This window comes from Moschus berezovskii, chromosome 6 (assembly GCF_049115385.1).
Source record: "Moschus berezovskii isolate FMDL1 chromosome 6, NW_MosBer_1.0, whole genome shotgun sequence".
Classification (NCBI taxonomy): domain Eukaryota; kingdom Metazoa; phylum Chordata; class Mammalia; order Artiodactyla; family Moschidae; genus Moschus; species Moschus berezovskii.
Genome location: NC_142465.1, coordinates 106370141 through 106440121, shown reverse-complemented (window position 1 = coordinate 106440121; position 69981 = coordinate 106370141). Strand labels below are relative to the sequence as shown.

The window sequence follows — 69981 nt, the reverse complement described above, 5'->3', positions numbered from 1 at the left end:
AATGTCTATTTGCAGACGAATGGATATGAAAGCTGTGGTACATATACACAATGGAATATTACTCAGCCATTAAAAAGAATGAACTTGAATCAGTTCTAATGAGGTGGATGAAACTGGAGCCTATTATACAGAGTGAAGTAAGTCAGAAAGAAAAACACCAATACAGTATGCTGCTGCTGTCTCTTCAGTCATGTCCGACTCTGTGTGGACCCATAGACAGCAACCCACCAGGCTCCTCTGTCCCTGGGATTCTCCAGGCAAGAATACTGCAGTGGGTTGCCATTTCCTTCTCCAATGCATGCATGCATGCATGTTAAGTCACTTCAGTCGTGTCCAGCTCTGTGCGACCCCATGGACTATAGCCTACTAGGTTCCTCCATCCATGGGATTTTCCAGGCAAGAGTACTGGAGTGGGTTGCCGTTTCCTTCTCCACCAATACAGTATACTAATGCATATATATGGAATTTAGAAAGATAGTAATGATGACCCTATATGCGAGACAGCAAAAGAGATACAGATGTAAAGAACAGTCTTTTGGACTCTGTGGGAGAAGGCGAGGGTGGGATGATTTGAGAGAATAGCATTGAAACAATATTATCATATCTGAAACAGATCGCCAGCCCAGGTTTGATGAATGAGACAGGGTGCTCAGGGCTGGTGCTTGGGGATAACCCTGAGGGATGAGAAGGGGAGGGAAGTGAGAGGGGGGTTCAGGATGGGGAACATATGCACGCCCATGGCTGATTCATGTCAATGTATGGCAAAAACCACTACAATATTGTAAAGTAATTAGCCCCCAATTAAAATAAATAAATTATTATTTTTTAAATCTTCTCCAACACCACAGTTCAAAAGCGTCAATTCTTTGGCACTCAGTCTTCTTTATGGTCCAACTCTCACATCTATACATGACTACTGGAAAAACCATAGCTTTGACTATATGGACCTTTGTTGGCAAAGTAATGTCTCTGCTTTGGTGGCTGCACAGCACAGGAGCAGCCAAGAGGAGCTACCCCACGTTCAAGGTAAAAGAAACCTAAGTGAGATAGTAGGCCCTGAGAGAGAGCATCAGAGGACAGACAGACTGAAACCACAATCACAGACAACTAGCCAATCTGATCACACGGACCACAGCTTGTCTAACTCATAGAAACTAAGTTGTGCCATGTGGGGCCACCCAAGACAGCCAGGTCATGGTGGATAGGTCGGATAGAATGTGGTCTACTGGAAAAGGGAATGGTAAGCCACTTCAGTATTCTTGTTTTGAGAACTCCATGAACGGTATGAAAAGGCAAAAAGATAGGACACTGAAAAAGGAACTCCCCAGGTCGGTAGGTGCTCAATATGCTACTGGAGATCAGTGGAGAAATAACTCCAGAAAGAATGAAGGGATGGAGCCAAAGCAAAAAATACACCAGTTGTGGATGTGATAGAAACAAGGTCCAATGTTGTAAAGAGCAAAATTGCGTAGGAACTTGGAATGTTAGGTCCATGAATCAAGGCAAATTGGAAGTGGTCAAATAGGAGATGGCAAGAGTGAACACCAACATTCTAGGAATCAGCAAACTAAGATGGACTGGAATGGGTGAATTTAACTCAGATGACCATTATATCTACTACTGTGGGCAGGAATCCCTTGGAAGAAATGGAGTAGCCAGCATAGTCAACAAAAACTCCAAAATGCAGTACTTGGATGCAATCTCAAAAACAACAGAATGATCTCTGTTCATTTCTAAGGCAAACCATTCAATATCACGGTAATCCAAGTCTATGCCCAGACCAGTAATGCTGAAGAAGCCGAAGTTGAAGGGTTCTATGAAAACCTACAAGACCTTTTAGAACTAACAACCAAAAGAGATTTCCTTTTCATTATAGGGGACTGGAATGCAAAAGGAGGAAGTCAAGAAATAACTGGAGTAACAGGCAAATTTGGCGTTGGAGTACGGAATGAATCAGGGCAAAGGCTAATAGAGTTTTGCCAAGAGAACACACTGGTCATAGCAAACACCCTCTTCTAACAACACAAGAGAAGACCCTTCACATGGACATCGCCAGATGGTCAACACCAAAGTCAGATTGATTATATTCTTTTCAGCCAAAGATGGAGAAGCTCTATAGCGTCAGCAAAAACAAGACCAGGAGCTGACTGTGGCTCAGATCATGAACTCCTTATTGCCAAATTCAGACTTAAACTGAAAAATGTGGGGGAAACCACTAGACCATTCAGGTATGACCTAAATCAAATCCGTTATGATTATACAGTGGAAGTGAGAAATAGATTTAAGGGACTAGATCTATTAGACAGGTGCCTGATGAACTATGAACGGAGGTTTGTGACACTCTACAGGAGACAGGGAACGAGAGCATCCAAAAGAAAAAGAAATGCAAAAAAGTAAAATGGTTGTCTGAGGAGGCCTTACAAATAGCTGTGAAAAGAAGAAAAGAGAAAACCAAAGGAGAAAAGGAAAGATATACCCATTTGAATGCAGAGTTCCAAAAAACAGCAAGGAGAGATAAGAAAGCCTTCCTCAGCAATCAATGCAAAGAAATAGAGGAAATCAATACAAGGGGAAAGACTAGAGATCTCTTCAAGAAAATTAGAGATACCAATGGAACATTTCATGCAAAGATGGGCTCAATAAAGGACAGAAGTGGTATGGACCTAACAGAAGCAGAAGATATTAAGAAGAGGTGACAAGAATACACAGAAAAACTGTACAAAAAAGATCTTCACAACCCAGATAATCACAATGGTATGATCACTCACCTAGAGCCAGACATCCTGGAATGCAAAGTCAAGTGGGCCTTAGGAAGCATCACTACAAACAAAGCTAGTGGAGGTGATGGAATTCCAGTTGAGCTATTTCAAATCCTGAAAGATGATGCTGTGAAAGTGCTGCACTCAATATGCCAGCAGATTTGGAAAACTCAGCAGTGGCCACAGGACTGGAAAAGGTCAGTCTTCATACCAATCCCAAAGAAAGGCAATGACAAAGAATGCTCATACTACCACACAATTGCACTCATCTCACACGCTAGTAAAGTCATGCTCAAAATTCTCCAAGCCAGGCTTCAGCAATACATGGTTCAGTGAACCGTGAACTTCCAGATGTTCAAGCTGGTTTTAGAAAAGGCAGAGGAACCAGAGATCAAATTGCCAACATCCACTGGATCACTGAAAAAGCAAGAGAGCTCCAGAAAACATCTATTTCTGCTTTACTACTATGCCAAAGCCTTTGATTGTGTGGATCACAATAAACTGTGGAACATTCTGAAAGAGATGGGAATCCCAGACCACCTGACCTGCCTCTTGAGAAACCTGTATGCAGGTCAGAAAGCAACAGTTAAAACTGGACATAGAACAACAGACTGGTTCCAAATAGGAAAAGGAGTACGTCAAGGCTGCATATTGTCACCCTGCTTATTTAACTTATATGCAGAGTACATCATGAGAAACACTGGGCTGGATGAAGCGCAAGCTGGAGTCAAGATTGCCGGGAGAAATATCAATAACTTCAATTATGCAGGTGACACCACCGTTATGGCAGAAAGTAAAGAAGAACTAAACAGCCTCTTGATGAAAGTGAAAGAGGAGAGTGAAAATGTTGGCTTAAAGCTCAATGTTAAGAAAACTAAGATCATGGTATCTGGTCCCATCAGTTCAGTTCAGTTCAGTCGCTCAGTCATGTACGACTCTTTGAGATCCCATGAACCGCAGCATGCCAGGCCTTCCTGTCCATCACCAACTCCTGGAGTTTACCCAAACTGATGTCCGTTGAGTCAGTGATGCCATCTAACCATCTCATCCTCTGTCGTCCCCTTCTCCTCCTGCCTTCAATCTTTCCCAACATCAGGGTCTTTTCCAATGAGTCAGCTCTTCATATCATGTGGCTAAAATACTGGAGTTTCAGCTTTAACATCAGTCCTTCTAATGAACACCCAGGACAGAGTTCCCTTAGGATGGACTCGTTGGATCTCCTTGAAGTCCAAGGGAATCACTTCCTGGCAAATTGGGGAAACAGTGGAAACAGTGTCAGACTTCATTTTTGGGGGCTCCAAAATCACTGCAGATGGTGATTGCAGCCATGAAATTAAAAGACACTTGCTCCTTGGAAGGAAAGTTATGACCAACCTAGACAGCATATGAAAAAGCAGAGACATTACTTTGCCAACAGAGGTCCACCTAGTCAAGGCTATGGTTTTTCCAGTAGTCATGTATGGATATGAGAGTTGTATTATAAGGAAAGTTGAGTGCAGAAGAATTGATGCTTTGAACTGTGGTGTTGGAGAAGACTCTTGAGAGTCCCTTGAACTGCAAGGAGATCCAGCCAGTGCATCCTACACTCGATCAGTCCTGGGTGTTCATTGGAAGGACTGATGTTGAAGCTTAAACTCCAGTATTTTGGCCACCTGATGCGAAGAGCTGACTTATTTGAAAAGACCCTGATGTTGGGAAAGATTGAAGGCAGAAGGAGAAGGGGACAACATGGTTAGATGGCATCATCAACTCAATGGACATGAGTTTGGGTAAACTCCGGGAGTTGGTGATGGACAGGAAGGCCTGGCGTGCTGCAGTTCATGGGGTCACAAAGAGTCAGACACAACTGAGCAACTGAACTGAATTAGGTCAGTCATAGTTTTTCTTCCAAGGAGCAAGTGTCTTTTAATTTCATGGCTGCAATCACCATCTGCAGTGATTTTGGAGCCCAATAAAATAAAGTCTCTCACTGTTTCCATTGTTTCCCTATCTATTTGCCATGAAGTGATGGGACCGGATGCCATGATCTTAGTTTTCTGAATGTTGAGTTTTAAGCCAACTTTTTTACTCTCCTCTTTCACTTTCATCAAGAGGCTCCTTAGTTTTTCTTTACTTTCTGCCATAAGGGTGGTGTTATCTGCATATCTGAGGTTACTGAGATTTCTCCTGGCAATCTTGATTCCAGCTCATGCTTCATCCAGCCTGGCATTTCACATGATGTTCTCTGCATATAAGTTAAATAAGCAGGGTGACAATATACACCCTTGACGTGCTCCTTTCCCTATTTTGAACCAGTCTGTTTTTTCATGTCCGGTTCTAACTGTTGCTTCTTGACCTGCATACAGGTTTCTCAGGAGGCAGTTAAGGTGGTCTGATATTCCCATCTCTTGAAGAATTTTCCACAGTTTGTTGTGATACACACAATCAAAAGCTTTAGCATAGTCAAGAAGCAGAAGTAGATGTTTTTCTGGAATTCTGTTGCTTTTTCTATGATCCATTGAAGATTGGCAATTTGATCTCTGATTCTTCTGCCTTTTCTAAATCCAACTTGAACATTTGGAAGCTCTTATTCATGTGCTGTTGAAACCTCACTTGGAGAATTTTGAGCATTATTTTGCTAACATGTGAGATGAGTGCAATTGCACAGTAGTTTGAACATTTTTTGGTATTGGAAAGAAAATTGACCTTTTCCAATCTTGTGGCCACTGCTGAGTTTTCCAAATTTGTTGGCATATTGAGTGCAACACTTTAACAGCATTGTCTTTTAAGATTTGAAATAGCTCAGCTGGAATTTCATCAGCTCCACTAGCTTTGTTCATAGTGATGCTTACTAAAGCCCACTTGACTTTGCACTCCAAGATGTCTGATTCTAGGTGAGTGACCACACCATCGTGGTTATCTGGGTCATGAAGATCTTTTTTGTATAGTTCTTCTGTGTATTCTTGCCACCTCGTCTTAATATTTTCTGTTTCTGTTAGGTCCATACCATTTCTGTCCTTTATTGAGCCCATCTTTGCATGAAATGTTCCCTTGGTATCTCTAATTTTATTGAAGAGACCTCTAGTATTTCCCCTTCTGTTGTTTTCCTGTTTCTTTGTATTGTTCACTTAGGAAGGCTTTCTTATCTCTCCTTGCTATTCTTTGGAACTCTGCTTTCAGATGGTTTTATCTTTCCTTTTCTCCTTTGCCTTTCGCTTCTCTTCTTTTCTCAATTATTTGTAAGGTGTCCTGAAACAACCATTTGCCTTTTTGCATTTTTTTTCCTTGGGGATGGTCTTGATCACTGCCTCCTGTACAATGTTATGAACCTCCGTCCATAGTTCTTCAGGCACTCTAACAGATCTAATCCTTTGAATCTATTTCTCACTTCCACTGTATAATCATAAGGGGTTTGATTTAGGTCATACCTGAATGGCCTACTGGTTTTCCCTTCTTTCTTCATTTAAGTCTGAATTTGTTAATAAGGATTTATTATCCTTAAGTTAATAAATAAGAAGGATAGATAAATAGATATTAAAATAATTTTATATATATAATTTATTTATATTATGATGATAAATTAGAAATATTTGAATGTATTAAAATTTATGAATTTATAATGATACAACAGGAAGCAATTTATATTTCCAATATAAAATGTGAATATATATTATGCTGCTGCTAAGTCACTTCAGTCATGTCCGACTCTGTGCAACCCCATAGATGTCAGTTTATTTTTTTAAAGTCTTTTTATTTTGTATTGGGTTATAGTCAGTTAACAAACATGTTGTGATAGTTTCAAGTAAACAGCAAAGGGACTCAGCCAACACAGATACGTGTATCCACTCTGCCCCAAACTCCCCTCCCAACCAGGCTGCCATATAACCTTGAGCAGAGTTTCCTGTACTGTACAGTTGATCCTTGCTGGTTCTCCACTTTAAATATAGCAGTGTATACATGTCCATCCCAAACTCCCTAACTATCGCTTCCCCTCAAGGCTTATTTATTTTTAACTGACTTTGGAAACAAATGTATTATTATGATATGTACATTAATATTTGTCTTTTCTTCTTTCAGTAAGAGTATAAGCATTTCCAAGCATAGGTATTTCCTTGTTCTGTTTTGTAGAACTAAATAATAGATACAGAAATGGTAAGACAAGTAATTCTGGAGGAAAATTTCTGGAGGAAAAACAGGAATGACTAATGTGCAGTAGTTGCTATATCTAAAAAGCCAAGCATAAAGAGAAGCCAGAAGTTCATACAAAGTAACTGAATAGGGGATTTCCATGGAAGTAACTAAGCCTGGTTAGGACTCCAGGCTTCCATTTCAGGGGGCACAAGTTCAATCCTTGGTATGAGAACTAAGATCCCACATACCTGTGGGGTAGGTCCAAAAAATAAAAAAATAGAAAGAGAAATCCTAATGTGCTACAAAGTTACAAATTAATCAAATATGTTAAGCAAAAGAGATAACAAGAAAGACTCACTTATACTCTAGAAGATAAGACCCTAACATCAAATGACAGACTTTGAAAATATAAGAAATGCATGGCTTTGGAACAATGCTAACAGGTGAAGTCAATGAGTTATGTAGCATTTAGCCAGTAAGACAGTAGTATATGTACAATATTTCTGGAAGAAATGTCTGGTTGCAAAAAAAGAAAGGAAAAAAATGTGAAAAGTACAAGATCAAAATAGACTGATGTCACGAGTGAAATTTAAGAATAAAACAGCCATCAGATTCTGGTCCAAGACAGTGTTATAAGAGGCTCCTGAGCACACTTCCTTCCGTGGACACACCAATACAGCTACACATGCAATAACTCCCTCTGAAGGAAATCTAGAAACAAGCTGAGTGACTCCTGCATATCAAGCAAACGTGAAAAAACATCAAAATGTGTAAGACCACAGTTGACATATTGTCAATCTCTAAGGAAAACAAAATCCGGAGTCGTGATTCAGCAGGAGAATGTTTACACCTTGGTCAGACTTGAAATCAGACAAGTAATAGCACTGAGAGCCTTGATAACAAATGTGTGTAGGTACAGAGAACTGCCAAAGGAAACGCTTGAAGAAAGGATAGGTACAAGTACAGGTCACTTCAGTCATGTCTGACTCTGCAACCCTATGGACTGTAGCCTGCCAGGCTCCTCTGTTCGTGAGATTCTCCAGGCGTGAATACTGGAATGGGTTGCCCTGCGCTCCTCCAAGGGATCTTCCTGACCCAGAGATTAAACCCATGTCTCCTGCATCTCCTGCACTAGCAGATGGGTTCTTTATCATTCGCACTACCTGGGAAGCCATAGAAAGGATAGGATTGTGGGTCAAATGAATAGTTTTCAGCACAGGGTCCAAAATTCAGCAAGAAACCAGAGCCAGACTCTTGGGCACAAAGCCTGAGGCAGAAACCTAATCATATTAAATGGATGAAAAATGGGTGTATTGGAAAGGGTATTATGATCATAAGATAAAGATTTTAAAAAGTCATAGACATTGCAAATAACTTATACTGTAGATATCAGGCTTTTCTGCAGCAAAATTGATCTCAACCCTACAAATCAGAGAAGCTGGTGTCCTTTATGATTTCTTAAGTCATCTCAGAAGCTGAGAAATACTGAGTCTGTAGGACATTGACGTTGGCAAATAAAACTGGAAAAGGCTGAAGAGAGGAGTGGCTGACAAGTATGGGTGCTCTGTAGACCGATTCCTAAGATGGTCTTAAAGGTTTTCTCTGATTCATTATCCAAATCTTTTGTTTAATGTGTCTGACACACCAACACTGCTGACAGTGTATGTCAAAACTTGGACTTTATCCCTAAGGACAATTCTGGTCTTCTTTTCCCTTTCCTCAATGAGGGACCATGAAAATAAAATTAAGCAAGTTATTTCAAGGAACTTTGAAAACTATCATGGGCTATGCCAGTGTAAGTTGTGTTGTATGAGTGGTCACCATCTTTGTTGTTATTACTGTGCAGGAAAACAGTTTCTTCTGCACAAATATTCCTAAACTGAAATCATGCAGATGAGACCAAAATGCAGAATCACTCAAGCAATTTGGAAGTAAAAAGCCAACCAAGACTAATGTCTAAAATTCATGAATTGAATCGATGCTATAAAATTTCAAATTGTCAGGTTGATGGCATGCTCAAGTCACTGGGCAGCTCTGCACATCTTCAGCAAAGAAGAATTAGACTTCTCAAGGATTGAAAAAGAGGTATAAATGTATCATTTAAAGGAGGACAACAGGTATTCATTACAGACTAACAAACTCCATTTCAATGATGGTCAATTAAGCAAAGCAAGTATAAAGTAAAGTATTTTAAAATTAGCTTCCAAGAAGGATTCATATTGGTTTGGAAAATTTAAACAAAGGCATCTTACTCAAGACTCTGTTTTTAAGAAGATAGCCTTTATAAACAAGGAAATGAAGCAAATTTGGCTTGTCTTACAGACTAGTTTATAGCAGCTCAAAACCATGTGTCCCTGTTGGTGGGAATGTGAACTGATACAGCCACTATGGAAGACAGTATGGAGATTCCTTAAAAAACTAGGAATAAAACCACCATATGACCCAGCAATCCCAATCCTAGGCATATACCCTGAGAAAACCAAAATTGAAAAAGACATATGTATCCCATTGTTCATTGGAGCACTATTTACAATAGCTAGAACATGGAAGTAACCTAGATGTCCATCAACAGATGAGTAGACAAAGAAGTAGAGGTACACATACACAATGGAATATTACTCAGCCATAAAAGGGAGTGCATTTGAGTCAGTTCTAATGAGGTGGATGAACCTAGAGCCTAATATATAGAGTGAAGTAAGTCAGAAAGAGAAAGATAAATACTGTATACTAACACATATATACAGAATCTAGAAAAATGTTTCTGAAGAATTTATTTGCAGGGCAGCAGCGGAAAAACAGACATAGAGAACAGACTTATGGGCGTGGGGAGAGGGGAGGAGAGGGTGAGATGTATGGAGAGAGCAACATGGAAACTTGCATAACCATATGTGAAATAGATAGCCAATGGGAATTTGCTGTATGGCTCAGAAAGTTAAACAGGGGCTCCATATCAACCTAGAGGGGTGGGAGGGGGAGGGAGAGGGGAGAGAGGTTCAAAAGGGAGGGGATATATGTATACCTGTGGCTGATTCATGTTGAGATTTGACAGAAGACAACAAAATTCTGTAAAGCAATTATCCTTCAATTAAAAATAAATTTAAAAAATGTGCCCTCCATATTAATGAAGAAGTTAGACTATATCAACAGTTTCTAAAGTTGAAAATACCTCAGGGATTCATCAAACAACAAAATGCTTTATTTAAAAACACACACAAAGATTTAGACTGCTACAGAGAGTTTGTGGAGAAAGATTATTTAAAAGCCCTTTGATAGAAAAAAAAGTTAATATAAGTAACCCAAGCAATGCACTTGGGAGAATATGAGTACCAGCTTATGCCAGCTGTAATAACCTTGGAACATTATTTTAAAATGCCTCTAAAGCAGTGATAGTTCACATTAATTGATTAGACCAGGGATTATCCTAAGTACTGAACAGAAATTAACTTTCATAATCTTCACAAAACAAAGTATGTACTATTACCTTCCCACGATTACAAATAACATACCCATGTCTTTGAAAAGTTAAAAACTTGCCAAAGCTCCCACAGAGAGTATGCTAGCATTCAGATCTAGGTAATACGACATGAAACCCATACTCTTAACTACTGAATTATAGCCCTCTGAGAAAAGAAGGACATTTCATCATGTGAAAAGCCACTGATTAACAGCAACTGACAGAAAAATTTAAAACATAGCCTAACAGGAAGTAAGACTGTATCTAGTATGGAAATCATGACTGAACCACACTCAAAATAGATTCACAAGAGGAAGGAAAAGAAACAATGCAAACCCACTACAGTGGTGATGAAACCAGCATGGACCAACAGAATGAAAACCACAGCAGCAATCCAATGATTCGGTGAGGACCTACAGCTTCCTCTTTTGATGGAACAAGTAAAGAACACACTGATCTATGGCAATAGGTTTCTCAGAGTCAGATGGTCCAGAGTAAACTCGAGGTGATATTTTGTGGTTTTGTTGTAATCGTATCTTTCTAATTAAAGGAGAATTGCTTTACAGTATTGTCTTGGTTTCTCCCAAACATCAACATGAATCAGCCATAGGTTTACCATGTCCCCTCCCACTTAAACATCCCTCCCACCTACCTCCCCATCCCACCCCTCCAGGTTGTTTACATTTCCTGGGTGATTAGTGATGCTGAGTATCTTTTCATGTGTCTATTAGCCATCTGTGTGTCTTCTTTAAAAAATAGCTATTTAGGTCCTCTGCTTATTTTTTGAGTTGGTTTCTTCAATGTTGAGTTTCATGAGTCATGTGTATCAGTTCAGTTCAGTCACTCAGTCATGTCCGACTCTCCGCAACGCCAGGCCTCCCTGTCCATCACCAACTCCCGGAGTTCACTCAAACTCATGTCCACAGAGTTGGTGATGCCATCCAGCCATCTCATTCTCTGTCGTCCCCGTCTCCTCCCACCCCCAATCCCTCCTAGCATCAGACTCTTTTCCAGTGAGTCAACTTGTCGCATGAGGTGGCCAAAGTACTGGAGTTTCAGCTTTAGCATCAGTCCTTCCAATGAACACCCAGGATTGATCTCCTTTAGAATGGACTGGTTGGATCTCCTTGCAGTCCAAGGGACTCTCAAGAGTCTTCTCCAGCACCGCAGTTCAAAAGCATCAATTCTTCGGTGCTCAGCTTTCTTCACAGTCCAACTCTCACATCCATACATGACCACAGGAAAAACCATAGCCTTGACTAGACAGACCTTGGTTGGCAAAGTAATGTCTCTGCTTTTCAATATGCCATCCAGGTTGGTAATAACTTTCCTTCCAAGGAGTAAGCGTCTTTTAATTTCATGGCTGCAATCAGCATCTGCAGTTAAGTTAAAGTGCTGCACTCAGTCTGTCAGCAAATTTGGAAAACTCAGCAATGGCCACAGGACTGGAAAAGGTCAGTCTTCATTCCAATCCCAAAGAGAGGGAATGCCAAAGAATGCTCAAATTACCGCACAATTGCACTCATCTCACATGCTAGTAAAGTCATGCTCAAAATTCTCCAAGTCAGGCTTCAGCAATATGTTAACCGTGAACTCCCAGATGTTCAAGCAGGTTTTAGAAAAGGCAGAGGAACCAGAGATCAAATTGCCAACATCCACTGGATCACAGAAAAAGCAAGAGAGTTCTAGAAAAACATCTATTTCTGCTTCATTGACTATGCCAAAGCCTTTGACTGTGTGGATCACAATAAACTGTGGAACATTCTGAAAGAGATGGGAATTCCAGACCACCTGACCTGCCTCTTGAGAAACCTGTATGCAGGTCAGGAAACAACAGTCAGAACTGTACATGGAACAACAGACTGGTTCCAAATAGGAAAAGGAGTACGTCAAGGTTGTATATTGTCACCTTGCTTATTTAACTTATATGCAGAGTACATCATGAGGAACCCTGGGCTGAAAGAAGCACAAGCTGAAATCAAGATTGATGGGAGAAATATCAATAACCTCAGATATGCAAATGACACCACCCTTATGGCAGAAAGTGAAGAGGAACTCAAAGGCCTATTGATGAAAGTGAAAGAGGAGAGTGAAAAGTTTGGCTTGAAGCTCAACATTCAGAAAACTAAGATCATGGCATCTGATCCCATCACTTCATGGAAAATAGATGGGGAAACAGTGGAAACAGTGTCAGACTTTATTTTTTGGGCTCCAAAATCACTGCAGATGCTGATTGTAGTCATGTGTATATTTTGCATATTAATCCTTTATCAGATAAAAATTTTCCAATTTTCTGCCTTTTTGTCTTGTTGATAGTTTCCTTCACCATACAAAAGCTTTTTTATTTATATATTCTCATTGTCTATTTTTGTTTCCCTTGCTTAAAAAGACATATCAGAAATATAGTGTCAACCAATATCAAAGAGCATATTGCCTGTGATTTCCTCTAGAAGTTTTTCTGGTGTCAGGTCTTAAGACTTTGGTCCACATTTTGAGTTTATATTTTGTACATGATGTTTTGTACATATTGCTGCACTCAATATGCCAGGAAATTTGGAAAACACAGCAGTGGCCACAGGGCTGGAAAAAGTCAGTTTTCTTTCAAATCTCAAAGAAAGACAATGACAAAGGATGCTTAAGTTCAGTTCAATCGCTCAGTCGTGTCCGACTCTATGTGACCCCATGGACTGCAGCATGCCAGGCCTCCCCGTCCAACACCAACTCCTGGAGTTTACTCAAACTCAAGTCCATTGAGTCGGTGATGCCATCCAACCATCTCATCCTCTGTCATCCCCTTCTCCTCCTGCCCTCAATCTTTCCCAGCATCAGGGTCTTTTCAAATGAGTCAGTTCTTCGAATCAGGTGGCCAAAGTATTGGAGTTTCAGCTTCTGCATCGGTCCTTCCAATGAATATTCAGGACTTATCTCCTTTGGGATAGACTGGTTGGATCTCCTTGCAGTCCAAGGGACTCTCAAGAGTCTTCTCCAACACCACAGTTCAAAAGCATCAATTTTTCAGCACTCAGCTTTTTTTATAGTCCAACTCTCATATCCATACATGACTACTGGAAAAACCATAGCCTTGACTAGATGGACCTCTGTTTGCAAAGTAATGTCTCTGCTTTTTCATATGCTGTCTAGGTTGGTCATAACTTTCCTTCCAAGGAGCAAGTGTCTTTTAATTTCATGGCTGCAGTCACCATCTGCAGTGATTTTGGAGCCCAAAAAAGTAAAGTCTGCCACAGTTTCCACTGTTTCCCCACCTATTTGCCATGAAGTTAGTTTTCTGAATGTTGAGCTTTAAGCCAGCTTTTTCACTCTCTTCTTTCTCTTTCATCAAGAGGCTTTTTAGTTCTTCTTTGCTTTCTGCCATAAGAATGCTCAAACTAATGCACAATTACAATCATCTCACATGCTAACAAAGTAATGCTCAAAATTCTCCAAGCCAGGCTTCAACAGTACATGAACCATGAACTTCCAGATGTTCAAACTAGATTTAGAAAAGGCAGAGGAACCAGAGATCAAACTGCCAATATCCATTGGATCATCAAAAAAGCAAGAGAGTTCCAGAAAAACATCTAATTCTGCTTTATTAACTATGCCAAAGCCTTTGACTGTGTGGATCACAGCAAACTGTGGAAAATTTTTCAAGAGATGGGAATACCAGACCACCCGCCTGCCTATTGAGAAATCTTTTTTTTTTTAATAAATGCTTATTGAACTGAAAGAAAAGAATAAAGTTCAAAAGCACTTGGTCTTTGTGTAGCATTTATCTTGAAAAACCTTCCGTTCCATTCCGTCGCTCAGTCGTGTCCGACTCTATGCGACCCCATGGACTGTAGCCTACCAGGCTTCTCCATCCATGGGATTCTCCAGGCAAGAATACTGGAGTGGGTTACTGTTTCCTTCTCCAGGGGATCTTCCCGACCCAGGGATCGAACCCGGGTCTCCCGCATTGGAGGCAGACTCTTTAACCTCTGAGCCACCAGGGAAAAACCTTCACAAACACAAAAAATTCATATTCAGTGCCAACCCTCTGAGAAAAACTGTAGTTTCTATGAAGTACGTATTCTACATGGTTTGATCCTACTTGGATTGCTTTAAGAACAGAATGTACCATCTTTATAAAGTTTGTAGGCGATCCTAAAAAAGCAGAGGCCAGTGCTGAACCTGTCAATGTCTATCCAAATAATATAAGGTCTCCGTAAATATCAAACCATTCAACTGGGGAACAAATCGTTCCTTAAGGTTAATGTTTAATCTACTTAAAAAATTTAAACAATCTAGAAGGAAACAGACAAATCAGAAAAGATGTTTTCTTACCTAAGTCTCTTTTTTACCATAAGTCTCTTTACCCTCCCCTCACCTCAACTGGTAAATACTAAAAATAAACACATTTCTTTTAAATTGTAAAATAAAATATTTGGGTATCTCTAACCTGAAAGAATGCTTGAGCTTCTTTATACCTACACTCAATAAACCTAGAGTGTGATATTTCTTCTAGAAAGTGCATTGGATCTTTTGGAATGAGAACATCTAATCCATCAACAGTAATTTGTTGTAACTCTGGCTTGTCAAAAGCTCCAGGATAACGACCAAACGGTAACTTTTGAAAAGGAACAAACTTCCTGTCAATGTGTCCTTTCAGCCATAGATGGCCATGCCAGAGGTAGTTGCCGCTCCTCTCATGAAAGACCACCAAGTAGATGGCATGACAGGTCAATTTGCAGATGTAGTGCAGGGGGATTTCAGTTCCAGAAAGTGAGTCTATCCAATCCAGCCATGGGTCCTTGCTCTCGATCTTTAGGCACTGAAATCCCATATTTTCAGCTATCCTAAAGCAGCCTTCCTCATTCTTCCACAGCTGATACTGTAGTGCAAATGTAGTAAAGTCTCTTGGAACACAGAAAAACTTGCATTCTGAAGTGGAGGAGGCATGAGAAGTATTCTTGACTTGTTCAAAGTTTTTATTTATCAATTCCAGAATCAAAGGATCAATAAGGAACACAGGTGCTCGCTTCGGCAGCACATATACTAAAATAAGGAACACGTGTACATTTTGACTGGATGTTAGCATAATAAATTTTTTAACTTCACGCCACTGTGTGCCATCAAACCCAATTCGGCTTCCTTTGGATTTTGATAAACCAGATGCATTCTTTGCTGATAAACAGTGCTTGTTGTGGTACAACTGAAATAGCAAAAATGAAGAACTTGTCAAAGTTTAAAGCACCAAAATCACGTTCTTACTGATTCTACTCATCAGTCTGCAGCACTCACTTGGTTGTCTTTTGAAAGTAATCCAGTTGGTTTCATCTTTTGGGGTAAAAAGGTAATCTTGTTTTCTGTGAACAATATTTCTCAGCCAACAGTGGCGGCAACTCCCTATTGAGAAATCTGTATGCAGGTCAGGAAGCAACAGTTATAACTGGACGTGGAACAACAGACTGGTTCCAAATAGGGAAAGGAGGACGTCAAGGCTGTATATTGTCACCCTCCTTATTTAACTTATATGCAGAGTACAGCATGAGAAACGCTCAGCTAGATGAAACACAAGCTGGAATCAAGATTGCCAGGAGAAATATCAGTAACCTCAGATATGCAGATGACACCACCCTTATGGCAGAAAGCGAAGAAGAACTAAAGAGCTTCTTGATGAAAGGGAAAGAGGAGAGTGAAAAAGTTGGCTTAAAACTCAACACTCAGAAAACTAAGATCATGGCATCTGGTCCCATCACTTCATGGGAAATAGATGGGGAAACAGTGGAAACAGTGATAGACTTAATTTTGGAGGGCTCCAAAATCACTGCAGATGGTGACTGCAGTCATGAAATTAAAAGATGCTTGCTCCTTGGAAGAAAAGTTATAAACAACCTAGACAGCTTATTATAAAGCAGAGACATTACTTTGCCAACAAAGGTCCATTTAATCAAGCCTATGGTTTTTCCAGTAGTCAGGTATGGATATGAGAGTTGGACTATAAAGAAAGCTGAGTGCCAAAGAATTGATGCTTTTGAAATGTGGTGTCGGAGAAGACTCTTGAGAGTCCCTTGGACAGCAAGGAGATCCAATCTGTCCATCCTAAAGGAAATCAGTCCTGATTGGAAGGACTGATGCTGAAACTGAAACTCCAATACTTTGGCCACCTGATTCGAAGAACTGACTCATTTGAAAAGATGTTGGGAAAGATTGAAGGTGGGAGGAGAAGGGGATGACAGAGGATGAGATGGTTGGATGGCATCACCAACTCAATGGACATGAGTTTGAGTAAACTCCGGGAGTTGGTGATGGACAAGGAGGCCTGGCATGCTACAGTCCATGGGGTCACAAAGAGTCGGACATGACTGAGTGACTGAACTGAACTAAACTGAACATGGTGTGAGGAATTAGTCCAGTTTGATTCTTTTGCATATAGTGATCCAGTTTTCCCAACAACATTTACTAAAGAGACTGTCTTTTCCCAGTGTATGTTATTGCCTCTTTTTTTTAGATTAATTGACCATATAAGCATGGGTTCATTTCTGGGATTTCTGTTCTTTTCCATTGATTTCTGTGTCTGTTTTTATGCCAATATCCTACTGTTTTGATTACTATAGTTTTTTAATATAGTTTGAAATCAGGGAGATTTATACCACCCTTCTTTCTCAAGATTGTTTTGGCTATTCAGAGTCTTTTGTGCTTCCATACCAATTTTTGAACTATTTGTTCTAGTTTTATGAATACTATCATTGGCATTTCGATAGGGATTGTATTCAATCTGTAGATTTCCCTGGGTATTATGGTCATTTTAACAATGGCTATTCTTCCAATTCATGATCACAGCATATCTTTCCATCTGCTTGTGTCACCTTCAATTTCTTTCATCAGTATCTTACAGTTTTCTGAGCATAGGTCTTTTGTCTCCTTCATTAGATTTATTCCTATGGACTGTAGCCTGCCAGACTCCTCTGTTCATGGAATTCTCCAGGCAAGAATACTGGAGTGGGTAGCCATTCCCTTTTCCAGGGAACCTTCCCGACCCAGGGATCAACCAAGGAATCAAACCCAGGTCTCCTGCATTGCAGGCAGATTCTTTACCATCTGAGCTGCCTGGGAAGGGTATCTTACAATTATAAGGATCCCAAGGGTCAGTTCAGCCACAGCATGAGTTCTGAAAGGGGAGAAGTCTGTAGGGACTTGCCCCAGGTGAATGTCCCTAGGCATTTCTAGCCAGTAACATCGCCATCAATAGGCAAAGACCAGCAGAAAACAGGAAGTAAAGCAAGGAAAGTTGTTGAGAATGATTCTTTGATTTATGATTTGAGCACCTGTTTACATGTTGATTGAAGCCATTTACTAAAATAGGAACACTAGAAAAAGCAGTTTTTAGTAAAAATCTAGGGCATTCAACATGTTGAGCTCGAAATGCTTGTTTAAGATCTTCAAATAAGGGAAATTTACTCAATATTCTGTAATAATCTACATGGGAACAGAATCTAAAAAGAATGACTATATGTATATGTATAACTAAATCACTTTGCAGTATACTTAAAATAACAAAATATTATACACCAAATATGTTATTTAGTCCTTGATTCTTATAGTATCTGATTCTTGTGATCTTCATGGACTGTAGCCTGCCAGTCTCCTCTGTCCATGGGATTTCCAGGCAAGCATACTGGAGTGGGTTTCCATTTCCTACCCCAGAGTATCTCCAGCCATTCCCCAGTGGCTCAATGGTAAAGAATCAGCCTGCAATGCAGGAGACCTGTGGAAGACGCAAGTTCGATCCCTGTGTAAGTCAACTATACTACAATACTGGAATGGGTAGCCTATCCCTTCTCCAGCGGATCTTCCTGACCCAGGAATCAAACCAGGGTCTCCTGCATCACAGGTGGATTCTTTACCAACTGAGCTATCAGGGAAGCTGCCACAATATAAATAAAAATTAAATTTAAAATCAAACTTTTAAAAAAGATCTCCAAATAAGACAGCAAGACCTACTCATTTGGAACTCAGAATGAAGATTCAGTTGAACAGAAATTTAAACATTAGAACAAAAAGTTTGATCGGTCCTAGCAAAATTAGGTATTTCAGTAGGATTACATTTCACAAGCAAGGCATATAAAAATTTTCCATTAGGCAGACTTTTGAAGAGTCACTGGGAAAGAGGAAGGGGGTTTGTTCCTTTACACTCCGTTGTGTCTTTGTTAGACTACAGAGCGTCATGTTCTTACAAACCAGCTGAACACACCACCCCCTCACAGATCGCTTTACCCCTGTTCTCCCACATGCACTCTCATTCACGTGCCTTAACAATACAATTTGCCATCATGATTCCAGCCGTTTAATACTAACTTCCTCCTTTTGAGAGTTTCTGAAGTTTCCTGACTACTACTAACTACAAAGAATCATAAGAGATAATAAAACAGACAAGGGCAATTTTTAATGCTTTGAGATATCCTAAATTTCTTACAATAAAAACTATCTCTTTGTTTTTTGGAAAACACAGCCACAGATTTTTCAATGCCTCACTTCATTTCATCCCTCTTTTCACTCTTGTTTTTTTAAATGTGTGGGTACTCAACTCAGTGTGATTTTTCTGTATTTCTTAGTCAAATATGGATTTTCTAATCCACTTCCCCTTGATCAATGAAACACATATTCTTAAACCCTTCTTTATCACTTGACCTTGAAAAACTAAAATGGAGCTAACTTTAGTGATGATGCTGGGTTTGTTCTTTTTTTTGGGGGGGGGGGGTTACAGTAAGTTGACTCACTGGAAAAGAGTCTGATGCTAGGAGGGATTGGGGGTGGGAGGAGACGGGGATGACAGAGAATGAGATGGCTAGATGGCATCACCAACTCGATGGACATGAGTTTGAGTGAACTCCGGGAGTTGGTGATGGACAGGGAGGCCTGGCGTGCTGTGATTCACAAAGAGTTGGACACAACTGAGCAACTGAACTGAACTGAGCTGAACTGAACATCTGAGGTTGCTTTTTTTTAACATTCAAGAAAATTTCAGGTCATCTAAACCAACATGTCCCAAATTCACGTAAGGAGGCAGGTTGGGTTGTTCTCTCTCACTCTTATATGATTTTTTATCATCACATCAGAAAACAGATATTTTAAATCATCTGAGAAATAACAAAGCAAAGTGATGAGAAATCTTTAATCTCTCAAAATAGAAAATGTTAGATGCTGTCTTGAATCATGCTGTATGTTTTCCTTATCTTCCCAATTGCTCATAAGTCTGAGTTATTTTTCTAATTTCATGTTTCCTTAGTCTATTATTGTGTATGACTTCTATTTTAATCCTAAAATCATCTAATTTCACAATTCTTTCACTTTCTTGGGCACTTACTTTATAGAACATCACTCTTGAAATCAACATCAATTCCTAAATTCCCATTCTCAGTTTTACTTCAACTCTCCTATCTGGAACTATTATAAAAAGAAAATACAACCTCACTTCCACTTTGAAGCTATTCTTCTAGAAACACTACTATGCACCCTTGTAGTGAGGCATGTGGAATCTCTTAGGTCTGTTTCCCTGAAGCTTTTACCCGGGAAATCTGGATTTATACAAAGAAGCTAGACCTTAGTCATTTTACTCTGAAAAACTAGGAAACTTTCAGTTCAGTTCAGTCGCTCAGTCATGTCCGACTCTCTGCAACCCCATGAATCACAGCACGCCAGGCCTCCCTGTCCATCACCAACTCCCGGAGTTCACTCAAACTCATGTCCACAGAGTCAGTGATGCCATCCAGCCATCTCATTCGCTGTCGTCCCCTTCTCCTCCCGCCCCCAATCCCTCCGAGCATCAGAGTCTTTTCCAGTGAGTCAACTCGTCGCATGAGGTGGCCAAAGTATTGGAGTTTCAGCTTTAGCATCAGTCCTTCCAATGAACACCCAGGATTGATCTCCTTTAGAATGGACTGGTTGGATCTCCTTGCAGTCCAAGGGACTCTCAAGAGTCTTCTCCAGCACCACAGTTCAAAAGCATCAATTCTTCGATGATCAGTTTTCTTCACAGTCCAACTCTCACATCCATACATAACCACGGGAAAAACCATAGCCTTAACTAGACGGACCTTTGTTGGCAAAGTAATGTCTCTGCTTTTTAATATACTATCTAGGTTGGTCATAACTTTTCTTTCAAGGAGTAAGCGTCTTTTAATTTCATGGCTGCAATCAGCATCTGCAGTGATTTTGGAGCCCAAAAAATAAAGTCTGACACTGTTTCCACTGTTTTTCCATCTATTTCCCATGAAGTGATGGGACCAGATGCCATGATCTTCGTTTTCTGAATGTTGAGCTTCAAACCAAACTTTTCACTCTCCTCTTTCACTTTCATCAAGAGGCTTTTTAGTTCCTCTTCACTTTCTGCCATACGGGTAATGTCATCTGCATATCTGAGGTTATTGATATTTCTCCCGGCAATCTTGATTCCAGCTTGTGTTTCTTCTAGCCCAGCGTTCCTCATGATGTACTCTGCATATAAGTTAAATAAGCAAGGTGACAATATACAGCCTTGACGTACTCCTTTTCCTATTTGGAACCAGTCTGTTGTTCCATGTACAGTTCTGACTGTTGCTTCCTGACCTGCATACAGGTTTCTCAAGAGGCAGGTCAGGTGGTCTGGGATTCCCATCTCTTTCAGAATGTTCCACAGTTTATTGTGATCCACACAGTCAAAGGCTTTGGCATAGTCAATGAAGCAGAAATAGATGTTTTTCTGGAACTCTCTTGCTTTCTCCATGATCCAGCAGATGTTGGCAATTTGATCTCTGGTGCCTCTGCCTTTTCTAAAATCTGCCTGAACATCTGGGAGTTCACGGTTAACATATTGCTGAAGCCTGGCTTGGAGAATTTTGAGCATGACTTTACTAGCGTGTGAGATGAGGGCAATTGTCCGGTAGTTTGAGCATTCTTTGGCATTGCCTTTCTTTGGGATTGGAATGAAGACTGACTCTTTCCAGTCCTGTGGCCACTGCTGAGTTTTCCAAATTTGCTGGCATATTGAGTGCAACACTTTCACAGCATCATCTTTCAAGATTTGAAATAGCTCAACTGGGATTCCATCACCTCCACTAGCTTTGTTCGTAGCGATGTTTTCTAAGGCCCACCTGACTTCACATTCCAAGATGTCTGGTTCTAGGTCAGTAATCACATATCGTGACTATCTTGGTTGTGAAGATCTTTTTTGTACAGTTCTTCTGTGTATTCTTGCCACCTCTTCTTAATATCTTCTGCTTCTGTTAGGTCCACACCATTTCTGTCCTTTATCGAGCCCATCTTTGCATGAAATGTTCCCTTGGAATCTCTAATTTTCTTGAAGAGATCTCTTGTTTTTCCTATTCTGTTGTTTTCCTCTATTTCTTTGCACTGATCACTGAGGAAGGCTTTCTTATCTCTCCTTGCTATTCTTTGGAACTCTGCATTCAGATGCTTATATCTTTCCTTTTCTCCTTTGCTTTTCACTTCTCTTCTTTTCACAGCTATTTGTAAGGCCTCCTCAGACAGCCATTTTGCTTTTTTGCATTTCTTTTCCACGGGGATGGTCTTAGTCCCTGTCTCCTCTACAATGTCACGAACCTCTGTCCAGAGTTCATCAGGCACTCTATCTATCAGACCTAGTCCCTTAAATCTGTTTCTCACTTCCACTGTATAATCATAAGGGATTTGATTTAGGTCATATCTGAATGGTGTGAAATTAATCTCAAAGGAAGTAGTATTGTTAAAGGCTAACTTTTATTCAAGGGGATAAAAATTCCTAGAATCTGCATATGTATCATAACAAAAATTACTCAAATTCGGGACTTTCTTTGTGGTCCATTGGCTCAGACTCTGAGCTCCCAGTGTAGAGGGCCTGGATTCAATCCCTGGTCAGAGAATTTGACCCTGCATGCTGCAACTAAACAGCCACACGATGCACTAAAGATCAAAGATCCCGCATGTCACAACTAAGCACAGCCAAATAAATAAATATTTTTTAAGTTATTCAAATTTCTTTAAAATCCAGATGAAATGTGTGCTCTAACTTCCCAGTCCTTTCCCTGGTTGTTTAGCCCTCTGTAGGCTCTTGCCTCCTTTTGCTAGAGACCTTGAGTCCAAGTCAATCCAGGCTCAATTTAGACAGGCTGCTTTTTCTCACATTATAGCATTTTGAAGAAAAGTAACATAATTCCTATTTTGCAACATTTGTGTATGAACGTACCCATTAAAAAGTTCAATAAAGTATTAAATAATTAGACAATTTGTTTTAAAGAGCCTTCAGTTCAGTTCAGTTCAGTCGCTCAGTCGTGTCCGACTCTCTGCGACCCCATGAATCACAGCACGCCAGGCCTCCCTGTCCATCACCACCTCCCAGAGTTCACTCAAACTCATGTCCATCGAGTTGGTTAAAGAGCTTTATATATATGCAAAACTTCTTTGTGGGATGTGGTATAATAATTCATAACAATATGTAAATAATAAGATATATTGATATATTTGGTCTTCAACCTTCATTCGTGACTCACACACCCAAAGTGTTTATAATTTCCTGAGTGACTAGAGTAATAGAAACAGCTCTTGTTACACTTGTTTTTTGTCCTTGGTTTCTAATATAGCTCAGAGAAATAAAGGTAAAATGGGTGTGTTTTATTAATTATTCTTTTAATGTATATGTGTCGTCGAGTCCCTTAACAATTCACCTGAAACTATCACGTCATTGTTAATCAGCCATACCCCAATACAAAATAAAAAGTTTACAAAAGAAAATTTTAAAACTTTTTCAACCACACCTGAGTTTATGATAATGAGATAACTTTTGGAATGTCCCTATATAACCTATGGATAGAGGCTGATTAACAAGGGGACCAACCATATAATTAGAGTGCTGAAACTTACAGCCCCGCTTCCCATCCTCCAGGGAAGGGAAAAGGATTAGAGGTTGAATTAATCACCAATGACTGATAATCAATCATTCTGTTGATACATGATGAAGCCCCCAGAAAACCCCAAAACACAGGGTTCAGAGAGCTTCCAGGTCAGTCAAGAAGAATACTTCCATGTGCCAGGACAGTAAGGCATCATCCCAAACTTCATGATGACAGAAGTTTTTGTGCTCAGGAAACTTCCAGACCTCATTCTATGTACATCTTCATCTGGCTGCTAATTCTTCTCCTTTAATAGCCTTTGTAATAAACTAGGACTCTAGAAAATAAGAGGTTTCTCAGGTGGCTCAGTGGTAAAGAATCTGCCTGCCAATCCAAGAGACGCAGGAGACTTGATCTGGATGCCAAGAAGGCCCTCTGGAGCGAGAAATGGCAACCCACTCCAGTATTCTTGTCTGGAGAATCTCATGGGCAGAGAAGTCTGGTGGGCTACAGTCCATGGGATGGCAGAGTCGGATACCACTAAGTGACTAAGCACGCATGCACACACTAGTAAGTAAACTGCTTTCCTGAGTTCTGTGAGCTGTGCTAGCAAATTAAACACACTGACAACTTAAAAATTAATACAAAATAGATGGTTTTCTAAAAAATAAAAATTATTGGAAATGACTAAGAAAAATTAGAAATCCTAAGCCTCAAAATCATAGAGAAAAGGGAAAATGTGGTCAAAGAAATCCTCTTAAATAGACAGGAGTTCTGAGAACTTCATGGGAAAAATTAACCAAATTTCTAAGAAGTATATATTCACCTATATGCTGCTGCTGCTGCTAAGTCACTTCAGTCGTGTCCGACTCTGTGTGACCTTATAGACGGAAGCCCACCAGGCTCCCCCGTCCCTGGAATTCTCCAGGCAAGAACACTGGAGTGGGTTGCCATTTCCTTCTCCAATGTGTGAAAGTGAAAAGTGAAAGTGAAGTCGCTCAGTCATGTCTGACTCGTAGCGACCCCATGGACTGAAGCCTACCAGGCTCCTCCATCCATGGGATTTTCTAGGCAAGAGTACTGGAGTGGCTTGCCATTGCCTTCTCTGAAACAGCTATATGCTACAGTCTAAATGTTTGTGTCCCTCAAAAATTTAAGTGTTGTAATCCTAATGCCCAAAGATGGTGGTATTAGGTGGTAGGGCCTTTGGGGGATGCTTAGGTCATGAGGACGGGGCCATCGAGAATGGGACTCATAAAAAGAAAAAAGAATGGGACTCGTGCCTTATAAAAGAAGTTCCAGGAAAGCCCTAGACTTTCTCTTCCATCCTGGGAAGAGACAGGATGAGAGTTGTCACCAACACAGGATCATACTGATGCCTTGACTTGGACTTCCCAGCTCCAGAACTTTGAGAAATACATTTTCTGTTGTTTATAAGCTACCCAGTATCCAATGTTTTGTTACAGCATTCCAAACATGCAAAGACACTATAATACAAGTAGATTTAATCAAATGGTTCAGAAAATAGAAAAAGAAGAAGAGCATTCTGACTCATTCTACAAAGTAGACATAAACTGATTGCAAACTTGCAGAACACACACACACATAAAAGCTATGGGTCTTCCCACTGACAGATAGAAATGCTTAGAGCAAATCTTACAGTGTATTTAAGGAATGCTGTATTCCAACTTGGAGAAGGAAACGGTAACCCACTCCAGTATTCTTGCCTGGAGAATCCCATGGATGGAGAAGCCTGGTTAGGCTACAGTCCACGGGGTCGCAAAGAGTCGGACACGACTGAGCGACAGAACCAATGTTAGACCTAGTCCCTCAGCCTTCAGCATCCACTCCCACCTCCTTCATCGTACCTACCATTGTTTCAGAGAATGGAAAGCTATGAATGACATTTTCCAGATTCCCTTTTATTTTCTTGATGCAAATTTGTAAACACCAATTAAATTCAATAGTGTGTGACTTGGGAGTAAAAATGAAGCAGGAGCTAACTTTCTATTGATAATAAAGGTCATAAATTGTGAATTTCCAGATGCAATTGTGGCTAGACTGAGTATTCCTGTGTCCAGCCACCAGACCCTTATGGGTGAAAAGAAAATTGTGATGAGACTTCCCTGGTGGTCCAGTGGTTTAGACTTTGCCTTCCAATGCAGGAGGTGCAGGTTTTATCCCTGTTCAGGAGGCAAAGTTCCCATGGCCAAAAAGTCTAAACATAAAACAAACAATATTATTATAAATTCAATAAAGACTTTAAAAAGAAGAGAAAATCGAGATGAGGATGGCATGGAGGCAAAACTCTCTGGTTGCTGCAGACCCTGGGATCACCGATACTGCAGTATGACCTTGACCTCAAGGGCATCATTCAAGAATCGCCAACTCGGAGAGATATAAAAGTTAAAAGGGGCCAGGTCCCACCATTGCTCTGGAAAGGCAATGTACATCTCAAATGGACAAGTGTTGGACAGCAAGAGTCAATCCCCATGAACATTATCTTTTATCACAGGTTTCTTCTGCGGAATAGCTGAGTTTGTGGTTTTGTTTTTCAGAACTCTGCTTCAGCAAGATGTGAAAAAGAGATTAGGTTATGGAAGCTCATCCAATTCCAGATATGATGAAGGAAGAGGGCCACCAGGAAACTACCCCCTGTCCCCAGAATTTATCACTTAGCCACCTGCTTGGTCTTAATCCTCCTTCAATGGCCAGTGGATTAGGAAGGTGTATGTATGCATTAAGAAGCAGACAACTGGACGTGAGCTCTCATGGCAGAAGGAATCCAGCAAGAAACGAACGCTGACCACGCTGGACAAGCTAGATGAACGTGTGCATATAAACAAGGACTGCTCTGTGTCCTCGCCTTCGAATGAGGTCGTGCTGGGAATTCCCTCTGCAGGGATCTGGCAGGACTGACATGCAGTTCTCTAAATGCACATGTTTGTCTCACCTTTTTTGTCATTTATGAAAGTATTAACACACTTTATATTAATTAAAATATTAACTGACATACTGTTAATTAATAAAAATACTAATTAATTTATACACTATTAATTAAAGTATTAATATACTATATACTATAATCTCACCTTTATATAATTAAAAAACAAAATGCTCCAAATGTGAAGAAAAATAAAATGCTGTGTATTGAGTGCTGCTAGTGTCACTGTTTTCAACTTCTGAAATACTGTTTATGGTTTTTTATTGTTGCTATTCTCATTTATAAATAAATCACACCGTATTTACTAAAAGAAAAAGAAAGGATCCCTAACTCTCATTAATTTAGTCTCCAATCATTTTTCATTTTTAAACTTTGGGTGCACAAAAAAATTTTAATTTGAGATTCCTAGTACACTAGCCTCTTGACATCCTTGTTTTCTTTTGTTGTGTTTGATGCTTCTTATATGAATATCATTGGCCAATTTAAAAGCTAGAGCTTTATAACTCGTCTACGTGCTCCTGCCAATCCTGCCTCCTGCCTACTACACAAATGTCACCATTATATTGAGCTTTGATTATCAAACTCTTGATTTGTTTTCACTTTTACCATATATGAGCCTAAACAATGCAAGCATACTAATTAAAGTTGGTGGCTCAGAGGTAAAGAACTTATCTGCCAATGTAAGAGACGTGGGTTTGATCCCTGGGTCAGAAGATCCCCTAGAGAAGGCAATGGCAACTAAATCCAGTATTCTTGCCTGAAAAATCCCCTGGACAGAGGAACCTGGTGGGCTACAGTCCATGGAGTCACACGTCAGACACGACTTTGTGACTAAGCAGGCACACACTGATTAAAGTTATCCCCACAAAAAAAATCTTCGTTTTAATAACCACATTTCATAGACCCTATATTTCTCTTAATTCAGCATTTGTTGGATGATGTTTATAAATGAAAAATGTAGATATATGTACTTCCCAATGTGGTTGTACCAATATAAATTCAAATCAGTAAAGTGTGAGAGATCTCATTTATCTACATCTCTAACACTTGGCATTACCTATTTATTAGCTTTTGCCATTAAAATGAGTATGAAATATTATATTACTATGATCTTGACTTGCAGTTCTCAAGTTAGGAGGGAAGCTGAGCATCTCTAAAAATACAGCTTATTAGGTTACGTACTTCCTCTTCCATGAAGTGCTTTTCAATTATTTTCCCCAATTTTTGTCTTTTTAATTATTTCATGACAGTTGTTTATAGGTTCTTAGTATTAATACTGTGCTCATTAAAAGTAATTGAAGTATCTTCTCCCAGCTCAGTCTTCAAAAATTTTTAATTTAAAAACACTATAAAGTGTTTTGATAAACACAAGTTCATAAAGAATCTGCTTGCCAGTGCAAAAGATACGGGTTCAATCCTAGATCTGGAAGATCCCCTGGAGAAGGAAATGGCAACCCATTCCTATATTCTTGCCTGGGAAATCCCATGGATAAAGGAGCCTGGCAGGCTACAGTCCATGGGGTCTCAAAAGAACCAGACACAATTTAGCAACTAAACAACAAAGCCCTTTAATAGACAAAATAGTACAACATCTGGAACAAGGAATGTCGAAAAGAAGTGTGAAAAAAAAGAAGAAAAGAATGAATAGCAAACTAAACAAAAAAGAAAAACAAAATAAAGGAAAGCTCATCCTAAGATTCGTGGAAAAGAGGTTAATAGAAGAGGACGAACTGAAGAGAGAATATCCCCATGACCTGATATGATAAGGATTACTATAAGTTACAAAAGGAAATTATAATTTTACAATAGGTCTAAACTTTAAAGATGTTAGTGAATGAAGTTCCACTCATACGTAAATCTTCTTCATCTCACATATTGATTTCCTTTTAGAATCACAGAAAACATCATTCCAGCCCCATCCTCTCTCATCCCAGAAAACAACTGAAGCACATTCCTCTGCAGAAAAGTTGGGTTCATTTTGGTGCCAAAATCTAAGGAGAAACAAAGGGTAAAAACATTTCAGTGAATGCTGAGTGATTGATTAGAAAGTACATAGGGTTAGGGTTGAAAAAACTGGGGTTCAGGATGAAAGAACATCCCAATGATGACTCCTTTTTTTCATATGAGTTCAGTTCAGTTCAGTCGCTCAGTCGTGTCTGACTCTCTGTGACCCCACGAATCATAGCACACCAGGCCTCCCTGTCCATCACCAACTCCCAGAGTTCACTCAAGCTCATGTCCCTCGAGTCGGTGATGCCATCCAGCCATCTCATTCTCTGTCGTCCCCTTTCATATAGCCATCCTCAAAAACCTCATATGCAGGTGACTTCCCTGATGGTTCAGTGATTAAGATTTTGCCTCCCAATGTAGAGGGCACAGGTTCGATCCCTGGTCAGGGAGCTAAGATCCCACATGCCTTGACCAAAAAACCAAAACGTAAGCAGTATTGTAACAAATTCAATAAAGACTTTAAAAACGGTCCATATCAAAAAAAAAAAAGTCTTAAAAATAAAACCACATGTGCAGACACATACTTTCACTCATGCTAATCTAAAATTTTCCTGGAAAATAAGTTTTTATGAAACAAGGCAAGATTTAATGTTTTAAAATCTGATCTTCACTTCCTCTCCTATACAGAGCACTTATTCTGACCTCTCTCACCTGTGCATTCTTATCGTATTCCTAAATCTCTCTGTTCTCATGGAGCTACACAAAGTGAGTATCAGAATGCTTGAGTCTGGGATACAATCTGTGGTAGGGTCGGACGTAAGGGACAGGACATTATTTTTGAAATTAAAAGACCTGGTACTGCTGCTGACTCATTTGACTTTAAGGAAGTAATTAAATTCTTTGTCTACAAAGATAAGAATCACCATAAGTTCCCCAAATAGCTCACAAGGTTGTGTAATAATCAAATGTAATAATGTATAATTAAATTCAGGGTTTTTTAAAGCCACAAACAAATAGTATTATAAGATAATTATCCTATTAGAATTTGAACATAATACTGCTTCAGACACTTAAATCTTATTAATTGGAGAAATACTTAATTGAATTGTTTAGGAGCAGCAAAAGTAACAGTTAAGAGCACCATCTTTGGACATAGAGTTGAGACTACTTTCTCATCTTACTAATTTATTGAACTTGGGCAATTTATTCTATTTCTTATCAGTAAAATGAGTTCTGAAAAAAGAAGTTTTTATGAAATTTAGGTAAGATAATGCATGCACTTAGTAAGAACTTAATGATTGTTAGACTCTTGTTTTCATAATTATAGCCATTAGTATTAGCATTAATAGTTGCTGCTAACAATATTTCTCTAAGATTTTTTGTGTAAACAAGGCACTAGGGTTCATTAATCTGAGTCTGCACTCACCTGACATTTTCCTTGTAAGGTGTCTGATCAACCCATTGCCAGTTGCCATTCCCTTGTGGGTCTGAGAGTCCCAGAAAATAAGAAAATGTTTTATTCAGCTGCTGGATAATGAACTCCTATGTGAAGAAAAAGAGTCACAGGCTGAAATTTCCAGGTTAGATCAAGTAAGGGTTATCTCTAGCTCTGGAGAAAAGAAAATGCTGGTATGAGGAACAGTGTCAAGACAGCACACTGGACAAGAGTGATGGCTAAAAACACCAACATTATCCCAGAAGGAAGAAAGCTCTGTTCTATGAATTCCCGTCTCAGACAATTTATTCTTTTCTTCACCAAGAGACAACTCTTTTTCAATGTGCAGGTCAGTTTCTGTGCTTTAAATGTTTAATAAATTTTACAAATGTGTGTGTGTCATCTTACTTATCATTGTTTACCAGTAAAATTACATTTAGGTCATCAAAATTCAAATTCGTTTGTCTACTTTCCTAAGCAGTACTTCTCTAGGCAGTAGGTTTCAATACTTGCAAAAGTTAAACAAAAAGGAGTTCTAACTAAATTTTAGCTGTAGTGTGTGATTAATTTCTGAAATTATTATTAGGTTTGACAAAGAGGAGCCAAGATGGAGAGTAGAAAGAACCCGAGTTCCCTCCTTTCACAGCACACTAGGATTACAACTATTTACAGAGCAACTGGCAATGAAAATGGCCTGCAGGCTAATCGAAAGATCTTCTACAACTTAACCACAAAGTGACTGGTAGATGGGTCAGAGACACGGAGCAGTCAATATCCATATACCCAGATAGGTAACCCACAGATGAGATGATGATTAAAATCACAGAGATTATCTACAAGAAGCAATAGACCATAGAGTAGCTAACTGGATAAAAAAACAAACTCCAGTGAGACTCACGTCAATCTTAAGGACACACACAGACTGAAAGTGAACAAATGGAAAAAGATTTTCCACACAAATGAAGCCAAAACAGAGCAGGGGTAGCAAAAAATGAATTTGGACCCTTATCTTACACTGAATTTAAAAAAAATTCAAAATGGAAGAAAGACCTAAATATAAGACCCATAACTATAAAAATTGTGAAAGAAAACACAAGGGAAATGTTCTATGACACTGACTTTGGCAATTTTTTAGCTATGACACCAAACCATAGGCAACAAAGAAAATATAAACTAACTTAACTACATCAAACTCTAAAACTTCTGAGCATCAAAGGAAATAATCAACAGAGTGTAAAAGCAACCGGTGAAATGGGAGAAAAAATTTGAAAATCATATATCTGATAAGGAACTGATATCTAGAATATATAAAACTCCTATAGCTCAACAAAGAAACCCCACAAATATCTCAATTTTTAGAATAGGGAGAGTACTTGAATACACATTTCTCCAAAGAAGGCATGCAAATGATCAACAAATATATGAAAAGATGCTTGAAACTGCTAATCATTAAAGAAAATCAAGTCACAATAAAATATAATTTCACACCCATTAAGATAGCCACTACTGGAATAAAGACAAAGAAAATAATGTGCTGTCAATAAAATGGAGAAATTGGAACCTTTGTGTACTCTTTGTGGGACTATAAAATAGTGTAGCCACTGTGTAAAACAGTATAGTGGTTTCTCGAAAAATTCAAATTAGGACTACTATATGATCCAGCAATCCCACTTCCGAATATATATGCAGAATAATTGAAAGCAAAATTTCAAAGATCATCTGTGTTTGTTGCAGCATTGTTCAGGAGAGCCAGGTGATGGAGCATCCCAAACATCCAAAAACATGTGAATGGATAAGTGATGCATGTTCTATACATAGAGTGGAATAGTATTCAGACTTACAGAGGAGGAAAATCCTGTCACATGCTACAAAATGGATAAACTTTGAAGATATTATAAAAGTGAAATAAGGCAGTCACAAAAATACAAAATATTATATGATGCCACTTGTATGAGGTATCTATAAGTATTAATAGTCAAACTCATAAATACAGAAATTAAAAGGGTGGTTTCCAGGAACTGGAGGGAAGGCGAAATGGGTTGTCACTGTCCATTGGGTATAGAGTTTGGTTTGGCAAGATGAAAAAGTTGTTAGATCTTGTTATTGAGTTGGTCAAAAAGTTCATTTGGGTTTTTCCATAAGACATTAGCTCCAATACTTTGGCCACCTGATGCGAAGAGTTGACTCTTCTAAGAAAGGACTCTGATGCTGGGAAAGATCGAAGGCTGGAGGAGAAGGGGATGACAGAGGATGAGATGGTTGGATGGCATCACTGACTCAATGGACATGAGTCTGAGCAAACTCCAGGAGATGGTGAAAGACAGAGAAGCCTGGCATGCTGCAGTCCATGGGGTCGCAAAAAGTGAGGCACGACTGAGCGACTAAACAACAATAAGACATTACAAATGCAATAATGTGAATATAGTTAGCACTACTAAACTGCACACTTAAAAAGAGTTAAGGCGGTAAGTTTTGTTATTCTCTTTCCTCATTTTTTATTTTAATGAAAAATAAAGAAAACCAAAGTACCTGCTCTGTTTCTGTGTTGATCACCACCAAGTGAGCTCCCATCCCAATGCAGTTCTGCTCACTCTGAGCCCAGAAATTCTCTTTGGAAGAAATAAAGTAGCAGCTGGAACCGAACGGCTTCCAGGATCCTGGGCAACATCCCCAAATCTTTTCTGCGTTGCATGAAAGGAAAGCGTGAGTCTAAGATGAGACTAATAAGCTTAAAGGGGCATGTTCTATACATATATAATTCTGAGGACCTGTAGTCATTTTTCAGAGATAGGTTTCTTAATTCTTATATTTTCTTTCAGTTCCCTTAATTATATAATTTGACTCCATAGAATTGCTTGTAAATAGACATTCTTCAACATTAAGCCCTCAATATTTACTAAAGTTTGCCCACAAAATTTTTCTGGATTTTTTTTTTTTTGCCAAAAAAGTCACTATCAATATTTTTTTCCTATTCTTCATGTTCTTTATACATTAGAAGCACCAAATTCTTTCAGAGTTTCAAATAATCAACATAAGTGAGTCCGGAATTCCAGTTCTGCTTAATAATCTTGGGCAAGCCACAGAGCCTCAAATTTTTAACATTTTAATAATGATAATTATTCTCAGGATGATTGTGGGAATTATAATTATTTATCATTAGAATTCTATCTCTACCATTTATTATATATGTCCTTGAGCAAATTCCATAACCTCCTTGCACCTCATTTTTTAATCCTTAAAATGGAAATAACAATACCAAGCTCAAAGTGAGAGTTAATCACATAATATATACAAAGCACTTTAAAGAATGCTTAAGATGTAATAATTGCTCATAAATATTACCTAGTATTAATTTTTACACAGTATCAAGCACTTAAGAGTATGAACAAATAGTTCTCCCCTTTCTCCTTCAAAGCACCATTTGCCACTCTCCTTAGATTAAAGGATATATCTGCAACTAACTGTAAAAATATCCACTGATGTCTTTTATATGTATATATACATATAAAATTTTAGCACATGTATATGTATATCTAAATAATATAACTTTGTTGGGTTTTGAACTTTCTTAAAGGTATTATATGTAGTCTTCTTGGGCTTAATTTCTCATTGCATAATGCTAAAATTCATCCATATTGTTCCATGTAGCTCTATTCTGTGTTTTTTTAATTACGGTCAAATTATTACATATTAAGTAATGAGAAAACATTTAAAGACTACATGAATATCATTTTAATATTGGCCCCCTTTAGAAATCTATCTTAATTATATATTCTGATCACTATTAAAAATTGGTTTTTCATAAGACATCTCAAAATGTGCCTTAACAGATTATTTTAATTTTAAAAGTCTAATTTGACTGACTGTTTTGATAGTAGGGATTGGCTTTGCCAATTAACTATACATTGCAAACATTTTTCACATGTTAAATACAAATCTCCAGTTCCAAGGCTGACAGAAATACTGAAAAATGTGATGAGCAGAAGAATTTGTCCAAAAGGCATATTGATTTTAATATATTTCATTTTCCTAACTGTTCTGAGAATAATGGACTGATTAAAATGCTTTGTAAGTACTGAAAAACAGATGTAATTAATAGTCATTTGATAAGACTTCTTAAACAGTTTTGGTGTACTTTCCAGAAATTGAGAAAGCAAATGACTACTGACTGAAAAATAGCAAGACTTTGCAAATTATTCCATTTATTATTCTTAACATCCTACAGCATTGAAAAATAACCTAATCAAATTCTCAGCAGAGCATCACAAATTATTTGTGGTACTAGAACACTGTATGATTTCTGGCAAATAACTCTGAAAATTTTCAAAAAATTGACTGACATCCTAACAAAGCACATGCTATGCCTATCTACTTATTTAGGTAAATAAGGCTTATCTAAAGTTTGTGTTGCTAAAGTGAAAAACAGGAATAGAGTTGACGTTGAATTCTGTCTCATTCTAGTAATAATGTTAACCAAGTAGATACAGTCTGGTCGCATTTTTCAAGTCCCATTCACCTAACTAAGAGACGGACTTCCAATAGGATTTTGCTTTATTAGTGGTAACTTATCAATATTTAAAGTACATTTGTGATGTTTTGAACACAAGAAATTCATTACACTTAAAGCCCAGTGTCCCACAGAATATAAATATATTAATAAAACTGGAGCATAACTGCTAGAAGCAGTCAAAATGTTTAGACCTATACATGGATCACCATGAATATGACACCTAAATATGTAGACTGATACCACAAACAATTGCCATTGGTGATGTGATATTCTAAAATAATAATGTTGAATAAACTTCTGAACAAAAGAAAAAATAAAAATATTAATGTATACTTATCTATATATTTTGGCAAATGGGGGAAGTGTGATGTAAATATTAGTCCGAGGGGGAAAAAGAATCATGTAAAACATCTAACCGTTAAATAATATATGTTACTTTTTTCCTTAATGTGGACCTTTTTAAAAGTTTTTACCGATTTTATTATAATATTGCTCTTGTTTTATGTTTTTTGCTTCTGTTTTGTGTTTTGATTCCCAATCAGACTTGCACCCCCTGCATTGGAAGATGGGGTCTTAACCAGTGGACCACCAGTGAAGTCTTGGTTACTCTTTTTACTTTCAGTGCATGATGAGAGGGGAGGTAACACTTTGTAATGCCATTAAGACACTAGTATATACATTTTTAAAAGACGTAGCAGGTTTTTTAAAAGTTAATATTAACAATGCTCCAGAAATTGAAGCCTTTGCTTCTATGTGTACTCAGTAGCTAAATTGTGTTCAACTCTGTGACACCAAGGACTGTAGCCCACCAGGCTCCTCTGTCCATGGGATTATCCAGGCAAGAATACTGGAGTGGGTCACCATTTTTTGCTTCTATAACATGATACAAAAATATAGACATCGAATTAAATTATGTAAGGGAGAACATAATCTCTTTTTTTACATTTACAAATTTATTTTTTATTAAAAAAACATTTTGCCCAACATATTACAGACAGAAAACTGTATAAAACTGATATATGCATTACAAATTATTGACAATTGAACATCCTTATAACTCCCACTTAAGTCAAGATATGGAATTTTACCAGCTACCCCAGATGGCGTATATTTGCCCCATCTTAATCACAAGACCCTTTCTACCCCTCTAGATATAATAACTGCTTTTGAAAATCTTTTAGGGGCTTGGCAAGCAGAACAGTTTAAATGTGACAGGTCAGGCTTATTTGATGATCCAGTCGTTAGGACTGCCTTGCAATGCAAAGGACACCGGTCTGCTCCCTGGTCCAGGAAGATTGCACATACCGTGGAGCCACGAAGCCTATGTGCCGCAACTACTGAGCCTGTGTACTGCAACTATTAACACTGAAGCCTGCGCGCTAAGAGACTGCGCTGCACAGCAAAAGAAGCCACCACAGTGAGGAGCCCATGCACTGCAACTAGAGAAAACCCGCGTGCAGCAGCAAAGACCCACCACAGTCAAAAAATAAAATAAATAGATAGTTTTTAAAAAGAAAAGAAAAAAGAGGACAGGCCTCGGCAGAGCACAGGTCCACTGAAAAAACTCTGACTTTACCCATGCCTCTAAATATCTCAACACCAGGACTGGGGGGGTGAGGGGGGGGGGATGGGAAAGATACAATGTGGATTTCAATTAGGTTTTAACTTCAATCAAATGGGAATTTTGTGTTTGAATTTTCATTTTTCCTTTTCATTGTCACAATAATTTGAAAAGTTATTGTTTAAAAATTGGGCATTTTTATTTGATGATATGGTATTACACAACATAATTTCATCCTATAAGCTTACCTGTAACTTAAATTGGTTGTGTTGAACACCCTGAGTGGCCATAACATTAAGTTGGATAGATTTAGAGAGTGAATTTGCAGTCTTTTATGTCAGATGAATGTGGAGTTTAATTAATGTCATCCATCTGTTTTGTTCAATTCAAAGCATTCTGAAGGCAAAGTCTTCCAGAAAAGTATTCTTTAAAATTTCAGTAGTTATTGTTGGAGTGTCTCAAGAAGTCAGGAGGAAGACAATCCTGATAGACTTATGTTTTCCTCCTCAGAAGGGCCAGCTCTACAGCTGTTTCACAAAAAAAAAAAAAAACTCCAATGTGACAATAAACCCATAGGTCAGGGAGAGTAAGGAAAATTACTCCTCAATACCCCCATGCACTACATTCTTGCAAATACCAAAAAAAAGGGGGAATTTTCAACATCTTATAGAAATACAAAGAAACCTCTGCCCTCTCGTTTCTTTTCATAAGTTTCTTCATAAAAGCAGAGGAGGAAATATCTAGTTCCTGAAACAGCAGGAGTCTAATGTCTATTTGAGTTTCATTACTTGGAAGGAGTCAAGTCATAATGACCACTGCAAACATGCACTTTGCCTTTCTTGGGCTTTTGTAAGTCTGACCAGTGTTGATTCTGAATTGAACTCAACCAATTCTCTCTGTGGCTCAGATGGTAAAGATTTTCAGCTGGTAAAGAATCTCCTGAAATGTGATTGGGAGACCTGGGTTTGATCCCTGGGTCGGGAAGATCCCCTGGAGAAAGGAATGGCTACCCACTCCAGTATTCTTGCCTGGAGAATCCCATGGACAGAGGAGCCTGGTGGGCTACAGTACACAACTGAGCAACTAACACTTTCACTTTACTTTCAATTCTCTACACGCTAAGTTACCAGGGTTATTGTTTAGAGTAGGGGCAGTCTCATTGAGACAGGAAGACAGCAATACAGCCATTTTGAAAGGACCAGGGAACAGCCTTGCACAAAACAGCCCTTGGAAGCTAAATAGGAGCTTTAGTCCCAGAGATAGGGGTGATAAAAAGCAACAAAACAAAAACACACTTGCAGGAATAAAAGATTGACTTTATCTCCGCTACACTAATGAGTATACCTAGTTGCCACAAGAAGCTCAACTAAATATTTTAACCTTATCTGTTTCTGTGCTTTCTTGCAGAAAATCTTCATGCATTCCTTTTCCCTCACACAAGCTCTCTCTGTTCCTGACAACCACCATGGACCCATCTGCCACTGATTTTAAAAGTTTGATGGACTCTCCTGGTGGCCCAGTGGTTATGAATTCTCATTCCGATGCAGGGGACTTGGGTTTAACCCCTCATTAGGAAACTGAGATCCCACATGTGCTGTGCTTAGCTGCTCAGTCGTGTCTAACTCTCATGACCCCGTGGACTGTAGACCCCACACTCCTCTGTCCTTGGGATTTTTCAGGCAAGAATATTCAAGTGGGTTGCCATTTCCTCCTCCAGGGGATCTTCCCCACCCAGGGATCGAACCGGGGTCTCCAGTGTCTCCTGCATTACAGGCAAATTCTTGGTAACTATGTGCTGCTGAAACCACAGAGCCTGTGCTGTTTAGAGCCTGTGTGCCTCAATGAATACTCAGCACAGCCAAAATGCTAAAATATTTTTTTAATGTTTGACAATTGTTGGAAATTATCAGTGATCATGGGACAAACCCTTCTTATTGTTATAAAAGTAACTCACCCCATACTACCTGGGGAGCTGGCATTTTTCTCCCTGCCTTCTCTCTTGTGTACGAGCTGTCTACTTTAATAAAAAGCTTTGCCTGCCTAAGACTCTTGTGGAATCAATATTCATTTCTATGGTATCACTGTCCAAGGATCTGGAAAGGACGTGGTAACGCCATCCTGAACCATGTTCCAAGATCCAAATTGACAGTAATAAAACTGATTCTTGGAATGGATATGGGCATTATTTTTATTTATTTATTTTTGGCTGTGCTGGGTCTTTTTTGCCGTGTGTGGGCTTTTCTCTAGTTGTGACGAGCTGAGGCTACTCTAGTTGCAGTGCATATGCTTCTCATTGCGGTGGCTTCTCTTGTTGCCAAGTGCAGGCTCTAGGGCACACAGGCTTCAGTAGTTGTGGCATGTGAGCTCAGCAGTTGCCACTCCTGAGCTCCAGAGCACAGGCTCAATAGTTGTAGTGCAGGAGCTTAGTTGCTTCACAGCATGTGAGATCTTCCCGGATCAGGTATCAAACCCACATCTACCGCTTGGCAGGCGGACTTTTCAACCACTGAGCCACCAGGGGAGCCTCGATATGGGCATTATTAATTGGGGATTTTAGATATCAAAAAGATTTTATCCATTTGGTAGAGGGTGAGGATAATGTGAAACAAGAACAGTTAGGAATAATTTCCAGGGTGGTCTTCAGCAAATTACGAGGGTATGTTGGTAGCACATATTGAGGTCAACAAGGCTGGAGGAGGCATTTTTTTGAAGGCAAGTCTAGAACCTGATATGAACAATGAAGTTTAGAGATACATTAAATATATTCATGCAGCAACTTCGCGTGCTGTACTGTGCTTAGTCGCTCAGGCATAGCCAACTCTTTGCAACCTCATGGACTGTAGCCCACCAGAAGCCTCTGTCCATGGGGATTCTCCAGGCAAGAATACTGGAGTGGGTTGCCATGCTCTCTTCCAGTGGATCTTTCCCAACCCAGGGATCAAACCCAGGTCTCCCACATTTCACCAGATTCTTTACCATCTGAGCAACCAGGGAAGCCCACAACTTTCTTTTTTTTTTAAATAAAATAAACCAATCTTGAACTCAACCCTGACCTCTCTCTGAGAAAAGGGGAAGTCTAGTTAAACATTGCAATACCTTACCTGTCACCCTTGTCCCTTCACTGAAGCAGGTTAGATTTGAATGGTGTGTGTGCAATTCAGACAGCCTTTTGCCAATGTTGCCATGTGTAAAATAGTAAGTCACTGTAAAAAGAGAAGAAGGATTAGTATCCTTCCGTTCTTTCACTATTGAGCCTTATGCTCTAAATCTGTGCCACGCTGGCTTACCTGCAACTCTCTTCTTTCTAAGCCAGCTCAATAAAGACCATGCTGATTGTATATGGAATCTAGGGAAAATGTACAGATGAACCTATTTGCAGGGCAGGAATAGAGACCTGGACATAGAGAACGACTTGAGGACACAGGGTGAGAAGGGGAGGGTGGGACGAGTTGAGAGAGTAGCATTGACTTATCTACACTACCATGTGTGATAAGGATAGCTAGTGAGAAGCTGCCGTATAGCACAGGGAGCTCAGCTCGGTGCTCTGTGATGACCTAGGGGGTGGGATGGGGGTGTGGAAGAGAAGCACAAGAGGGAGAGGATATATGTATCCATATGGCTGATTCACACTGTTGCACAGCAGAAACTAATGCAATTATGTGCTGTGTGTTAGTCACTCAGTCGTGTCCAACTTTTTGCAACCCCATGGACTGTAGCCCACCAGGCTCCTCTGTTGATAGAATTCTCCAGGCAAGAATACTGGAGTGGGTTGCCATTTATACATCAATTAAAAAAAAATGTCTACTGCTTGCTTGTATACATTATCATGTTTGTGTTTATACCTACACATTTATTTTTGATTCTTTCCCCAATTAAAATTTAAGCTCTATGTTCTAGGGCAGAGATTCTGTTTTCTTCTTTTTTTTTTCATTAATTTTTATAAGAGTATGGTTGCTTTACAATGTTGTATTAGTTTCTACTGTCCAACAAAGTGAATGAGCCATACATCTGCATATATCCTCTCCCTTTTGAACTTTCTTCCCATTCAAGTCACCCCTGAGCATTAAATAGGGTTCCTGTGCTATTATACTGGAGAAGGAAATGGCAACCCACTCCAGTACCCTTGCCTGGAAAATCCCATGGATGGAGGAGCCTGGTAGGCTGCAGTCCATGGGGTCACTAGGAGTCGGACATGACTGAGCGACTTCACTTTCACTTTCATGCATTGGAGAAAGAAATGGCAACCCACTCCAGTGTTCTTGCCTGGAGAATCCCAGGGACGGGGAAGCCTGGTGGGCTGCCGTCTATGGGGTCACACAGAGTCGGACATGACTGAAGTGACTTAGCAGCAGCAGCAGCAGCAGTGCTATTATACAGTATGTTCTCAATAGTTGAGATTCTGTTTTTTATACCAGTTAATCACCTAGAGTTGTGACAATCATAATAATCAAAGGACACTGTTCATTCACTGGCTATCTGCTTCTCTTTAAATTTTTTTTAACTTATTATTTTGTATTGGTGTATAGCCAATTACTCCCGGAGTTGGTGATGGACAGGGAGGCCTGGCGTGCTGTGATTCATGGGGTCGCAAAGAGTCGGACATGACTGAACGACTGAACTGATAGCCAATTAACAATGTTGTGATAGTTCCACGTGGACAGTAAAAGGACTTAGCCATACATATACATGTATCCATTCTCCCCCAAACTCCCCTCCCATCATAACATTGAGCAGAGTTCCATGTTCTATAGTAGGTTCCTTGTTGGTTATCCATTTTAAATATAGCAGTATATATATATGTCTATCCATAACTCCATAATTATCTCTTTCCTCCATACTTTCCCCACCCCCTGACCCAGCAACTATAAATTCATTCTCTAAGTCTGTGAGTCTTTTTCTGTTTTGCAAGTAAGTTCATTTGTATCATTTTTTTTTTAGATTCCACATCTAAGGGATGTCATATAATATTTCTCCTTTTCTGTCTGATTTACTTCACTCAGTATGACAATATCTAGGTCTATCCATCTTCCTGCAAGTGGCATTATTTCATTTTTAATGGCTGAGTAATATTCCATTGTATACATGTACCACATCTTTTTAATCCATTCAACTGTTGAAGGATATCTAGGTTGTTCCATGTCTTAGCTATTGTAAACAATGCAGCAATGGACATTGGGGTACATGTATCCTTTGGATCACGTTTTGCTCCAGATATATGCCCAGGAGTGGGGTTGCAGGATCTTATGGTAGCTCTCCTTAATGTCAATAATCCTGAAGTGAGTTTGCCATTTATTCCAGTATTTTTAAAAATTTCTGACTGCTGGTAGCTACACTTAAACATAGAGGATAAATAACAACCAAAGGGAGCCTTTAAACCTTTAGAGACATTTTAAATATCTCAAATGAATATAAACTTTTATTCAGGGTGTGCACATTGAGTAAGACATGTTCTCTCTCAGGTCCTGACTTGATTCTACACTCATATCCTTCTCGTCCTTCTGTTATTGAAACCCTGGACTGTCAAACATTACTACCTCTCTCTTAGCCTACGTCTCGGAGTTCTGAATACCTGCTTCCTCTTGATTACTGAAATAACTACCCTTAAACCCCTTTCTCTCTTGCACTTGACCCTGTAAAGTAAAGTAAATTCTAATCCTGGTGATAATTCTTTGTGCTTTAATGAAGATTGTAAGATTGATTTACATGTCAGAAGGACCTTCAAATATGGCCCATTTGACAGGAAGTCAGTTTCACCCCTCAGATTATTCAATAACTATTTTTAACCACCTTGTCAGTGAATAGAGAACGAAATTGTGGGTTAGAGAGCAAAAAGGACTTTGAGACTTCTCACAAAATGAAGTTGAACTATTTAACTGGAAGCAAAGGGAACAGGAAAGAAATACTTTATTCTCTTCTAGTTCCAATAGCCCACTTGAAAACTTTTTCCTTTCCTAGTGGGAAAGACTCCCACATGAAAACCAAAGAGCCAATCTAAAGTATTATGATCATAAAGGCAGTTGTGGCCGTCCTCTCACTAAAGGGCTTTATGACACGTGATCACGGTGAACCCAGGAGTGAAGATGGAGTCCTTGAGGATTGTGACAAGCAACATACAGTCTAGGTGAGGTCTGATTGGATAAATGCTAGTAAAACCAGGCAAAAGAAATCTGGAAGAAGAACCAGTTATCAAAACATGGAGGAAGCAGACAGAGAAAAGGGAGGAGAAGGGGAGAGGAAAATGAAGAAAAAGCATGGCATTCCAAGTAAGAGCTAACGTATTAGTGGGTGAAAGAGAACATATTCTAGGGAAGGGGTCCCCAACCTCTGGGATCTAATGCCTGATGATCTGAAGTGGAGCTGATGTAATAATCGTAACAGAAATAAGGTGCACAATAGGTAGTAACGTGCTTGAATCATCCTGAAACCATTCCCCATCCTAACCCCTAGTTTGTGGGAAAATTGTCTTCCACAAAGTGGGTGCCTGGTGCCAAAAAGGTTGAGGATCACTGCCTAGAGGGTCTCCATAGAACTTGATGGGGAAGGGATCAGGGGACATAGCCCCTCAATGATGAACTTACCCACACAGCTCACAATGAAACATGCACTGAGGAGGGCTAAGCAAAGTACCATGATACACCAGAGCCTCACACGGAAGCAGGATTCTGCTTTCCCTGTCAAATCAGCAAGACAGATGTAGTTACCAGGAGTTCCTGGAAGCAAGAGACCCTAAGAAGTTTAGAGCGATGAAGACACCAGATGAAGACTCTCAGAGTAATTAAAAGACTTAAATAAGAAGAGAACTTAGGGGACTTCCCTGGCGATCCAGTGGTTAAGAATCTGCCTTGCAATGCAGGAGACACAGATTCCACCCCTGGTTGCGGAGATAAGATCCCACATGCTGTGGGGTAACTGAACCCACATGCCTTAACTAAGAGCTAACACAGCCAAGTAAGTAAATAAGTATCTTTTTTAAAAATAGAGAGAGAGCTTAGAAACACCCTCAAGATTAAATAACCAGGTGGCGGCTCTTGAAAGTGGAGCTAGTGGTAAAGAATCCACCTGCCAATGCAGGAGATATAAGAGACATGGGTTCAATCCTTGGGTCACGAAGATACCCTGGATAAAGAAATGGCAACCCACTTGAGTATTTGTGCCTGGAAAACTCCATGGACAGAGGAGTCTGGTGGGCTACAGTCCATGGGGTCACAAAGAGCTGGACATGACTGAAGCGATTTAGCAGCAGCTCTCAGGTCTTCAACAATCCAGGCAAAATTCATCCTCACTCATTGATAATTTCCATTTCCTTCTTCTTTCTTCTTAATATTATAATCATCTGTTGATGTCCCCATCTTTCTCAAAATATCATTTCTGTCTCTTCTCATAAACCTTTGTGGTATGTGGTTTCTTACACTTTCAAGTGAGTCTGGCCTATGAGGAATTATTTTTTCTTTCAGTCTCCCATAACTCCACAATGCGGTCCAATCTCTTTCCCATTCATCTGTCTGTTGTCTACCTCTTCTCTCCAGATAACTCATCATTTCATCCCACGTTTATACCTTCCTTTCTTGAATGGAGAAAAAGAATACTTACCTTCCCGCACCATTCTGTGGGCTCCCTGTGTTCAGGAGGTCAAAGAGCCTCTTTCTCTCTCTCTCTCTCTGAAGATGTTACCCAGAGCTCTGGCTTTATTCAAAGAAGTCAGAGCTCAGAGATGAAATGCTGAACACTATGATGTGACTAAGAGACATCCAGTATAAAGGGCACCTTGAAAGAAGAAGTTGCGGTTTGAAATATAGAGTCCAGTGATTTTTAAATAGTGGGTAAAATGAAAGAGAAACTGAGAAACCAAGCCTAAACTGTTCATAAGAAATTCAACAAGAATACTCACATCATTTGTTCACCTTCTGACAGAAAGTCTCTCTCTCTCTCTGATTCCTACTCAGAACAGAGTAGGAATCTCTTTAAAAAATTATTTGTAAGATGTAATTAATTCAGTGGTCCTTAGCCAATTGTCGAGGGTGGGGGGCTTTCCTGGTGGCCAAGTGGTAAAGAATCTGCCTGCCAATGCAGAAGACTTGGGTATAATCCCTGGGTAAGGCAGATCACTTGAAAATGAAATGGCAACCCACCAGTATTCTTGCCCGGGAAATCCCATGGGCAGATGAGCCTGGTAGGCTACAGTTCATGGGGTCGCAAAAGAGTCCGACATCATTTAGCAACTAAACAACAGGCCAATTTTTACACTGAGTTTTATGTAAGACTTAAGGCAGATCACTTGAAAATGAAATGGCAACCCACTCCAGTATTCTTGCCTGGGAAATCCCATGGGCAGATGAGCCTGGTAGGCTACAGTTCATGGGGTCGCAAAAGAGTCCGACATCATTTAGCAACTAAACAACAGGCCAATTTTTACACTGAGTTTTGTGTAAGACTTAACCCATGTGTTTAATAGTGTCCTAAAGTGAAAAGTGAAAGTGAAGTCACTCAGATGTGTCCGACTCTTTGTGACCCCATGGACTGTAGCTTACCAGGCTCCTCTGTCCATGAGATTTTCCAGGCAAGGGTACTGGAGTGGGTTGCCATTTCCTTCTCCAGGGGCTCTTCCCAACCCAGGGATTGAACCCAGGCCTCCCGCACTGTAGGCAGACACTTTACTGTCTGAGCCAGGAAGTGAGCAAAAGTCTGATTAAATAGATATGACTTAGATAATATGGGTTAATATAATAAATTACATAAAGAACCATGGACATTGTTTAGGAATATAATTGCAAAGTGGGAGAGACTGTAATCTATCTCTAAAAGTGATAAAACATTCTTATTACATCAAGACCAAGACTGAAGAACATTTATTAATATATTACAATCTCCTTGATTAAGTAAGGAGGAACTTGAAGTGGTATAACATCAAGGATGAGCTTTATTAATTTCTTGTTATTACTCAAGGGCTTAGGGATCCTTCCTTACATACATTTCCAGAATGTAGACTCTTCTGTTACCATTATGTACATCTCCACAATCTCAATTGAGCAACCACAAATATAAGAAACAAAAATCAAAAATACCATGGATGTATGAATATTGAACCCAGCAGGATTTATTTGTTTGTTGTTATCCGACCAAGGATCAAAGCCATACCTCCTACACTGGGAGCTCAGAGTTTTAACCACTGAACCACCAGGGAAGTCCCAACTCAGTAGGACTTTTTAAGTGATAGGATGCTGCTGCTGCTAAGTCGCTTCAGTTGTGTCCGACTCTGTCGACCCCATAGACGGCAGCCCCCCAGACCCCCCCGTCCCTGGGATAGTTATCGATAATAATGAAAATAAACATTGAGACTAGGATTAAAAATCCACAAAAGTCTCCTCCCCCCCAATTGGTTTGGGATGCAACAAGTCATAATAGGAGAAGTGATTACAAAACACCACCATCTGTTTCCAGTTCCCCTCAGAGAAGAAGAAACATAAACCCAAGGATGAAGTCACTTCATGGTCAGAAAAAGAATATTCTCCTCAAACATGGAGAAAAGGGGTTTTAATGTCTGTACATGGTTGGTGGAAATGTAAATTGGTATAGCCACTATGGAAAACAGTATGGAGATTCTCTAAACAACTAAGAATAGAACCATATGATCCAGTAATTCCACTCCTGGGTATATATCCAGCAAAAATAAAAACTCTAAAAGATGCACTGCCAGTCAACATGAGATCTAATTGACATTCATAGAATACTTTATCCAAAATGACAAAATACACATTTGTCCACAACTCACATAGACTACTACCAAGATAGGCCATATTCTGGCCCATAAAATACACCTGAACAAATTTAAAATAATAGGAATTGTATAATGTCTGCTCTCAGCCCACAGTGGTATTCAACTAAAAGTCAGTAATAGAAGAACAGCTGGAAAATCCCAAAGTACTTGCAGATTAAACAACACACCTTTAAAAGACACAAGAGTCAGAGAAGAATTTTTTTTTAGCCAGGCCATGGGGCTTGCTGGGTTTTCATTCCCCAACCAGGGATCAAACCATGCCTACAGCAGTGAAAGAACTGAGTCCTAACCACTGAATCACAAGAGAATGCCCCCCAATTTTTTAAATTTTAATTAAATGAAATGATATGTATCAGAATTTATGGGCTACAGCAAAGGAAGTGATTAGAGGAAAATTTTGTACCATTGAAGCCCTATATCAGAAAAGACGAAAGACCTAACTAATATCAGTAACTTACACTTCCACCTTAGACAATTATGAAAACAGAGAAAATTAAATCCAAAGTAAGTAGAAAAAAATAAATAATAAAAGTGAGAGTAGAAATCAATGAAATTGAAAACAGTAAAACAATAAAGACAATGAAACCAAAAGTTTGCTCTTTAAAAATTTCAACAAAATTATTTTTAAAAATCAACAAAGTTGATAATCCCCTAGCCAAGTTAATGAAGAAAAGAATGAGACAAGACATAAGAACCCACATAACTATATGCGTTACAGAACGAGGATCACTTCTATTCGTTGCTTTAATACTGTTCTCAAAGCAGCTTACAATTATCATTCTTATAAACATCTTTGTTAGATGTGTACTTTAACACTTCCCTGCATGTATTTCAGGAGAGTGATGTCTATTCATCGATATAACGGTTGTCTGAACGCAACTTGCAAAGTTCATTTTGGTTGTTGTTGTTTTGTCACTAAGTCATGTCTGACTCTTTTGAGACCCCATGGACTGTAGCCCACCAGGCTCCTCTGTCCATGAAATTCTCCAGGCAAGAATATTGGAGCAGGTTGCCATTCCCTTCTACAGGGGACCTTCCTGAGCCAGGGATCCAACCCAGATCCATCTGCCTGCAATGCAGGCAGATTCTTTCAGTTCAGTTCAGTCGCTCAGTCGTGTCCGACTCTCCGCGACCCCATGAATCACAGCACACCAGGCCTCCCTGTCCATCACCAACTCCCGGAGTACACTCAAACTCATGTCCACAGAGTCGGTGATGCCATCCAGCCATCTCATTCTCCGTCGTCCCCTTCTCCTCCCACCCCCAACCTTTCCCAGAATCAGAGTCTTTTCCAGTGAGTCAACTCGTCGCATGAGGTGGCCGAAGTATTGCAGTTTCAGCTTTAGCATCAGTCCTTCCAATGAACAAGGATTGATCTCCTTTAGAATGGACTGGTTGGATCTCCTTGCAGTCCAAGGGACTCTCAAGAGTCTTCTCCAGCACCACAGTTCAAAAGCATCAATTCTTCGGCGATCAGCCTTCTTCACAGTCCAACTCTCACATCCATACATGACCACGGGAAAAACCATTGCCTTGACTAGACGGACCTTTGTTGGCAAAGTAATGTCTCTGCTTTTTAATATATTATCAAGGTTGGTCATAACTTTCCTTCCAAGGAGTAAGTGTCTTTTAATTTCATGGCTGCAATCAGCATCCGCAGTGATTTTGGAGCCCAAAAAAATAAAGTCTGACTCTGTTTCCACTGTTTCCCCATCTATTTCCCATGAAGTGATGGGGCCAGATGCCATGATCTTTGTTTTCTGAATGTTGAGCTTCAAACCAACCTTTTCACTCTCCTCTTTCACTTTCATCAAGAGGCTTTTGAGTTCCTCTTCACTTTCTGCCATAAGGGTGGTGTCATCTGCATATCTGAGGTTATTGATATTTCTCCCAGCAATCTTGATTCCAGCTTGTGCTTCTTCCAGCCCAGCATTCCTCATGATGTACTCTGCATATAAGTTAAATAAGCAAGGTGACAATATACAACCTTGACGTACACCTTTTCCTATTTGGAACCAGTCTGTTGTTCCATGTCCAGTTCTAACTGTTGCTTCCTGACCTGCAAGGGAACATTTCATGCAAAGATGGGCTCGATAAAGGACAGAAATGGTATGGACCTAACAGAAGCAGAAGATATTACGAAGAGGTGGCAGGGATACACAGAAGAACTGTACAAAAAAGATCTTCATGACCAAGATAGTCACGATGACGTGATCACTGACCTAGAGCCAGACATCTTGGAATGTGAAGTCAAGTGGGCCTTAGAAAGCATCACTACGAACAAAGCTAGTGGAGGTGATGGAATTCCAGTTGAGCTATTTCAAGTCTTGAAAGATGATGCTGTGAAAGTGCTGCACTCAATATGCCAGCAGATTTGGAAAACTCAGCAGTGGCCACAGGACTGGAAGAGGTCAGTCTTCATTCCAATCCCAAAGAAAGGCAATGCCAAAGAATGCTCAAACTACCGCACAATTGCACTCATCTCACACGCTAGTAAAGTCATGCTCAAAATTCTCCAAGCCAGGCTTCAGCAGTATGTAAACCGTGAACTCCCAGATGTTCAAGCAGGTTTTAGAAAAGGCAGAGGCACCAGAGATCAAATTGCCAACATCCGCTGGATCATGGAGAAAGCAAGAGAGTTTCAGAAAAACATCTATTTCTGCTTCATTGACTATGCCAAAGCCTTTGACTGTGTGGATCACAATAAACTGTGGAACATTCTGAAAGAGATGGGAATCCCAGACCACCTGACATGCCTCTTGAGGCAGATTCTTTACCATCTGCAATAGTCTCTTTGGAAGACAGTTTGGCAGTTTCTTACAAAGCCATGAATAATCTTAATATAAAATCCAGCAACTGTGCTCTTAGGTATTTACCTAAATGAACTGAAATCATGTTCACACAAAAATCTGCATGTGAATGTTTTGCTATTGTTTTTTAGTTCCTGAGTCATATCCGACTCTTTTGGGATCCCATGAACTGTAGCCTACCAGGTTCCTCTGTCCATGAAATTTCTCAGGCAAGAATACTGGCGTGGGTTGCCATTTTCTTTTCTGGAGTATATTCCCAACCCAGGGATCAAATCCAAGTCTGTGTGAATGTTACAGGAGTTTTATTCACAGTTGTCAAAAACTGGAAACAACCAAGATGCCCTTTGATAAATAAGTAGATAAACTGTTGGATCCAAACATCCGTTGGATCATCGGAAAAGTAAGAGAGTTCCAGAAAAACACCTATTCTGCTTTATTGACTATGCCAAAGCCTTTGACTGTGTGGATCACAACAAACTGTGGAAAATCCTTCAAGAGATGAGAATACCAGACTGCCTTACCTGCACCTGAGAAATATGTATGCAGGTCAAGAAGCAACAGTTAGAAGTGGACATGGAAAAACAGACTGGTTCCAAATTGGGAAAGGAGTACGTCAAGGCTGTATATTTTCACCCTGCTTGTTTAACTTATATGCAGAGTACATCATGAGAAACACTGGGGTGGATGAAGCACAAGCTGGAATCAAGATTGCTGGGAGAAATATCAGTAACCTTAGATATGCAGATGACACCACCCTCATGGCAGAAAGCAAAAAGGAACTAAAGAGCCTCTTGATGAAAGTGAAAGAGGAAAAAAAGAAAAGAAAAAAACAAAAAGAAAGTGAAAAAGGAGAGTGAAAAAGCTTGCTTAAAACTCAACATTCGAAACACTGAGATCATGGCATCCAATCACATCACTTCATGGCAAATAGATGGGGAAACAATGGACACAGTGACAGACATTAACTTGGGGGGCTCCAAAACTACTGCAGCCATAAAATTAAAAGAGACTTGCTCCTTGGAAGAAAAGTTATGACCAACTTAGATAGCATATGAAAAATCAGAGATGTTACTTTACCAACAAAGGTCTGTCTAGTCAAAGCTATGGTTTTTCCAGTAGTCATGATGGTTGTGAGAGTTGTACTATAAAGAAAGCTGAGCACAGAGGAATTGATGGTTTTGAACTGTAGAGTAGGAGAAGACTCTTGAGAGTCCCTTGGACTGCAAGGAGATCCAACCAGTCCATCCTAAAGGAAATCAGTCCTGAATAGTCATTGGAAGGACTGATGCTGAAACTGAAACTCCAATACTTTGGCCACCTGATGCAAAGAACTGACTCATTTGAAAAGACCCTGATGCTGGGAAAGATCGAAGGCAGGAGGAGAAGGGGATGACAGAAAATGAGAAGGTTGGATGGCATCACCAACTCGATGGACATGAGTTGGAGTAAGCTTCGGAAGTTGGTGATGAACAGGGAAGCTTGGTGTGCTGCTGTCCAGGGGGTCACAAAGAGTTGGACACAACTAAGCGACTGAAGTGAACTGAACTGAACTGAGATAAACTGTGGTATGAATATGCGCCATATGATGAAAATTTTCCATGATAAAAAGAAAGGAGCTATCAAGCCACAAAAAGATGTGAAAGAATCTTAAATACATGTTGCTAAGTGAAATAAGCCAGTCTAAAATGCTACATAATGTATGATTCCAACTATGTGACAATCTGAATAAGGCAAAACTGTAGAAACATAAAAAGGTCAGAGTTGGCCAAGGGTCATGCAAAAGTGGAAAAGGAATGAATAAGTGGGGCACAGGGGATTTTTAGGGCATTGCAACTACTCTTCATGATCCTGTAATGGTTAATACATTATCTTCCTAGTTAAATATCCAAGAAAAGTAAAAACACATGACCACAAAAAGTCATATAAATGAATGTTTATAGCAGCTTTATTCATTATATCTAAAACCTAGAAAGGACTCAATTGTCACTAAAAAAATAAAGGATAACATTATGATATATACAATGGAATAAGACTCAACAGGAAAATTGAATGTAGAACTGAAAAAATACAAAACATGGACGAATATCACAAACGTTGAGCAAAGGGAGGTAGAAACAAAATAGTATACTTTATTATTGCTCCTTTATGAAATTTTAGAGCTGGCAAAATGAATATGTGTGAAAATGAAAGTGTTAGTCACTCAGTCGTGTCTGACTCTTTGTGACCTCATGTCTGCAATGCTGGAGACCCAGGTTCAATCCCGGAGTCAGGAAGATCCCCTGGAGAAGGGAATGGCTACCCACTCCAGTATTCTTGCCTGGAGAATACCATGGACAGAGAAGCCAGGATCTCTTACATCACAGACAAATTCTTTACCATCTGATCCACCGTTGATAGAAACCAGATCACTGTTTTTCTGGCATAGAGGCACAAGGAAATATTCCACAATGATGGGAAGGTTCTTTATACTGATTGACATGGTGGCTACAGGTTTGCATTTATTTGTCAAAATTATTCTACTGTACTCTGAAAATGTTAGCTTTTTATTATATATAAATTAAACATTGACGATTCCTATATTGGTAAAGACAGATCAATTAATTGATGTTGCAGTATTAAGATTATCTAAGCAAAATTAACACTTAACAGACCATAAAGTGTCATCAGGTATCAGCAGAGAAACTGAAACCTTCAGAGAAGACATCCAGGTTGATCATTTTAATTCCAAAGGACAAAAGTATTTTTGCCAGTACTGGACATTCCAGAGTTTCTGCATCCTCTTCCATTTACTAAGTGACAAAAAAGTGTAAAGTGTTGGTAGAATTTTTTTTGTTTATGTGTTGTTTTTAAAGCAACTAGAAAGATGGATATAGAGACTAAAATTCTAAGACATATTTCACTTACAGACTTAAATATATCTGCCAGATAAACCAACACATAAACACAGTGTTCAAAAGTTCTGGGTGTAGTCTATCTCTTTTTTAAATTAGTTTTTATTGGAGTAGCTTATTTAGAACATTGCATTAACTTCTGGTATACAGCAAAGTGAATCAGTTATACATATACACCTATCTACCCATTTTTACATTATTTTCCCATATAAGTCATTACAGGGTATTGAGTAGAGTTCCTTGTATTATATGATAGGTCCTTATTATCTATTTTATATTTAGTAGTATGCGTATGTCAATCCTAATCTCCCAATTCATCCCACCCTCCTTTTCCCTTTAAATGTCCGTACTTTTGTGTTCTACATCTGTGACTTTATTTCTCTTTCATAAATAAGTTCATTTGTAACCTATCTTTCTTTTTAATTAATTTATTTATTTTTATTGAAGGCTAATTTCTTTACAATATTGTAGTGGTTTTTGCCATACATTCACAAGAATCAGCCATGGGTGTACATGTGTTCCCCATCCTGAAGCTTCCTCTCACCTCCCTCCCCATCCCATCCCTCAGGGTCATCCCAGTGCACTGGCCCTGAGCACCCTGTCTCATGCACTGAACCTGGACTGATGATCTATTTCACATATGGTAATATACATGTTTCAATGCTATTCTCTCAAATCATCCCACCCTTGCCTTCTCCCACAGAGTCCAAAAGTCTGTTCTTTACATCTGTGTCTCTTTTGCTGTCTTGCATATGAGGTCATTGTTACCATCTTTCTAAATCCCATATATATGCGTTAATAAACTGTATTGGTATTTTTTTCTTTCTGACTTACTTTACTCTGTATAATAAGCTCCAGTTTCATCCACCTCATTAGAACTGATTCAAATGTAGTCTTTTTAATAGCTAAGTAATATTCCATTGTGTATATGTACCACAGCTTTCTTATCCATTTGTCTGCCGATGGACATCTAGGTTACTTCCATGACCTAGCTATCATAAACAGTGCTGCGATGAACGTTGGGGTACACTTGTTTCTTTCAATTCTGGTTTCCTCAGTGTGTATGCCCAGCAGTGGGATTGCTGGGCCATATGGCAGTTCTATTTCCAGTTTTTTAAGGAATCTCCACACTGTTCTCCATAGTGGCTGTACTAGTTTGCATTCCCACCAACAGGGTAAGAGGGTTCCCTCTTCTCCACACCCTCTTCAGCATTTGTTGTTTGTAGACTTTTCAATAGCAGCCGCTCTGACCAGCATGAGATCGTACCTCACTGTGGTTTTGATTTGCATTTCTCTGATAATGAGTGATGTTGAGCATCTTTTCATGTGTTTGTTAGCCATCTGTATGTCTTCTTTGGAGAAATGTCTGTTTAGTTCTTTGGCCCATTTTTTGATTGGGTCATTTATTTTTCTGGAATTGAGCTGCAGGAGCTGCTTGTATATTTTTGAGATTAATTCTTTGTCAGTTGCTTCATTTGCTATTATTTTCTCCCATTCTGAAGGCTGTCATTTCACCTTGCTTGTAGTTTCCTTCATTGTGCAAAAGCTTTTAAGTTTAATTAGGTCCCATTTGTTTGTTTTTGCTTTTATTTCCATTACTCTGGGAAGTGGATCACAGAGGATCCTGCTGTGATTTATGTCAGAGAGTGTTTTGCTTATGTTTTCCTCTAGGAATTTTATAGTTTCTGGTCTTATGTTTAGATCTTTAATCCATTTTAAGTTTATTTTTGTGTATGGTATTAGAAAGTGTTCCAGTTTCATTCTTTTACAAGCGGTTGACCAGTTTTCCCAGCACCACTTGTTAAAGAGATTGTCTTTTCTCCATTGTATATTCTTGCCTCCTTTGTCAAAGACAAAGAGTCCATAGGTGCATAGATTTATCTCTGGGCTTTCTATTTGGTTCCATTGATCTATATTTCTGTCTTTGTGCCAGTACCATACTGTCTTGATGATTGTAGCTTCGTAATATAGTCTGAAGTCAGGCAGGTTGATTCTTCCAGTTCCATTCTTCTTTCTCAAGATTGCTCTGGCTATTTGAGGTTTTTTGTATTTCCATACAAATTGTGAAATTATTTGTTCTAGTTCTCTGAAAAATGCCATTGGTAGCTTAATAGGGATTGCATTGAATCTATAGATTGCTTTGGGTAGTATACTCATTTTCACTATATTGATTCTTCTGATCCATGAACATGGTATATTTCTCCAACTATTTGTGTCATCTTTGATTTCTTTCATCTGTGTTTTATAGTTTTCTATATATAGGTCTTTTGTTTCTTTAGGTAGATTTACTCCTAAATATTTCATTCTTTTCATCGCAATGGTGAATGAAATTGTTTCCTTAATTTCTCTTTCTGTTTTCTCATTGTTAGTGTACAGGAATGCAAGGGATTTCTGTGTGTTAATTTTATAACCTGCAACTTTACTATATTCATTGATTAGCTCTAGTAATTTTCTGGTGGTGTCTTTAGGGTTTTCTGTATAGAGGATCATGTCATCCACAAACAATGAGAGTTTTACTTCTTTCCCAATCTGGATTCCTTTTATTTCTTTTTCTTCTCTGATTGCTGTGGCTAAAACTTCCAAAACTATGTTGAATAGTAGTAGTGAGAGTGGGCACCCTTGTCTTGTTCCTGACTTTAGGGGAAATGCTTTCAATTTTTCACCATTGAGGATAATCTTTGCTATGGGTTTATCATACATAGCTTTTATTATGTTGAATAAAACATGCCTGCTTTCTGGAGGGTTTTTATCATAAATGGATGTTGAATTTTGTCAAAGGCTTTCTCTGCATCTATTGAGATAATTGTGTTTTTTATCTTTCAATTTGTTAATGTGGTGTAACCTATCTTTTTTTAACCTCAGAGAATATTTACCTAAATTTTAATCAAGAATTTTAAGGACTTTCCTGGTGGTGCAGTGGATAAGAATCCACCTGCCAATGCAGGGGACACAGGTTTGATCCCTGGTCTGGGAAGATCCCACATGCCACAGGGCAAATAATCCCATGTGCCAAAACTTCTGAGCCCACATGCTGAAACTACTGAAGCCCAAGCACCCTAGAACTCATGCTTTGCAACAAGAGAAACCACCACAATGAGAAGCCTGTGCACCACAACACAGACTAGCCCCTGCTGGTCTCAACTAGAGAAAGCCCACGCGCAGCAAGAGAGACTCAGTACAGCCAAAGATAAATAAATAACTTATTTTAAAAGAATTTTAAGATTGATTTTCTAGAACAGTGATCTCAGAACAATTTTTATTATACATCCTTAACAAAATTTAGTATATAAACACTTCATATTGAACATTTATTTATATAAGAATTACATACCTATAATATCACACAATATGCCTACTATATAAGAATAAGAATTTTAAATGATACAAAAAATAAACATTTTAATTTTTCATTTTATGCCTTAATGGTAAAATTAATTTACTCTCACTTTTCAATTATTACTATTATTTTTAGAGAAAACAGTGTGATATGATATGTTACATTATTTTTCAAATCTTAGCTCAAAACTGTTTTGAAAGTGTTTAAGTTACATATTGCTGAAGAATAAGCCACCCCAAAACTTAGTGGTTTAAAACAGCTGTTTTATTATTTTCACAATTCTGTCTGTTAATTGGTACACAGTTGGATACTTCTTCATTTTAAACTCACTCTTCAGACACAAATCTTACATAAAATCTGTAACACACAAATAATTGCTGGTGTTCAAAGGAAGATGAAAGAAAATAGGCTATGAATGACTTTTATAAAAAGATGGAAAGTAAAGTTCTAGCACTGACTAATATTTTCAGCTTGAAACAATGCACATGCCAAAAAGACATTTGGAAGTGGTAAATTTTGCTCCCCTTATATTTCGTGAATGAATGAATGTGTGCACAACCTTCTGGAAAATTCTATTAAGATCCTTAAGAGTTGGACTGTGAAGAAAGCTGATCACCGAAGAATCGATGCTTTTGAACTGTGGTGTTGGAGAAGACTCTTGAGAGTCCCTTATACTGCAAGGAGATCCAACCAGTCCATTCTAAAGGAGATCAATCCTGGATGTTCACTGGAGGGACTGATGCTAAAGCTGAAACTGCAATACTTTGGCCACCTCATGTGACGAGTTGACTCACTGGAAAAGACTCTGATGCTAGGAAAGGTTGGGGGCGGGAGGAGAAGGGGACGACGGAGAATGAGATGGCTGGATGGCATCACCGACTCTGTGGACATGAGTTTGAGTGTACTCCGGGAGTTGGTGATGGACAAGGAGGCCTGGCGTGCTGTGATTCATGGGGTCGCGGAGAGTCGGACATGACTGAGCGACTGAACTGAACTGAACTGAACTGAAACAAGACATACGAATAACAAGACCATACTAGCTATGTCTATGATGTAGGATACCTATTCAACTTTATGGTCATGGAGAATGTTCCATTTTATAAGTAAATCTTCATCATCTTGCAAATAAACTTGTGAAACTCATTACAAGGACTATCATTCCAGCCCCATTTTCTTGAAAGAGCATTTAGCATAACACAACGCTCATTAGGATTGTTGGGTTCACCTCGATGCCAGAATCTGAGTGCCAGAAGGGGGGAAAAAAGGATGAGAAGGTTTCTTTAAGCAGTGCTTTGAAAAGAGACAGTAAGGGAGATGGCTAGGCATGGAAATCAAAGTCAGATATGCCCAAATCATTCTTTCCCACTTTCTCATGGAGTTTTTCCTCCTCTGTATCTCTGATATTTCCCTTGAAAATTGTTCTTACATCACCCAGCACTGTGTCATCTTATTGCATTAAGCACCCTCCCAGCAGACATTCCAGAAGCTGCCTTCTGTTTGTCTATCTTAAGTCCTGTTCCCAAGAATTTGTTAGTCCACACACTCTCTTAAAAGATGTAAAAGACTTAATACTGGTCTCAGGTATCAATGTAGTGTGTTTCATTTTTTTATGCACTGCTTTTGTAGTCTGATGACTAGCTAAATCTCTGAATCTGCTACTATCCCTGTTACCTTAGACAAGGAATTTAATTTCACAGATTCATAGGGACAAGATTAATATCTCTGTATATTTCACACAGTGATATGAGGATCAAAGGTGGTAAGGTACTAAAATGTACTAAAATACTTAAGCGTTTCAAAAGAACTACATAAATATAAGACTATCAGAATTTAACTTATTTTCTGTATGAGAGATATTAAATTCTTGATAATTGGTCATGATCTTAATTGACATATATTTCCATTATATTCAGAGGTAAAAATAGTAGCGGTTGAAAGCACAAGTTTTGATGTCAAACAGATCTGGGTTTGAGGACCATTGTAACCGCTGCTAGATAACCACTGAGTTATCTAAACTCTTTAAACTCAGTTTCTTCATCTCTATAGTGAGAATAATAATAATGTGTGCCTCATAGCATTATTTGATGAGTGAGATAATAAGGAAAATTATTTAACCTAGTGCCCAAGAATTAAAAGAATGTGAGTATTTTCTTTTTATGAAGTATCGTTGATTTACAATGTTGTATTAATTTCAAGTTTTCAGCATGATTTATTTTATATTTTAATAGCTGATCAATGGAACACCCTAAAATCCCTGTAGAATGGAGAACCTGGGTTTCTCTATTGAATTCTGTACTCACGTGGCACTTTCATTGTATGGTGTCTGATCAACCCATTGCCAGTGTCTTTCTCCCACTGCCAATGTCCTGTCTGACAGGCCCACATAATAAGCAAAATGAGTTTTCAGTTTCCGGGTGATGAAATCCTAAAGGAATAAAAGAAAGGAGTTATAGCCTTTAGAACAGTCAGGTTGAATTGAGTTCCATAAGCTTTACAAAGAAGAGAAGAAAAAGAAAATTCATAAAGAACCACATGGGGGCCCTGCTGAGAAGCCTTAGGTTTTTTCTGGCAGAGCAGAATAGAATCAAAGATTTAACTTGTGAGCCTGAGATTGGTCTTAGTTTGTTCAGGCTGGATTGCTTACAAGTGACGGAAATTTGTTTCTCACAGTTCTGAAGGCTAGAAATCCCAGGTCAGGGTACCACGTGGTAAGATAGTAATTCCTAGCTGGTGTTTTCTCATTGTGTGCATTCACACATGTAGGAGAAGTTGCTCTGTAGAATCTCTTTTTTAAAAACATTAATCCCATCCACAGAGGCTTCACCCTCATGACCTATGCAGCCCCCCAAATCCATACTTCCTAATACAATCATCTTTGGAGGTTAGAATTTCAACATATGGATTGGGGCGACAGGACACAAAGATTCAGAACATAGCCATGTTCTATACATATGGAGGCAATTTCTGTTCACGATCATAATGAATTCTCATCTCAGACTCATTTCCCTTCGTTTCTTCTCTAAGATAGGGTATTCCTCAAAGTCATACATGAGAAAAATTTTGCAAATTAAACAATTTTCCTTTTAACATCAGATTGTTAGTGGTCATTTCTGATCATTGATTGTGACTCTTCATGATTGAACTTCATTTCCCAGTTGGACTTAATTCCCCCTCCCTGTTATATAGTTAATAATTTATAAAACATTTATGTGTTTTATATTTCAACAATGATAATAATATTTATTATTTGAAATAAATGAAATCATATTTCAGGCTGAAATATTTTCAGCCTTCCACTTAACTCCTATGTAGTACATTTTCAATGCCACAATTTATTTGGGGCAGAGGTTAGTTTTATAGAAGAAGAAAAAAGGCATGGAATGTAAAATCTTAGGTAACCTTTTCTATTTATTTTCTTAAGCCTTCTGCCACAGCACCAATATTCTAAGACAATAAAAATCTCCTTCTTAACTAAGAGAGATGTTTAAAAACCAGGCAACATTCTTGACTCCATTATCAATTAGAAAGTAGTAATACCTGCTCAGCTTTGGTGTTGATCACCAGCAGGTGAGCATTCATTCTCAAGCATTCCTTCTCACTATCATTCCAAGTATTAGCTCCATTAGAAATAAAGTAGCAGTTAGAATTAAATGGCTCCCAACTCTTTGGGCAGCAGCTCCAGTCTCTCCCTGTATTGAGAAGAAGGCCATATCAGTGCAATATAAGAAAAGTAATTTTTAAAGTGTATAAATTATAAAAAATTAAGGACCAGAGGAGACTACATGAAAAATAGGACTCTTGTCAGATGTCAAGGAGGTCAATCTGCCCACATCAGACAGTGACAAGGTAGGACCCCCTTTCCTTTACCTGAGTGGTATCAGGAGAAACCAACTAAAAGTTTAAAGAAGATCCTCAGAACATAATACAGAAATACCCAAGTTTCAATGAAAAATTACTTATCATACCAAGAACTACAAAGTTCTCAAAAATTAGCTTAAAAAAAATACATACATATATGCCAATACCAAGATAAGAGAAATACTGAAGTTATCTGGCAAAGATTTTTAAAAAGCCATGGAAAGATGCTTCAACAAGTAAGTACAAATGTTTGAACCATGTGAAAAAATAGGAAGCCTCAGCAAAGAAACTGATAATTCAGCAAACAAATTAAAGATATAAATGAGAATCAAGTGGAATAGTTGGAAAATATAATAACCAAATTAAAAGCACAGTGGATGGGCTCAACAGCTGAATAAAGACAGAGAAATCAATGAATTAAAAGATAGAATAATAAAAATTACTCAACTGAGCAAGTAATTCTAACAAGTGAAAAGCTAAACAAACTGAAAACCAGCAACTCTTCATACATAGAGCAAACAATCGCCCCCAGATCTGGAGAGACACAAAGGCAAATACAGAGAATCACAATATATTAGGGCAGAAACCTCTTTGGGAGCCAGTCCCAGGGTAGAGAAACCAGAACTGTAATTGTGGAATTGCTGGAAGCACAGTGTGGACAACTCTAAGAGATCAAAAGTCCAGGCAATGTAGAGGCACCAACACTTCCTTGAGTTTTACATCCTGGAGTTCCACAAGGTTGTTGTTGTCATTGATTGAACTACTGTTGTACAGTCTCCTGCCCTGGCAGGCGGATTCTTTACCACTGAGCCACCAGGGAAGCCCCAACACTATTGATACAATGTATAAAATAGATAACTAAAAAGAACCTACTGTACAGCACAGGGAACTCTACACAATGCACTCTGGTGTCGTAAAGGAGAGAGAAACCCAAGAGGGTGGAGTATTTATTATGTATGTATGGCTGATTCATTTTGCTAAGTAGCAGAAGCTAACACAACATTTTAAGCAACTATTTTTTGCTGTCACTTCAGTCGTGTCCGACTCTGTGTGACCCCATAGACGGAAGCCCACCAGGCTCCCCCTTCCCTGGGATTTTCCAAGCAAGAACACTGGAGTGGGTTGCCAATGCAGTAAAAATTAGTTTAAAAAAGAAAAAAACATTTCAAGATGCCTGCAACTGCAACGTACTCTGTAATGACGGTGATTTCTGTTGGTGAGACACACGCTATCATGATTTGTTTCTTCCATTCATAATTTCCAGAGAGCAGTGCCATCTGCCAGGAACTTGTTATGAACACAAACTTGAGATGGGCTGTATCTCTGGGTTGTATCAGGAGAGCAGCCAGATCCATCCACTCCCCATCACCAGGCAGAACCAGTTTTTCAATTAGAAATAATTTGATAAGTGGGAAGATATCTCAAATGAAAAAAAAAGACCATGAAACATACTAGCTTTTCATCTTTAAAAAAATGGATAAAAGTGTACCGTACTAACACTAGACCACACAAAGCAGGAAGTAGCTATATATATATATATCAACAGATATATATAGTATATATCAGTATATATACTTCAGAGCAAGGAAAGATTTCAGAGTTAAGATGGACATAGAATAAGGATAAAGGGAATTTTTTCTTGTTCAGTTCTCCAAGAAGCCATGTTATTGCTGCTGTTGTTGTTCAGTCACTAAGTCGTGGCTCTTTGCAGCAGCATGGACTGAGGCACGCCAGACTCCTCCATCCATGGGGTTCTCCAGGCGAGAATACTGGAGTGGGTTGCCACTTCCTTCTCTAAGGGATCTTCCTGAACCAGGGATCAAACCCAAATCTCTTGTATTGGCAGGTAAATTCTGTACCACTGAGCTAGCAGGGAAACCCCCCAAGAAACCATAATGATCCTTAAACTGTATGTATCTAACCACAGACCATTAAAAAGTGAAGCAAAACCATACAACTGCTAACAGAGTTTAGGTTTGGGGTAAAAAAAAAAAACAGAAAATTTTAAAGCAGAGTATTTTATGTATCCTCCCAAAAATGTTTTATACATACAATATGATTTCTTAAAACATATATGAATTAAATCTCTCTTGACCAAAGAAGTTTTAACTGGTACGTGAGTAAAAGAGCAAGTACGTACAGAAAGTTCAGAAAGAAGCAAAGACTGAAGAAACCAAAAAGCAATGTAATCTTTTTCATAATTAAGACTATTTCCTTGCACAAATGAATGAAAGATATGCATATTATAAAAATTTTAGGCCCTAAATATTTGTATACTTAAAACTTAAAATGTCCATAAGACTCAACTTCTTAGTATAATTCACTTATTGGGAATATTGACCTAGGACACAGTACTATCAATAACTGAATCATAGGCACATTAATTTTTACCTTCTGGGGTCGAACTTTCTTTCACACATTCCAATTCTGTGTGAGTGAGTTCTCTTGTAGCCTTTTCTTCTTTCTGAACATAAGAACATTTTTGAAAAAAAACTGAAAAAGAGAATAAGATCATTCGTTTTCCTGGTAGCATTATAGCATCACTCTTTTTTCTAACAGTATAAACATTTTAATTAAAAGAAAGAAGTTGCCTGAATAGAGAAACAAGACTCAAATATGTGTTCAATTCTATGCTTATAAGAAATTAACTTCAAACTTAAACACCAACTGAAAGTAAAGAAGGCTAGAGTGGCTATATTAATGTCAGATAAAACAGATGTCTAGATAAAACATAATATTTTTTTTTTAGATTTTTATTTTATATTGGTGTAGAGTTGATTAGCCACTCCAGTACTCTTGCCTAGAAAATCCCATGGATGGAGGAGCCTGGTAGGCTGCAGTCCGTGGGGTCGCTAAGGGTCGGACACGACTGAGCAACTTCACTTTCACTTTTCACTTTCACACATTGGAGAAGGAAATGGCAACCCACTCCAGTGTTCTTGCCTGGAGAATCCCAGGGACGGGGGAGCCTGGTGGGCTGCCATCTATGGGGTCACACAGAGTCGGACACAACTGAAGTGACTTAGCAGCAGCAGCAGCAGAGTTGATTAACAATGTTATGTTAGTTTCAGATGTACAGCAAAGTGACTCAGTTCTACAGACATGTATCTATTCTTTCTCAAATTCTTTTCTCATTTAGGTTATTACAGAATATTGAGCAGAGTTCCCTGTCCTCTACAGTACTGTCCCTGTTGGTTATCCATGTTAAATATAGAGTTAACTCCCCAATCGGTTCTTATTCCTCAGCCAGCCAACACACAGATCTAAATATTCATCAAACCCCACCTCCTTGATTCTACCTCCTCATTATCATTCAAAGGTATTCCCCTTCTCTTTCTTCACTACCTTAAATTAGATTCTCACTATTTCTCAATTGGACAATGAACTGTCTTTGTGATTATTCTCTTTGCTTTCAGTTCTCTCTTCACATATCCATTTTACACATCTCCACCAAAAGCGTATTCCTATGAGTCAAATTTAGTTATATCACTTCCTTGCTTAAAATTCTGTAATGGTTCTCCATGACTGTGACACATTGCAAAAATGGCCACAATTTTCAACTCTCCCTGTACCCACACTCCTTTGCAATATAACTTCTTAGTTTTTCCAATCAATAAGTGGGGTCTATTTATTCACAGCTTGAAACTGGACTGACTCTAAGACTTCCTTCAGCCAACAAAATGTGCAGAAGCAACTCTGTCTGTTGTTGTTGTTGAGTTGCTAAGTCAGGTCTGACCCTTTGCGACCCCATGGACTGCAGCACACCAGGCTCCCCTGTCCTTTACTATCTCCTGGAGTTTGCTCAAATTTATGTCTATTGAGTCAATGATGCTATCTAACCATCTCATCCTCTGCCGTCTTCTTTTGCCTTCAATCTTTCCTAGCATCAGAGTCTTTTCCAATGAGTCAGTTCTTCACATCATGGCCAAAGTATTGGAGCTTCAGCTTCAGCATGAGTCCTTCCAGTGAATATTCAGGGTTGATTTCCATTAGGATTATTTCAAGCTAAGGCTTCAAGAGGCTTTGCTCACAGCTGCTCTCACTCTGCCAGCCTACATGTTGCCATATGAACAAGCTCAAGCTCTCCTGATGAATTGTAAAGAAGTGGAACCAATTTGTCCACATCATTCCAGTTTACATCCTCCTCCTAAGAAACTCTATTACCTACAGCTGGTACTTAACTGTGGATGCATAAATTACGTTAGCCAGGACCAGTGAAACGTCTTAGCTGAGTCCAGTTCAAATTGACAAACCACAGAATCATGAGCTAAAAACAGTTGCTGTTTTAATCCATTAAGTTTTAGACTGGTTTATTAAACAACAGAAGATAATTGATAAAATAATCTGCAGGGGAGCAGGAGGAAATTCACTCTTTAGAATTGTACAGGACACTCTTCATGATCTGAACCCTACTTGTTTCTCCCATCTGCAACCTCACCGTTCACTTAGCACCATATGTCACAGTCATTTAACATGTTTTTCCAAATTTTTTCAAGCTCTCTGACATCTGTCATGCTTGGTCCACACAGGTATAGATGTCACCTCCTCCAAGAAGCCTATCTCAGCTTCCTGTGCTTCTTACTCACAGAACATTTACCAGATGTTGTTATAAACACTGGTTCACTCAACCAGTTGCCATCATCCTCTGAACTTCTCAAAACCAAGGGCTACAACTCTGCTGTCTCTATCTGGCATAGTACCTGACATAGACTAGATGCCCACTGTTGCTTATTGAATGACCAAATGAATGAATAAAGTGTCTACCCAAACTTATACTAGTTTTATGATTTTTAAAAACTTGATGAATTCTTGATAGGCAGAAATCTACCTATTTGTCAAATGGATTTTAAGAGCTCATGCAGTCTTGAGAAAGACAAAAATAATTAAGATGAAAATTCAGTAGAATTTTTTCCTGGGAAATTTCTTCCCATTTCCTTCTTGTCCATCTGCTCACCCCAAAGTACATGTCTATGCCCTCAACAGGCATAGCCTTATAAACACTACTAAGAAAATACAGATGTGGTCTCACTTAAACAACTGTCTAGTGTAGATATGGTGCCCTATAGATTTCATCCTACAAAACAGAAACATGTAACATATATACTCTTCTTTCAGTTTCTCTAAAGAGAGTGAATGCCATTATTTCTATAGAAGAGTGACTAAATGCAAATAAAGAACCAAGTTCATGATGAATTCCCACTATCTATGTCTTCCCCCAGAGAAGACTTCTTTCCCATATTTCTGAATAAGCTCATAGTTTATCAGTTAATATGATGCCATCCTTTCATGTCAGGCAGACATTTCTTATAGATCCATCTGGATACTTACAGATAAAAGCAATCAAAAATGAGATTGCCAATAGTAGCAGAAGTATCAGCAATGAGGTAAGAAGTAGCTTGGAAAAACTATGGCCACTTTGGTGAAGGTTGGTCTCTTTGAAAGCTGAAGAAGGAATCAAATTAATCAGATTATTATTATCATGAATAATAAATTCTGTCTGACCTTGACTTCCTCTTACTCCTTCTCTTCCTCCTCTCCCTTTTCTTGTATGATACACTATTACTATTACATGACATTTCAAATATGAAGCGACAAAGGAAATAGTAATGTTCACCGTAGAAATGCTGCTGCTGCTGCTAAGTCACTTCAGTCGTGTCTGACTCTGCGCGACCCTATAGACGGCAGCCCACCAGGCTCCACCGTCCCTGGGATTCTCCAGGCAAGAACACTGGAGTGGGTTGCCATTTCCTTCTCCAATGCATGAAAGTGAAAAGGGAAAGTGAAGTCGCTCAGTCGTGTCCCACTTTTAGCGACCCCATAGACTGCAGCCTACCAGGCTCCTCCATCCATGGAATTTTCCAGGCAAGAGTACTGGAGTGGGGTGCCATTGCCTTCTCCGTAGAAATGCTAGAAAATACATAAAAGCACAAATTCCTGCCATTGAGGATGAAAGTGAAAGTGTTAGTCACTCAATCGTGTCCAACTCTTTGCAACCCCATGGGCTATATCCCACCAGGCTTCTCTGTCCATGGAATTCTCCAGGCAAGAATACTGGAGTGGGTAGCCATTCCCTTGTCCAAGGGCTCTTCCTGACCCAGGATGAAACCTGGGTCTCCTGCATTGCAGGCAGATTCTTTACTGTCTGAGCCACCAGGGAAACCCATTGGGGATAGTTGTTAATATTTTGGTATACATTCTTCCAGCAATTTTTTAAGTGTATATACATGCATACACTTTTGCCACATGACTGAAATACCATATATATTGGGTTCTGACCTACTATTTTCTTGTATACTATATCACCATATTTTCTTCTTTAACCCACTGTATTGTGGTTGCATAGTATTCCATTATATATTTAAATAATCTTCCAGATTTTTTCTAACTTTAACTACTTTACAGAATGCCATAGCAGATAACTCTTTATAACTGTCCCTCATCACATGCTTAAAATAAAATAAGACTGTTTTATTAAATTTATTAATTTATTTTTAATTGGAGAATGATTACTTTACAATACTGTGTTGGCTTCTGCCATATACGCACCCCATTGTTTATCACAGCACTATTTACAATAGCTAGGACATGGAAGCAACCAGATGTCCATCAACAGACGAATGGATAAAGAAGTTGTGGTACATATACACAATGAAATATTACTCAGCCAGACTGCTTTTTAACTTTATTTTTTATGGAAGTATAGTTGAATTACAATGTTGTGTTAAAATATCAGACATTTTTAGTCACCATTTCATGGTTGAGAATTATTTTGTCAAGTGTCCATTGATGGGTGAATGGATAAAGAAAATGTGACAATTGTATGAATGGGTATTATTCACCGATAAAAAACAAGGAAATCTTGCCTTCAGGATGGACCTTGAGGGCACTATGCTAAGTGAAATAAGTAAGAAAGAGAAAGACAAATACCATATGATCTCACTTATCTGTGTAATCTTTAAAAGGTAATAATAACTCATAGATACAGAGAACAGAATGGTGGTTGCCAGAGGTGAGGGGTGATGAGGCGAGCAAAATGGGTGAAGGGGGTCAAGAAGTACAAACTTCCAGTTACAAAATAAAGAAGTCCTGGGATATAAGGTACAGTATAATGACTATAATTAATAATACTATGGTTGTAATATACATATATAAAATACTGCATACTTGAAGGTTGCTAACAGTACATCTTAAACGCCTTCATCACCAGAAAAAAACTGAGAAACTATGTATGGTGACAGATGTTAGTTAGACATTGTGGTGATCATTTTGCAATATACATAAAAATCAAGCCATTTGCTTATACATCTGAAACTAATATAATTTTTTGTCAGTCATTTCTCAATTGAAAAAAAGAATTATTTTCTCAAAGTTATAATATATTGCCAAGCGGGGGTAAAACCTACAATAATGTATAATATATCTCATTTTTAGAAAAACACATATGCATATTAATGTATATTTATATTTGGAAAGATGTACACAAAGGGTAAATTATAGTTATCTCTGCTGCTGCTGCTAAGAATAAGAATAAATACAGTAATTTAAATTTGTGTGTGGACCTAGAGACTGTCAAACAGAGTGAAATAAGTCAGAAAGAGAAAAACGAGTATCGTATATTAATACATATATGTGAAATCTAGAAAAATGGTACAGATGAACCCATTTGCAAAGCAGAAATAGAGACACTGATGTAGAGAACAAATGTACAGACACCAAAGCGAAAAGGGAGGTGGGATGAATTCAGAGATTGGAATTGACATATACACTCTACTGTGTATAAAAGAGGTAACTAATGAGAACATATTGCGCAGCACAGGGAACTCTTCTCAGTACTCTGTAATGACCTATATGGGAAAAGCATCTAAAAGAGTGGATATATGTACATGTGTAACTGATTCACTTTGCTGTACAGCAGAAATAGAACACTGGAAAACAACTAATGAAAATTTTAAAAATAAATAAATTTGTGTGTACCTCTGGTTTTTAATTTTTTCTATAATGAACATTGCAGCATGTAATAACAAAGTTATATAATTTTTTTAAATTTTTATTTATTTTTTAATGGTTATCAAGTATTGATTTATTTATTTTGACTGTGCCTGGTGGCATGCAGGATCTTAATTCCCTGACCAGTGATTGAACTTGTGCATTGGGAGTGCAGAGTCTTAACCACTGGACCACCAGGGAAATCCCTATAAATTTCTAAGGGGAAAAAACAGTTTCCTGAGCATTTTCCATGTTTCTACAGAATTTTGGAAAACATAAGCAATCATAACTTCCCTCTCACAGCTTCTCATAGTCTCCACAGTTTTTTCCTCTTTTGTATCTGAGAAATCATGCATGCTACCCAAATTACCTTTTATTACTTCCAAACCTCATTGAATCCATCTCAGATACAGTGTGCAATGGATTTTCTGATTGCAGAGCAATCGCCCTCAAAACATAAGAGACTTTCTGTATAAGACTTTCTAGGCTTTCATCTGCAATGGTATTTTGTTCCATGTTGGACACAACTGAAGCGACTTAGCAGCAGCAGCAGTCTGATACTAACCAATACACTCAAATACTTCTCCCGTGACTGATTGAGAAACAAAACCCACCAATTCATCATTAGCCCCAGCATCTGGACTGATGGCTTCAAGACCTGAACCCACTCTCTACACAGCAGGCTAGTTCACCTCAGAAAGCAAACAAGAACTTCTCAGCTTCATTAGCACTCTCCTTAACTCAGGACCATAGTGAATTTCTTACACCTCAGTTTTGTCGTGGCACACCTGTACCATCCCTTAATGCTTATTTTCAGCCAACTTGATCTGAGAATCCTGTGTTTCCCAACCATGGCCAGAGAACCAGCAACCAACATTCCCTAGGCTTTATTTATAGTATTCTCTCTTCACCCTTCATCCCATCATTCACTCTGACCACCGGAAAGCGAGTCTTACCTGCAGGAGGCTCTGATTTGGTGCCTGAAGACTTGGGTTTATTAAACTTCACTTCAGCATAAGTGACCTCTGAAGTCATGCTGAGATCTTCTGTTCTTGTCAAAGAATCCTGTCCGTCTCTTCCTTAAAACCGCTTAAAATGAAACACAAGCACAGTGGTAACTTCTCATACATCCTATCACACAACTAACTGAGAACAGAGACCCTAGACAAACAAACAAAAACCTTGAGAGGAATTTCATGAAAATTAAAAACCTCAGGGGCCCAAACCCCAAGACAGGCGCAGTGTTAATCATACCTTTAAACATTACGCCAGCAAATAGCAATAGAAGTAGGAAGTCAAAGGGTAGGGGAGAGAAATAGGAAGGAAAGGAAAAGGGGAACAAAGCAGAGACATTCTCCCTGAAAACAGTGAACTTAACAAAAAGGATGAAATTAAAGCATTTGTGAGCATCTACCTGCAAACATAATCATTTGTAGACCCACCAACCTGAGTATATACTCATTCATGTTTGCATTCTCCTCATTTTCTGGGGTTGATCAGGCAACTTTGGGGACTACATTCCAACTGACAAAACAACTTAATTGCCAGACTCCCCATTTCCAAGAGTCAGAGTCCTCTAATGCAGTGGGAAGTCAAAATTTAGACTATGTGCCTTCAGAAGTTGCTCTCCTGTGTTCTCTGCTAGTCCCTGTTCTTGATTAAGGCCATCATGCCTCTGCCTTCATTCTGCTTAAGTGCCCCCAGCAGCTGCTGAGAGCAGCACTCTACTGGATGCTTGAGGAGAAGGGTGTCCTTCTCTCTTTCATCCCCAGGACATCACAACAAAAGGCTTATGGGTATACACGAGCCTTTAACAAATTAGGATAATTTAATGGATTCACAGTTTAGAGGAGGAACTAAGCACTACATATAAGCCAAGAGGAAGTTCAGTTCAGTTCAGTTCAGTCGCTCAGTCGTGTCCGACTCTCCGCGACCCCATGAATCACAGCACGCCAGGCCTCCCTGTCCATCACCAACTCCCGGAGTTCACTCAAACTCATGTCCACAGAGTCGGTGATGCCATCCAGCCATCTCATTCTCTGTCGTTCCCTTCTCCTCCAACCCCCAACCCTTCCCAGCATCAGAGTCTTTTCCAGTGAGTCAACTCGTCGCATGAGGTGGCCAAAGTATTGCAGTTTCAGCTTTAGCATCAGTCCTTCCAATGAACACCCAGGATCGATCTCCCTTAGAACGGACTGGTTGGATCTCCTTGCGGTACAAGGGACTCTCAAGAGTCTTCTCCAACACCACAGTTCAAAAGCATCAATTCTTCAGCGATCAGCCTTCTTCACAGTCCAACTCTCACATCCATACATGACCAAGGGAAAAACCATAGCCTTGACTAGACGGACCTTTGTTGGCAAAGTAATGTCTCTGCTTTTTAATATATTATAAGCACTCCCAAAATTAAATCCTTCATGTAGAATCTTTTTACAGACATGCTACCAGCTCACACTCAAGATTCAACTCTCCCCAGATGAGTCTCCTTTTTTTTTTCTTCTTTTTCCAGTTTTTGGTGAACCACCTAGCTTACAGGATCTTAGTTCCCCCACCAGGGCCCAGCAGTGAAGTACAGACTCCTAACCACTGGACTGCCAGGGAATTCCACTGGTTCACCTTCCTTTAGTCTCCACCCCCAATTCCTCTCTCCCCTGCATCACACACACACACTACAAGCATTTCAGTTCAGTTCAGTTCAGTTCAGTCGCTCAGTCGTGTCCGACTCTCCGCGACCCCATGAATCACAGCACGCCAGGCCTCCCTGTCCATCTCTGTATTTATTTCTGTGTCTAAATATATTGAAAACCATGAGTTCACACTAACATCTCTAATCCCAATCCTACACAAAGAGTTCATTCTATCTTTTTCTCTTTCTGGGTCTCTAACTCCCTCTGCGACAGTAAGAAAACTGCTTCCATTCTCCTTACTTATTTGATCAATGTTGTTCAGTCACTAAGTCGTGTCCAACTCTTTGCAACCCCATGGACTGAAACATGCCAGGCTTCCCTGTCCTTCACCATCTCCTGGAGTTTGCTCAAATTCATGTCCATTAATTCGGTGATGCCATCCAACCATCTCATTTTCTGTTGCCTCCCTCTCCTTCTGCCTTCAATCTTTTCCCAGCATCAGGGTCTTCTCCAGTGAGTCAGCTCTATGTATAACATGGCCAAAGGATTGAAGCTTCAGCTTCAGCATCAGTCCTTCCAATGAATATTCAGGGTCGATTTCCATTAGGATTGACTGGTTTGACCTCCTTGCCATCCAAGGGAGTCTCTAGAGTTTTCTCCAACACCACAGTTCAAAGGCATTAATTTCCTGGATTTAACCCATTTTCTACCTTGGCTGCCCCTCCCTCCTTAACTAAGATGCCCTTCTCTCCTCCACTGGGCTCCTTTATCCATCCAGGTCCTACCACTGTTGATGGCCCCTCTGTTCTGCATGGGAGTCCTGCACTGAGACAGCCAATCCCTACAGCCATTTCTCCTCACCCTACCCAGGTCTGCCGCCTTCCACAGCAAAGCCTTCCTTACTCTGCCTGGACTCTGATTTCTGAAACCAGTGCCCTGACTCTAACGTGGAATCCGTTCTCACCCCACTCAGGCTCTGACACCCTGTCCAAGGTCACCCTCCTGTATGAAAGCCCTCCTCACCCTACCTGGACTCTGAGTCTCCATGCTGTGCTCCCCCATCATGTGGACAGCCTCTGAAACCCACACCTGCATGGATGCCTTCTTCCCTCTGCTTGGGCTCAGACAC

The 69981-nt window shown here is 39.2% G+C and overlaps 3 protein-coding genes and 1 pseudogene across 5 annotated transcripts; 1 reads left to right on the top strand and 3 right to left on the bottom strand.

The window, feature by feature from the left end:
* Positions 1-14725: 14725 nt before the first annotated feature.
* Positions 14726-15601, bottom strand: LOC129536454 (ribitol-5-phosphate transferase FKTN). The gene is given in 1 exon segment (XM_055395408.2): positions 14726-15601. A coding segment is annotated over 1 exon segment (861 nt). The 5' UTR covers positions 15587-15601.
* Positions 15602-25613: 10012 nt separating this feature from the next.
* On the top strand, positions 25614-25974 carry LOC148777719 (selenoprotein K pseudogene; annotated as a pseudogene).
* A 1665-nt stretch (positions 25975-27639) lies between these two features.
* CLEC6A (C-type lectin domain containing 6A) lies at positions 27640-43315 on the bottom strand. 2 transcript variants are annotated; one of them, XM_055396314.2, is made up of 6 exons: positions 43159-43315; positions 42147-42239; positions 38670-38771; positions 32027-32178; positions 29489-29604; positions 27640-28103 (listed from the first exon to the last, which is right to left on the bottom strand). In XM_055396314.2, exons 1-6 carry the CDS (start codon positions 43169-43171, stop codon positions 27959-27961), a joined length of 621 nt encoding a protein of 206 aa, XP_055252289.2. In that variant the 5' UTR covers positions 43172-43315; the 3' UTR covers positions 27640-27958. The 2 variants fall into 2 exon arrangements, with proteins under 2 accessions (XP_055252289.2, XP_055252290.2); XM_055396315.2 differs by lacking the exon at positions 42147-42239 and having other exon boundaries at positions 43159-43306.
* Positions 43316-54627: 11312 nt separating this feature from the next.
* Positions 54628-67487, bottom strand: CLEC4A (C-type lectin domain family 4 member A). Of its 2 annotated transcripts, XM_055396190.2 has the most exons (6): positions 67182-67487; positions 63568-63681; positions 60631-60732; positions 57919-58070; positions 56682-56806; positions 54628-55620 (listed from the first exon to the last, which is right to left on the bottom strand). In XM_055396190.2, the coding sequence occupies exons 1-6, from the start codon at positions 67258-67260 to the stop codon at positions 55479-55481; spliced, it is 714 nt and encodes a 237-aa protein (XP_055252165.2). In that variant the 5' UTR covers positions 67261-67487; the 3' UTR covers positions 54628-55478. The 2 variants fall into 2 exon arrangements, with proteins under 2 accessions (XP_055252165.2, XP_055252166.2); XM_055396191.2 differs by lacking the exon at positions 63568-63681.
* Positions 67488-69981: the final 2494 nt, after the last annotated feature.

What these genes read in the sequence shown, in the direction of transcription:
- CLEC6A (XM_055396314.2), bottom strand. An exon ending in TGAAGGGACAAGGGTGACAG is followed by an intron (nt 32,179 to 38,669) that starts GTAAGGTATTGC and finishes CATGCAACGCAG; the next exon opens with AAAAGATTTGGGGATGTTGC. An exon ending in CCTTACAAGGAAAATGTCAG is followed by an intron (nt 28,104 to 29,488) that starts GTGAGTGCAGAC and finishes GTTTCTCCTTAG; the next exon opens with ATTTTGGCACCAAAATGAAC.
- CLEC4A (XM_055396190.2), bottom strand. Translation starts at nt 67,260, where the DNA reads ATGACTTCAGAGGTCACTTATGCTGAAGTGAAGTTTAATAAACCCAAG. An exon ending in AGAAAGTTCGACCCCAGAAG is followed by an intron (nt 58,071 to 60,630) that starts GTAAAAATTAAT and finishes TTCTCAATACAG; the next exon opens with GGAGAGACTGGAGCTGCTGC. An exon ending in CCATACAATGAAAGTGCCAC is followed by an intron (nt 55,621 to 56,681) that starts GTGAGTACAGAA and finishes TCTGGCACTCAG; the next exon opens with ATTCTGGCATCGAGGTGAAC.